Raw genomic sequence first — 56,849 nt, 5'->3', positions numbered from 1 at the left:
AAGTGAATGAGGTACTTGGATGCACAAGAGCTGTGTGCATTGCACTGCATATCGAAGGCACTGAACTGAGAAATGAATATGTAGATCATGGCCCCCCCCAGCCCTGCAATGAACCATCGGAGTGAAACAAAGTGATTCAGCCCATTCCAGGGCAGAGGAAACTTGCATTTGGTCATTCGCATTTTTGTAAGTTAGAAGGGATCAAACATACATACAACAAAGGCAAGAAGCTTTGGAATGTAACAATTTATTGGGGTTCATCTTTTTAACTCCCCATTTCTGGCATTGATACAATACTCAAGAGCAGCAGAAAGAACAAAATGTACAAGCACACAAGAGTAATTAGCACAACCCCCCGCAAAACCTGGAGCAAGCCACTTTTCTGATGGAAATGCCAATGGGGGGTGGTGATTCAATCACCCACCCCACTATGCTTCCCATCCATCCACTCTAGACAGTTTAGCCAGCTGAGAACTGGATTTTTAAAAGCAACCAAGCAAATGCAAACACTATATTTAAAAATGAATAAGACAAAAATAATAGATAACACTTCATTCATGCACAATTGTTTCATTAAATGCATTTTTTGCCAAAATTAAAAAGTTACCAGATATATATTTAGTTATTGGTTTTTAAAGCCTATTTCATACGCCAAGAGGCAAGAACACAGCAACTTCAGCTCACCCTTTGACAAAACTCAGCATCAGGCCTCAACTTTGCAAAAGCCAAATGTGCAGACTTACACTAACCCTCTCAATTGACTGCAGTTGTATAAGGTTCGAAGCAAGTGCCACCATCGCCTTAGAAAGCCCTTACAAGGCTCACAATGGGATCACACTAACAGCAGCAGCATGTCTGGCAAGGTTGAGGCCTGGCAATGGCAAGTGCAAGGGTGAGCGTAAAAGAGGAGCAAACACCAATTCTGAACCTCCTGGAACAAGAGGCTTTTCTTCAAGAGAACTCACAAAGAGAAATGTGGAAGATGAATTGCTTTGAGTATAAAATTGCAGGAATGTGGGGAGGGGGAATAAGCACCAGGAACATCACTAAAGCCGTGGTTAGTTATATTTACTTTAGGCTGGTGGTAGCAGCCACCATGAAACAAACTGCATCCTTAGAAGTCCCAACTTTCTGCCAGTCACTTGCCCCCTGTGGCATTCATCTTGGAGAATATCCACCACCTAACTTGCTGCCTAGCTTTTGCATCTGCACAGGTGTCCCACATTCTTTGCATGTCATGCCCTATGAGCAACAGTATTCCCCAGATTAAAACCATAAATTATTCCCAGGTTAAGGGGACATCTTTCTACTACTGATAATGGCCTATGAATACCACAGGGCAATCTTCCACTAATTACATGGGACACTTACAGCAGTCTCTGAAGAATAGTTGAGTTGCTACATTATTTTCTTGTTCCACTGAAAAGCTTGACTGTAAAGAACTAGGAGTTGCTTCCCACATTACTATACATGCAACGTTGGAAAGTTCCTCCATGTCATTCCGGCACCAAAAAAGTAACATACATGTGTTGACTGCATAAGGACTGATACTGAAAGACTCAAAAGTCTCAGCAATACCCTTGTCAGTCTCTGAGTAATAAATATTCCCCACTATGCTATTTAATGACATAGGACAATTCCTACAAGTCATTCTTGTGTCTGGAAAAAACAGTATGGAATGGCTGGTTCTGTGAGAGACTAGAATAAATGCTAAACATGGTGATCAGGCAAAGAACAATGGAAGAGGATACCCCATTTAAAACAGCAAAGTACTTCACATTAGAAGCCACAGTATGAGAGTGCTGAACTTTTAAAGCATGTGCCTGCAAATTTTTTTAAGTGCTATACAAAATAGGAATGGGTTTTCAGCATATTGGAATTGGGACTTAAATGAATCCAATCAAATGTTAAGCTGCAAAACATACTCATCTGCAAATTATCGTTTTACTGCCCATTGTAAAGAAGCAAGTTTTTCCCCCAGATCACTTGCATGCCTTTATTTCCTCCAGTGAAAGCTTCAGACTAACAAGGAATCATCAGCATCCAAGTACATCTTGGGAATGCTTCTTCCTTGTCAACAGCTACAATGTTGAGAGCCTTACACAGCATCATCCTGTGCTACACAGAAGGAAGAAATATAGTCACAGAAAGGCATACATTTCAATCCCCACTTATTCAGTACTGGCAATTAAGTGACCGAAATAATCCCCAGATGTTAGAAAAACCAGAGGGATCAACTTGATCCCTGCAGAATCTTTGTATATTGTAGCTGCAGATTGGCAAGTGATCAGCAACCCAAAAAATAAACAATTAAGCATGGTGCAGCCTTCAGGCTGCCTATTACACATATGGCACCCAATAAGGGTTACCAGTGGAGACAGCAATAGGTGGTATATGAACCTTTGGCCTAACCCTATCAAGTTCTTATGTATTGAAGCAGCTCTGAGACCACACAGCTTTCATCAAGATGTTACTTTTACTTGACATAGCATCAGTAATGGGTCCCTCATGGGAAAGTGGACAGGCTCCACAGACCAGCAATGGACTAGACAGCTCATTAATGCAGCACAGAAACACAGAAATATAAATTGAGGAAGAGTATAGCCCCTTTCTCCATGGGCAGCCCATTTTACTGCCAAGCTCTGCAGTGAGGAAAGGGCTCCTTTTCTCACCATGCAGCACAGGAAATACAGCAAGCTCCCTCTTCCTCACTGCTGATATGTAATCTGAATAGCTGAACAGCATGTGTGGGGGGTCTCCCCCACCACACAGCTCAGCTGACTGGAGAAGGGGGCCTGAAGAGAGCGAGTGGGATTTGGATGCCAAGGCTTGGTGGACCAAATATTTCGCATCTCCAGATTAAGTCTTAATGAAGGCTGAGTGTATTCTGTAGTTCAAGAGATTATGTATCTCCAACAAAAGGTTGCTACATGCCTAAGTCATGCAAGGTACATCTGCGTAGATTTGCTTACTTTGCACCATTTACTCTGCTACTGCTAGTCATTGGGCGGCACAAACGGAACTATGCAGGGCTGTGAACCCATGCTCAGGCCCCGCTCTGGCTTCTTCACCATGCATTGCTCACACATTTTCAAACTTATATTTGCAGCCATAAAAGTTAGTTTTTTTAAAAAAAGGATAAAGAATGCAGTTTCTTACGAAGCTGAATTTCAAATCCCAATCCCATACAAGATGCTGAATTTCAGAGCCGAAGCTAAATTCTACACTTGAACAATCTACACACAGCCTTGGTCCTATGATCTGTGGCAATGGCACATCCAAATGCACAGATGAATTTCAGTGTCACGCCACCTTTCTGTTTCAAGGTAAATCTTTTGGCTGAGACTGGAGTAAAAGAGAAATGAAATAGATGGCGCAATTAATCGTTCAGGAAAACATGGAACTGGCACAAAGGGCATAACAATGACATTGGGGGAAGCTCTTAACTCAGTGTTAAACCACATATTTTGAAAACAATAAGGGGCCATGTTGAATCTCTAACGCCCCTCATTAAAAAGGGGCTGGGGGAAAAATCTCTGTCTGAAATGTTTAAGATATTGGAGTGCCACTGCCCATCAACCAACATTGGGTTGGTTGGATCAATAAGAACTAAATGGGACAAAGGTGGCTTCAGATGTTGTTCATATGCCATACATAAGTAACCCTGACACTTCAATCTCAAGAAGACCCAGTAGACCTCTCAAGTAGGGCAGGAGAGACTGCGAGGCAATCAGGGTGTTGCTGTTGCATTAACTGAGAAAGGAAGCCATACATGGAAGAAGAATATTCCAACACCAGGCTCCTCTTTCGTGGCTGTGCAAAACCTGACTTGGGTGAAAGCTAAACAATTTATGGGGAAAATACTAAATACAATTAGGGCTGTTCATAAGTGCTGGGAGCAGCTTTCATAAGAACAGCCTCCTTCAGTACATACTTTGGAAGCCAAGTGGCTTGCAGATCACAGCATTCAGACATTCCTAGTTCTCAGCCTTATGGTCATGCTACTGGCCCATGCTGGCTTTGCATAACACAAAGCACTGTGGTGGGTTAAGTGGAGGATTTTACTTACACACACATACACACACACACACTTCAGTAATAAGAAAATAAGATCCCAGCTCTTGCACCACTAGTGGACAGTCAAAAAAGCAGCAAAGCAAGCAACACTGGAGCACAGGATGCACCAGGCAAAACAGTGCAAAGCCTCAAGGGAAGAGGCAAGGGGGGAGGGGGAATAGCAACATGATGGTTCATAACAGAAGGACTCTGAGCACTAAGTGTGAAATCCATTCCAGGCCTATTACATTTCCTTACCAAAGGCCCACTTGGAATCTTATACCTCCTGAGACCAAGGGCCTCTCCTAATTATCTGGCACGGGGGGGGGATGCCTTTTCCTGATTTTCTGCTCCATCTCAGTTACCCAAAATGTTGTTCACTCACACAATTGCAGCTTCCATGGATGGTGGACAAGAAATAATGTTGCAAAGCAACTAAACCTCCCCTAAGCACAAGAGGGGGGGAACATGGGAGCTTATTAACCAGGAAGACTCAGCTCAGATAGCACCCATTTTATAATGGAGGTAGGATTGCAGGTAGTTCTCCGTGGCCAAAATGGGTACTAAGTTATTGAGCAAAGAGGAGAATTATCCTGAGACGGGAGACACTGTATTTCAGCAGCTCACCAGGAATCACAGGCCCAGAGTATTGTTCTCAGAATTTCCCTATCACTGCCCGTTGCATGCACCCATAGCCTATTGATAACCAATTATCACATATAGGTTAGCACATACAGAGACATGGGACTCAAGTCCCCCTGAGGAAGGATATCACAGTTCAACTGGTTGGTAACAGATGAGAAAAAGAGATAATAGTGAGTGGATAAAAAATGAGTTCTCTGCACAATACAGAAAGCTGGACAACCTAGCAGGAAAGATTTAGCTTTCTGGGAGATATAATACTTTTTCCTAAACAGATTCCAAACTTCCATTTCAACTATGCTTTGCTGCTAACTACAAGAAGTGAACAATTAAGAGCACAGAAGCAAAGGTGTAATTTTGCAAGCAACAGATAAACATGAAAGCTACTTCCACAAAGAAATATACCGCTCAAGTAGCAGGACAGTCTTCCTCCAACAAAAACTGTCACACTTCATCCTTCTTGTCTTAGGGTGCATCCTATAAACACCAGGAGACTATTCCTCTGCTGTCTGAAAATTGATACTGAAGTGGACGACAGGTGGTCTCTTCTACAGATTTTGCATTGGCACTCATGGAAAAAAAGCCAATCTGGACACTTTGGAACAGGAGGGAAAGTGCCAGCCCATTCTCCACCAGTCAGTGCCACATAAATTCTGGGGACAATCTTCACACCCAACCAACACTCCCCCTTTTAATGGAATCTCCCCTTCCATGATGTCTCTTTTGCTAAAATCTTGATCACATACTTGCTCCTTTCACCTTGCTTTCCCTCAGGGCTCAGAATGAAAGCAATCACTGCAACCCAAACTGCCATCATTAGTTTGGTGTTTGCTAGCCTCACGAAGGTCCTAATCACTTTTTCCTCACATATCAAGGCTGTTACCCACTTGAGAACATCTTGGTAAAATGTACCTGGAAGATGTAAAGTGAATTAGATTAATTAGAAGGAATTCTTTGTTATGAAACCCAGTATACATTGAGGTTGACCTATTATGAGGAAAGTTTTGCCAGCTTCTAATAGTTTGTTTGGTTCACAGCTAAAACACATATTTCCTGCTTGCCTGGTATCTTAGATACTTTTACTTACTGAACAACCCACAAAGCAGCAACATGTCCCACTTCATCAAATAGCTCTCACCTCAGTAGGTCATATTGATGCCTAAACTGTTAATCTGCAAGTGGATAACATGCCACATAGCCCTTCTGACAAAGCTTTGCCAGAACCAGGCTGAATTCTGGATCAATCATATCCAGAAAGGAAGGAAAGATGGGAGGCATTCTTCCTCCCTTCGCCCCAAGTAAAAGAAAGTAGAGGGAAGAGAAAATAGGTTTTTATGGACTTGCTTTCTCAACTCAGACACTGTTACTTTTTGCTCTTCCCTTGCCCAATTTGAATGGCCTGAACACCACCCTCCCTACCACACACAAATACTAAAAATACTCTTTTCTTTAAGGACCAGCTAAAATCACTACAGTTTGTGCAATCACTGCATTTAATATTTTTAAATTCTCTATCCTTCTGTCTGTAAAAATCTCATTACCTTTAAAAAAACCTTTTTTCTTTTTTTTTTTTGCAAAACTAGTTTCTTTCTCCCTCCCCTCCCCCCATTCAAACTCTCCTCTCTAAGAACAAGAAGTACAACAAACATGGCACAGACGCAAAAGAATACAGGATGTATCCTATCCTCTATTACATTAAAATTCACAATGATTCAAGGCAAAAAGACAGCCCAAATCATGAAGCAGTTAACAGTAGCCCTCTGTCACCATCTGGTGGCTAGAATGTGTCAGGTACAAGGTTTGCCACTTAACAGGAAAGATGAACACAATCTGCTTTTGGAGGTTGTGTGCCAAATACTGTAAAAGGGAAAATTTCAAGGCAAAACCAAGCAACCCTACATTCCAGCATTACCTGCATCTGACCCTCCCCCTTCAAGAGTGATGTTTCTTTCTAGAGATGGAGGGGGAATGTTCAAGCAAATGAGCTACCAGGTTGGTAAAATCTTAGCAGCATAGAACTCCCTAGGGATGTTGGTTAGGAGCTGTGGTTGCTAATGCCAAAGAAGTGGTCAAAATGCTAGCCAAAACAGAAGGCTTATCTTTGCATCAGAGCGACTCCTGGTACTGCACAAGTGGAGTGACTCATGCATCTGTGGGCTACTTACCACAATCCATATCCCTAGCCTCTGATCCCAACAGGAGTCATCATACTGCATGGAGATGGAGAAGATACCACTGATGCAGTCAACTAAACCCTGCTCCATCCAATTGGTTTCACAATCACCTATCTGCCAAGGCTTTGCTTGTCACCTGCCTCCTCAAGGGAATGGCCTTTAAAGTACTTTTAGTCATGTAGTTTTAGAGCATCAGTAGTAACTCACCCAGCTCAACTCATCTATGAGACAGACAGGGACTGCTAATCCCTTTGATGGCCACCATCTTGGAAAGAGGATTAGATAAATCTATGGAGAATAAGGCTATCAGTGGTGACTATCCATGATGACTGTGTTCTCCCTCCACTGTCAGAGGCAGTATGCCTCTGAATGGCAATTGCTGGGAATCACAAGCGGGAGGAGAGCTGCTGTGCTCTGGTCCTGCTTTCACACTTCTCAAAGGCATCAACTGGACTGATCCAACAGGCTCTTATGTTCTTAATCCCAGTCCAATAGCTGCTGTTCTAAGTAGACTAGAAGAATCAGTATAGTACCACCTCATCAGCCATCACTGCACCAAAATTATGGTGCTGGATGCATCCCGTGTGTTGGCACCATGGCACAAGAGTAGCTGGTATCTGTATTCAGGAAACAGAAGCTTGTGACATGAGTGCCAGGCGGCATCCCACCTTCATACTAAAGCTACTTCACATGTTATCAGAAAGATTAATTCCCATTTGTTTATCAAGTGCCACGCTAACTAATCTGTGGAGAAAGTAGACATCTGAAGACACACTTTCAACACAGCCCCGTGAACCAATACGGTGTAGAGGTTTGCATGTTGCAGTGGATCTGGGAGACCAGGGTTCAAATTACCACTCAATAATGAAGCTCACTAGGTGAGCTTGGACCAGTCGCTATCTCTCAGTCTAACCTACCTCACAGGGTCATTGTGAAGACGAGAGGGAGAAGAACAAGTGCCATGTTGGGATCACAGACTAGGGATGTGGGATGCAGTAAGTAGTGGGATATAAATGTAATTCTAATAATAATAGCTAAATTCACCCTCTGGGCAAGGGTTTATTCCACTGCCTTCAAACAGGTGTGTCCCCTCATCCCACTGCTTTGAGAGTCATGAAGGAGAAATTAAAAACTGTGTTTAACATATCATGCAAATCTGCCCTCCCACCAGACCATTTCTAGTCTGGGACCTTTTTTTTCTGGAACAAATTCCAAAACTATTGTTGATCCCCACCCTCCTTTCACTACTGACAAGTTGTTGGGGGAGGGGGAGCCAACCTGATGCCATTGGAGGTACCATACATGAAATCAGTCAGCTTCTAACAGACAACAGCTTCCAACACCTCCAAGAAAGGTGAATGTCCTACTCTTTTGAAACACAGAGAAACCAAAGTGACAAGAGACTCTAGGGAAGGGGGGGAGGAATCTGCCAAGAACACGTGTTAAAATATTTGAAGAGTTTCCTATTAAAATTCCCTTTTATATTGTCCATTTACTTTTTTCAAATATTAGACAAACTTCAAAACCATACACCACACAAACATACCAAGCAATCTCAAAACACGATTGACTAGTATGCACCCCCACCCAGTATAATAGTTCCTCTCTTGCAGCTTCATAAAATATTTCATTTTTCTCTCTCCTTTAAAGTCTTCTCTTTAATACAAGTCTCCCTGCTCCATCTCCCATTATACATCTCTACCCCACAACCCAACCCACCCACCTTTGAAGCTACAGCCATTAAAATAAACTCCCATAAAAAAACCTCCACACTTCCTTTGAGGCAAAGCAATGATACAGCCTGTCTCACTGAACTCATGAAAAACAACAAACAGCTATTTCAAAGCATGCGCCTGTGGAATTACAAGAAGCCTTAGACTTACACATTAGTGGAAGGAGTGTGGAGGAACTTAAGCCTGCACACCATGTAGATTTCACTTGTTTTGAAATAATTTTAAAAGACACAAAAGGTGTTATATGATAGGATAAAGGAAAACCAACATTTTGAATATGTCTTAGGTACTGACTACACTCAAACTGCCACAGACAATCACACTGTTTAACATTATACAATTTGCTTATGATAGGCATCTCTATATATAGACACTCATATTTAAGATTATTAATAAGGTATCACAACACACCATCTCTCAATCCTGTACTTGGCAAAGTCCAGGCTTCTTTTTAAACACAGATATAGCCAAGTGGAACTTTGCAAAGTCAATGAGGAAAAGGTGAGACAGCTTAAAAAGGTCTGAAGTCCTTCCTGATGTGAGATACCGATGAGCTAAAATGCCACAATTTTTGCAGCACCAGTCTTTACATGTATTGATAAATAATTAACTCAATGTAAAACTGAACAAAACAACTAAGCAAGCCCTTGAAAAAAAGAAAGTTCACACAGGAATACAGGGAAGAGAGATGCCATTAAGAACTGAATGCAGTTTTTTCAGTGACAGCATAGCATGCAGACAAGCCCTTGAGAAATATTACTACCTCACACACACACACCCCTTCCCCCCCAAAAAAAAACAATGTAACGAAGATTACAAATAGTATGACAGGCAACACTTGCACGCACACATGCCACTGGTAACAAAACAGAGGCACCCAGGAGGGGAAAGAGAAACTTGCAACAGGGCTAGAACGTAAGATGGCAGAAGAAACACAGAGCAGAATTTTACAGAAATTGTTTTACTTCTGCAGTGAACCTTGGACACAAATATATGAGCTCATGGTTATTAACCCATTATGCGGGATGGTGAGCAGATAGCCAAAGAAGCCACATTTTTACCTCCTTCCAAGACAGGCTGTAAAGGTTTCAGTCAGAATGAATTCATGAAAAGCAGCATGTTGTTGGCAGGTGGATGGGAGGGAGAGGCAAACACACACTGCACATGCACTCCACACACACACACAAAGATCCAAGAGACACACAGTAAGATTTTACAATAGGTTCTTAGCACCTTTGGTTGGCAACTGTAGAGGCAGTTTGAGATCCTAGGAATTGTAGATGCGAATGTTCTTCCATCTCACTCACTTGGAGAGAGATGCAGATGGGGAAATGTGCAACAAGCAGGCCCTCCTCCTACCCACCTCACTGGAAGGATGATGGAGTTAAGTTAATAAGAACAGGGCTCACTCTCACTGCACAACTCTTCCATCCCTCCTACATTGGAAGATGGATGTGTGGCTCCTCTCCTTTTCATCGTAGCAGGTTTCAGGAAGGGGACACACATGCCTCAGACTTTAAGAAGAGGAAGGAGCAGGGCACAAGACTGACAACTTAAGAAGGCTGAAGAAACTCGTTTGGCCCGCCACAAAAAAAATGTGCAGGGTGTCTTAGAACCAGGACTGAGAAATGGTTCAAGACAGATGGAAGTGATAGAATGTGCCCAGGCTGACTCCAAGGGCTACCACAATTACCAAGTTAGCACTTTTGGCATATGCAAGGAGGAAGAGTGCCCAGCAGCAGAATGAAAATTTAGGGCACATAAGTTTCCCCAGATGTTCTGTAGCAGCCCCCACCTAATCATAGTGATCTGCTCTCCAACCTCCCTTCCCCTTAAAAAGCTGCTTCCTCCTAGGGTATAGTCAATACAATCTCACCAAAGCTACAGATATAAGAGCAAGGTGACGGGTACAGAGGTGTAGAGAGTTGGAAAACAGGAATGCAGACTCTGCCTGTGTTGACCAAAAGATCTCTGTTTCATTAAAGAGTATGGAAAAGCAAATCCTTCCCCTCTTAAAGATACGAACCCATTCACCCAAGTTCTTATTCACCAGGTCCAAATCAGCACAACATAACCCTTGAAGACAAAAGGGAAACTCATGCCCCACCATAACCCCTAGCAGCTGTGACATTTGGAAACTTCAAACACATCCATTCCCATTCCTCTACTACCATCTTAATTTCCAAGCAAAGAGAGAAAGAATGGATAAGGAGGAGAGAGAAGAAAACAGGCATTCACACCATGCATGATCTTGCAGTAGAGCCTCCCTGTCCCTTTCCCCTCCCCCCAACTGCGCTGAAGGAAGAAGGCAGCCTCTCATTTGCTGCCTCCACCACCACCTCCAGCTGCTGCCACCTTTTCGAAATCCTCTGCATTGCAGAATTCCTTGATGGTGACCGTCAGAAGGTTGCTGGTGACATCAGTGACCACCACATTAGAGCAGGGAGACATTTCAGGGCGCCAATCCCCAGCCTCCTGCTCTGGGTCAGAAGAGGATGGAGATGATGGCATCTGACCCCCTCCTCCGGAAGGAGAACGCTTGCTGGTGGCTGCCGATTCTGGTGGAATTGATAGATCAAGGACTTCCGATTCACGCCAGTCAGGAATGGCTGGGCTTAGTGTCTCAGGAAGCAGCTTTGGTGGGGAATCATCTGGATCCGATGAGGAGTGTGGAGCTGGTGAGGGGCAGTCAGAGGAGCTTGAACTGCGGGCATCATAGGCAGAAGAGCCCATGAGCCCACAAGAGGCACCCTGGGAGCCTCCTGCCTCTGTCTTCCCCTCCAAGGATGGGACTGGAGTGGACGGCTTGTTGTACAGCGGGAAGTTTCCAAACTTCATGTGGCGGATCTGGTTACGAAGCATGCTCTCGCTGAATTTCTTGCTCTTGCCAATGACACGGTTTCGTGAAGGTATCTTGGATCGAGCCAAACTTCCTCCCCTGCTTCCCACTTTCCCATCTTTATCAATAACCTTCAGGTTGAGAATAATGCGACTGCGCTTGGGCTCACGTGGCTTCACCTTGCGGTTGATGATGCGGACGGTTTCTGAAAAGGGAGAGACAGGAGGGCGGATGCCAGTGCCCCCACCAACTCCACTATTCTGGGGGTCTGGGCGGGGCAAAGGGCGGCGAGACATACGGTGACATCGCCGGATGTCCTTCTTCAGTCGGTGCACTGCAGCACTGGAGTGGAGTTTGGGAGAGGATGTGCTAGAACCAGGCTTGACAGAAAAATGTACATCCCCAATGTGTAGGGCCTCCGCCTGGGCCCGAGCCTGCAGTGGAAAAAATGGAGTTAGATGGGAATAAATCACATTCTGCATACTAAACTGCAGGCACCTGACATCTTAAGGATATGAAGCCTAACTGGAGGAAGTGGAAGCTGAGCTCTGCACAGGCCTGGATTTCAAACTTAACATGTTCCCAACCCAAAATGAATCCATCTGACCAAGCATAAATCACCCTAATAGTGGAAACCATGAAATCCATTTCCATACATTTTCACCCTGGGTTTTGAATTACAGTTTGGGATACTGGGATTGTTCAAGACTTAAAGAACATTAGGAGATGCTCTTCAAAGAACATTTGTTAGTTATTACTAAGGCTATTCATTTAGCAGACTGCAGCACAGCACAAGTTAAAATCTACCAAAACTTCACGTGTAACAGGAGAGTTTGCAAAGTAAGCATTTAAAAGAAAGGCATATTTTTTCCTGTAATATGTACAAACAATGTCTTGAGGTGACTTGCAGCCAGATCATTACATTCACCACTTCTCAGAAGTAAAGCTAACTAGGATAACATCAGGTCTCCCACGAAAATGAACAATAAATGCAATTAATTCCATTTGGAAAAGGTTTATTCAATCCTGCTTTAGGTCATACAAAAGCTTTCCCACTCTGTGCAACAAAACAGAAATCCATTTGAAAATTCTCAGGGTTTGACTAAACCATAAGTAAACGAAGCAAGATTTAAGAAAGGATATTATGCTATTAACATGCAGATTAAACCTTTAAATATACAATATTAGGACATACAGACTATTGGCTGGGAATATAGGACTGCCTTCTTCCATCTTCAGCTGGTATGTTAGGCTACAGCTATTCCTGGACAGGCATAACTTGGTTACAGTGATGTCTTGGTAACCTCTAAACTGGACTACTGCAATGTGCTCTATGAGGATTTTCCCTTGAAGTTGGTTCAGAAATTACAACTAATGCAGCTAAACTGAGTCATGGACCTTATTTGAGGAATTTAAGTGCAGTTTCCCCAAAGTTCCTCTATTAAGATACAACTATAGCTTCCAGCATTAGAGTGAGCTGAGATATTCCTGGTCAAATCTCATCCCATCCATGAAATCAGTACTCTTGGGTCACCTATAAGCCATGACGACGATACTGATCTATGTTCAAAGTCATTATGAGGATTATGATATTAATATCCCTTCTGCCCTTGTAATAAAGGATAATAATAATAATAATAATAATACCCTGCCCATCTGACTGAGTTTTCCCAGCCACTCTGGGAAGCTTCCAACAAAATATTAAAATACAATAGTGCGTCAAACATTAAAAGCTTCCTTAAACAGGGCTGCCTTCAGATGTCTTCTAAAAGTCTGGTAGTTGTTTATTTCCTTGACATCTGATGGAAGGGCGTTCCACAGGGCGGGTGCCACTACCGAGAAGGCCCTCTGCCTGGTTCCCTGTAACTTATAACGATGCGGGGGGTGGAGATGCTCCTTCAATTTAGTTTTATATTACACTGTTGAATTTGATTTAGTTTACTATAAAAGGTCCCCTCCCTTTTAGAAAACTAACATCCCATTGTGTGATGCTTACAACTAGATATTTATTGTAGACCAGATGACTCAAGTCATTCAATGTGCTAACAAAAATAGCTAACTTCTGTATTCAAATACCATCAGACTAACCAAATGTATCTATCGCCCACCCCCTTAGTTCAATTAGCTTTTCCCACCATCTGGTGCCTGCAACAAGAATTGCAGGTGAATGCTTCTGTTCCTTCCCATTTTCTTCCTACTTACTTTCCACACAGATATATAAGCACCAAAGACTCTGGTTATGCAGCAGCTCCAAAAGTAATAATAATAAACTGGGAATAGAAAGGAAGGGGATAATAGAGAGATGCTATCATAGGAGAGACAACTGAATGTAAAAGGAGTAGGAAGCGGGGATGAAAGAAATTGGCAGGGGGTGGGGTGGGCAGAGGTACAAGATAGGTGTGAAAGGAAAATGGGATAATAAATGACAAGAGATGAGTAAAAAATACTTTGAGTGGCACGAGGGGGAGGGAAGGGGGAAATATACAAGAAGCTTTCTCTACTTAGAGCCTCTGGATCAGCAAATTCTACCTAAAAGGGGAAGGCTGAGTCACAACACCTTCAGAGCCAATGCTTCACTTGAGACAACATGCAAAAAGTACAGTGTTACCATTCAGCTAGTTTAAATGCATGCAAAATAAACAGCGTTCCTTCATTGCAATAATTGCTGATAACACAATCACCTTGCCATACATATTGTGCTTTCTTTCCAGTGCTGAGGAGTAACTCTCTAGTCAACCAGCAAGATAAGTTGGCATAGCAGAGAACATCATCAAAATCTCATAATTATATTAGTTTCCACCTCCCATGCACCTATGGCACTGTACTAATTTTCTAAATAACCTCTCCCTCTTCTAGTGTTTAATATCGCAAATCCCGTACTATAGTACTAGCAACGTACTTAATAAACGTCCACACCTTTAAGCCCCACAAAATGATAAAGACATTGGAAGTGGAGACACAAGAATATAAAAGCAGTTCATCTATATTTCTTTGATCAGGAAACCCAGTTTTGGGAAATGAATGTAATTTTGTAATATTGGGTAGTTAAACAATGCACTAAGAATTAGTCAGACTTCAGACGTGTACATTTGTGCTTTTTGCTGCATTTTAAAAGCGTTTTTCCAACCAAGTTCACATATCAGTGCATTCAAATTACTACAATACAAAGTTAACATGTTTCTTTTCAATGATGACTTGTGTGAAGTACTTTGCCACACAGAGCATAAACTATGGTTATGATACTACAAGACGTAGTAATGGCTGCCAACTTGGACGGGCTTTAAGAAGTGTTTAGACAAATTCATGGAGGATAAAACTATCAATAGCTACTAGTCATGAAGGCTGTCTACTACCTCCAGCATCAGAGGTGATATGCCTATGAATACCAGTCACTGAGGAACAACAGCAGGAGAGCATGATTATATTCAAGTCCTGTTTGTGGGCTCCACAAAAGCATTTGGTTGACCACTGCTAAAAGAGGATGCAGCATGGCTCTTATGTTCTAATGTCTGTTTCCATATATTCATGAATTGCTTATACTTCTGGTTTTTTTAAAAATCCCCCTTAAGCAGAAACTGGATTCTTTGTTTATACCTTGCCTTGTTTATACCTTTGTTTATACCTTTAAATATTTGTGTCTTTAGGGGAATACCACTCAGTGCTATACTTAATTTATTCTATTGATTACTCATAGTTCAGCTTCCACTTCTGCAAACCTACATAAACAGAAAATATTGGCACATTAGCTGTACAGGTAGGAGTTTTTGTCTTCTGTTAGAAATCATTCAACCCTTCCTCCTTGGACATCCCTTTTTGCAGACCAAACCTTCTGCACACCCTGGAAGTGAAATTTGCTATCAGTTCAGAAAATAAACTCAGAAGCAGTGATGAACATAGGAAACTGCCTTATACTGATCGAACTCAGAATGATTGATACTGACTGGCAGTGGCTGTCTAGAGTTTCAAGGCAGAAGTCTCTCCCAGCCCTATGTGGAGATGCTGGGGGCTGAGCCTGGGACATTTTGCAACCAAAGCATGTGCTCTTAGCACTGGGCAGATGGCAATAGTAGGCAGGATTATCTTCTGTCCAGGTTCCATCACTGGAGACAGGGGTATTGCCTCTACCCTCACCTGACTCTAGTGTATGCAAAATTCCACAGCTACCCAAACTGAATTACAACTTTCAGGATCTTCCCCCGCCCCTATTCCACAAAGCCGTGTCCAGAACTTGAGTAGGAGTTGCTTACTAGAACTCAAAGACTTACTGCTACAAGGCATATTTTCCATGAACTATAACAAACAAACTCGGATAAAATTAGTCCTCAGCCACACAGCCCAATGGCCAGCTGAAGGAGATTGTGTTCTACCTGGCCCGCCCAGCGCTTACCCCTTCTCACAGAAGGTTAACCCAATTTTCTAGCAGCTATATACTCACGAATAGCCAGTAAAATTTACATAACTGCAAGCATTTTCTTGCATGCTTTTAAAACAGTAACTTCTCATGAACATAGTATAAAGCACCTGATGTACTGACCCAAGGTAATATATAAAGGGATGTTTTTATCCATTCTGAGAGTAAAAGAAGTCGTGCAGACCACTCTACTCATGCGGTTAAAATTCTCCCTTTATGTAGTACCTTGAGTCAGTAAATTTCTAAATGACTGTTTATACTGTGTAGCAACTGTGTTCAAGTTGCTAAAATCATCAGTTTCTGCTCTGGGAGTTTCAAACATCTTGTAACTACATGAGCAAAGCTCTCCTCACCTGATTCCCCCTGGCTGAGAATAAAAGAAATGGCACTGAGGGAGATAATGAGGGTTCCAAAATTCTAACTTAAATAAATTATAGAAGATTAAAAGCAAAACTGATTTTTAAGTGAACAGAGAAAGAACTACTTGTCAAAGAATGCAGCCCCTCCCCCCATTTCTCTGTAGACCACAAGCTACATCCTGCAAAGTGTGACTGGGAAATTCCCTAGAGAACTAAGAATCCATTACTTGCTACTGACCGTCTAATTTATTCCTACTAGCTTACATCTACCCACCTTCATGTTTACAATTTATACGATGACCCAGCATCACATTCTTTGCAAGCTAGAGAGTTGTTCAGTACAAAGCAGGTCATACATAAGTTAAAGAATTATAGCATGACAAAGTGGCCCTGTACTTACACAAGGCCAAGCTGATGTGCATACAATATTTTAGTTTCCATTATCCCAGAGCACCTGAATACTATCTTGGAAAGCATTTGAAGTGGTTGTTGTTGTTACTGTTGTATCACCATCAATTCAAATGCATTCCAAGATAGTGTTCAGGTACTCTAGGAGAATGTAATAGAGCTGGGCCCAAATTTGCCTCAAGTGTTTCATACTACACAAAGGACTATCCAATGTACATGCCACAAACCCAGAAATAAGTGTTCCAGTTTGCGAACATTTTTTGGAAGCCGAACGTTTGTTTCGACCATCAGCATTGTTTCTGGGGCCAATGAGAAGCCCCACCTTGGTTTGTAAATGTTTTGGGAATCAAACGGACTTCACAAACAGATTCCATTTGACAACCAAGGTAGAACTGTACTCTAGTCCCCAGAGTACTGCCATCAACCTTGTTGCCATTTTGGTGTATTTTTGTTTCCCTGGGCATTTGGGTACCACATGGTTAAATTGACACATGGTTAAATCTATGTTTAAAATAAGGTTTATGTGATTTTATAATTGCAATTTTTACTTTGGTTGTAAATTGCTTAAGGACATTTAGTGGGAAGCAATGTATAAATTTAATAAATTGAAACCACTGTCTGGGAAAATGAGAAAAAAAAATCCTCACAAATATATTAAATTAGTCATCCTTAGCTTAATATAGCAGTGGTGAACTTGCAACCCCTCAGATATTGTTGAATTACAACTGTCATTAATCCTGACCATTGGCCATGCTAGTTCTTATGGAGGTCAGGATTTTCTGAATCATTTACAACTGCAAATAAACTATCCAGTTAGTTTCCAGATCAAATCAGACCACCTATGTCATCAGAAGTCAAACACTAGACAAAGTCATCTTTATAAGTCCTGCATGAATATTTAGGAATTTGCTGAGAAGAGTGGTGAAATTTACACAACCAAGGTTTTCTTACTCCTGACAAAGTGCAAATATCCACTTTGGGTGTTAAAATCTTTATTTTCCATGATGGATCATCCTTTTCCAAACTGGTTTATACTGGTTTAAATGCCAACTCTGCAAACCCTCCTCAGCATTTGAGGTTCAGATTTCTACCCATCCTTCCAAAATTCACATCAGTAAGAGCTTCTACTTTAAATGAGCTGAAAGCAGCATTAGTGAGAACCGGAACCCCAGCCCACTCTGCCTCTCATATAGTAAGCACTGCCTCAGCAAGACTGGGAGGAAGTTTAAACTCTGACATACTGATATACACATACACTTTTCTCACTTTTTACAGACAAGAAACCTCAAAGCAGGTTTTAGTGCTGCAATCACAATAGCCTTAAACAAATGCTATTTTGGACTGTCTGGTCCAGAAAGTTTCTGGGCACTTTTGCATTTCCAAAGTTTAATTATTTTCTTTCAGTAAGATTTTTAAAACTACTGGTTTACATTGCCCCCTCTTCAAAGTTCTGAGAAAACACTAAACAACAAAGCTTTCAGACAAGTCCGTGAAAAAGGGTGGCAAACCACTGGCCCATTTTTAGACAGCAAGAAGTCACGAGGCCAAAAGGCCAACTTACATACACTTTGAGCAATCACTTTCAGTCAAAATAAAGATGGAAAGAGATCAAGAGCATATTTGTAGCTTTCCAATAATTTATGGCGTCCCTGGACACATACTGCAAAATAACATGTGAAGCTTTAATTTCTAACTACTTCCTTTCCCCAACTGACTCTGTTTTTTGTTTTATTTTTGTTAAGCATTTTTAGTGGGCATTTAACCATACTGAAGTTATCAGATCCCAGAAACTTGAACTGGTTCAATTAGAGCCAAGTTATTAAAGTGAGAGTTACCTTCAGCAGAAAAGTTTTGGGCTTGGGTCCTCTCTTCTTAGGTCCGTACAGCTCACGCTCACGTTCCCTTTGTGGGGGAGAAATTAAACATGTTTTTTTTTTTAAAGTCACACCTCTCCATTCTGCAGACAAAACAAGTGATAACTCCTAACTCTCCCTCTACTGTCCAGAATCAATCTCAAACTCACTTTTGCTCAAAGGCTGCAATTAAACGGGAATCCAAGATGTTCTCTTCAGGTTCCCAAGTGCTGTACCTGCAGAAGTGCAGATGGACACAGTTACAGGCACTTGCAAAGGAATGAAGGCGGGGGGGGGGGGGGGGAGAGAGAGAGAGAAATATTAGCACATGCTGAGGAGTTCTTGGTGGGTGGGGAGGCGAAAAGGATAAAGCAACCCTACAGGCACTCTGTGAGTGTTGTGTGTGTGCGCGCGTGCGCGCGCCTTGTGCGCACCCAGGGAAGGGACACATAATATTAGCCCAGCGAGAGGCCCACAGGAGGCGGGAACGGGGCTTCTTCACGCAGACAAGACACAGAGAGGCGCTAGGGGGGAAACTCACTTGATGGCCCAGCCTTTCCATTTCACCAGGTATTCGATGCGTCCCTGCAAAATACGGGGGGGGGGGTTGGCAGAGGGGAGGGGGCAGAGATGAGGGGAGGGGGTAAAATGGGGGGGCGGTGGGGAAGAGGAGAAACGGGAAGCGCAGGTTAAAGAGGTGGCAACGGCAGAAACACCCTCCCCCCCATTAAAAAAAAGCCGAGCCCCGGTCTGGGGCCTCGCTGGCCCGCCGCTCACCTTTCGGATCCGTCGCTTGATGATGGATTCGGCCGCGAACACCCGCTCGCCCACTGCAGACAGCTCCATTTTTGTTTATTTCTTATTTATTTCTCTCTCTTTTGCTCAGCCCTCAGCAGCAGCACCCACAGCCCATAATAATCCCGCCCGCTCCCTCGCCTTCCTTCCCTCCCTCCCTCCTCAGTGTGTGACTGACTGACTGACTGACTGAGGCGGGCGAGCGAGGGAACGGCTCTGAGGGCTGCTGCTCCCGCGACAGCGGCTCGAGGGGCTGGCTCGCGCCGTGAACTCGCACGCACGCACGTACGCGAGCGAGCGAGCGCGCCCCCTCCTCCGAGCGTGCTCTTTGCTCGCGCGCGCCGCCACGGGGAAAGGGGGGCCGAGAACGAGGGAGTGAGGGAGGGGGACACGTGACGCGAGTAAAGCCCGCCTTCGGCTTCGCGCGCTCCGTTGCTTAGTTTTCAGGGCTTTGCTTCTTCGTCCCCCGCCTCCCGCCCTCGCCTCCTTCTGAGCGAAGGGAGTAAGGTCTGCAGAGCGCAAGCGCGGACCCTTAAAGGGGCCGTGCGGGCAGCTTTTTGAAGAGCGGGAGGGTGGTGGACGTGCGGCAAGCAGAGGCAGGAAAGTACAGCGTGGACTAGCAGGCGGGGCAGCGCCCCCTCCTCGCGCGAATGTTTCCCGCTATTTCCATTTTCTCAGCGCCCCCCCTCCCCGCTCATGTTTTGCCTCATTTCTCTACTCCTGCCTCTGCTCAGGTTGCGATGGAAGATTATGACCACGATGTTGTCATTGTCGCTGCAAATAAAAGCAACACTTTCGAGGGCCGTCGCCTCCGGCAAAGTGCAGCCGGGTTTCAGCTCGATGGGTGCTTAAAAAAAGGGGGGGGGGAGCAAATAACTCTGACCCCGCTGAGAGAAAAGCAAAACAGTGGGATTCGAGAGCTTGTAACTCTGGAACATCTTTCTGCAGGGGTGGGGAACATATTTGGAAAATATAGCATATTCCAGGCCGTTTTGAAAGCAAGATTGGAATCGCATTTTCGATTTGCTGCTGAGTGATTTGATGGGGTCTTTGGCTGTAGGCCTAGGCTTACACCAGCGATGGAGAATCTCCCTCATCCTTTGCCATAGACTATGTGGCACCAATATTTAGTGGGGTGTGCAGTGGTAAGATTTACTATTTTCTTTGCCCTAAAAAAATAAGAATATGTTTAAAAGGGGGTGGGGATCCCCAGGGGCTTTAATAGTACAGTACGGTCAATCCTATACTTGTTTACTCAGAAATAAGTTCCACTGTAGTATTTCAGGCTTACTTCTACGGAAAACGTGTTTAGGATTACAGTCTGAAAGTCAACACACATCTCTCTCTCGTGTACACACACATAAAGGCTTGTGAATCCAGCTCCTGTCACAATTGGTTGCTCTGATTCAGTCCTCCATACAAAAGGATATCACAGACAATCCTCAGTTCTCCCTACTCCACTCCTGGGTGTTTATTTTGTGCGGATTTACAGGCAGTGGAAGACAGGAGTGCCTGGCGTGCTCTAGTCCATGGGGTCATGAAGAGTCGGACACGACTAAATGACTAAACAACAACAACAGGCAATTTGCAGGAAGTGGTGAGGAACATAGGAAACTGCCTTATAAGGAGCAGTCAGAGGTCTCTCTCTGCTTTATCAGGAGATACTATTGAGTATTGAACCTGGGACCTCCTTATGCAAAGCAGGTGCTCTACCCTTGAGCTACAGAGCCTTCTGCAGGAGGATAGAGCTGGAAGAAGGAAGCTGGAAATGGATACATTTAGATTTAGCACATCGAGCAATGATGAGGTAAATGGAAGGTCAAAGAAAGGTCAAAGAAAGGAAATCTTAAAATATTAACCAGTTCCTCAATTACTTTCATGTGTTTTCTTCATTTGTTGAAGTTATTAGTTCCTGGGAGGAGCGTAGCTCATGCATCTCTGACATTGTAGGGTATGTTTTGAAGCTTCACAGTCACAGATGCTACCAAAGGAAGAGCAATTAATTTCCACCTCATACGTTACACCATCTAAATAAGAGAAATAGCCAAACAAAATGTGTGAATGGACACTTGGGCATATGGTCAGTGTGTTCGTTATCAGACAAGCTCTCAAGGCTCTCATAATAAAAACAAAACTTTATTCAACATTTACATTGAAGTATGTAAGCAAAAGAAACCTAGTCACTAGCCTACCATATTGCTAGTGCTGAATAAATACCAAGGACTGATTCACACCTGCATGTATATCATTCAATAACGCATGACCCAATGACTCACAGCTAAAGTTTCAAGCTGTGTTACACACATCCTGCCTCTGAATAGTGAAAACAGCAAGGGTAACAATTTTCTTTGCCGAAGAGTACACTAGAGATTTACAGTGCAATCCTGTGGAGATCTACTTAGAAAAAAGTCACATTGTGCAACATTACTTGCTCCCAGGTAAGCATGTGCAGGATTTCATCCTGATAGTCTTTGTCATGTTTAATTTGCAACTATTACAAAACATAGCATTATGAAAGCAAACCAACATGTGAACAACGTGCAATAAATATCTTGGCGAGCAACTTGTGTTGTGTTGTGATAGACCCTGAGGCTCTATCAGCCAAGTTCCAGCCCTCTGTCAATTCAAACGGCATGCTGTTGTTCTCTCACAAACACATCTTCCAGATACTCTTCTCATATCCCACCCCAAGTTGATGTTCATGAGATGACTGAAGTAGCTTCTGAGCTTCCAGTGACTGCTGTGGGCTGTTTCACATACTACATTTTTACATGTGCCGATGCAGACCATGCATGTGTACATAGCAATTTAATAATGCGGGCATGCAACAGATATGGTTGTCTCCATATCTGCATCCATATCTCTTGTAGTTCTTGTACTTTTAGTCTGCATTTCAGGCCCAGATGGGCTTGTAGAGTATATTACAACATTTAAGATATAGTCAAAAATGCTGCTAGAGTGGGGATACCTGCCTGGGTTGAGTCTGGGAAGTTTGGAAGACTGCTGCCTCCCCTCCCTCTTATGCCTCAAATAGGTACACATGCCAGGATGCTGAGACTAGCCATTGCATATATATGCACAGCAGTAAATATATGACGAGTGAAGCACTGCCATGCATGGCCCCTTTTAAACCAGACAGTGACTCTGTTACATAAACCACCTTTTCAAACCATGTTCACTGCAAAAAGTAGCCAGACACCACTGAATCTACCATTTGAATTGCAATACACTTCCTACACAGTTCAATAAAGTGGTTATCAATAAAGTGGCCTGCCTGTGTTGCCCACTTTCTTTGCATTGTACATAGCAATTAAGTGCTCTGATAAGCTGCAATGGTGCTTGATTACATTTCTGAAGCAATCAGCACTCTGGAGAGCACTTGCTACCTTGTTTTGTTTACAATCAGCAGATGCCCTGAAGGGGAAGCATACAAGGAAATTAAGCATGCAATCACTGTGCAGAGTCAAACTGACGAGGGACTTAATGGAGAAGTCTAAGGTCAGCCACATAATTAGGGCTCCACATGAGTCCATTTGAAATGCTTTCAGTGTCTCCCTTTATCCTGTTTTCTCTCCCTCTGTGGAACCAAGGTGGTAACATCACCACACCCTTGGGATGTTACTATGAGATACTGTGAAAGCTGGTAATATAACTGGCTTAAAAGCCAGTTAGATGAACTGACAGAGAGCATAAATGGTTCTGCAAACTGCAATGCTTCAAAACCAACTTCACATCCATGGCTGGTCTAGATTTCTGTGCACACCCTCCAACTCCCCACAACTTGTTTAAAAGCCATTCAGTCATTTTTATTTATTTGATTATTAGAGTGCAAGAAGTCTGGAATGAGAACTATAGCAAGGGGCAAGCTATTCATTTTGTAAATACAGTTCTTTACAGTGGTAAATGTTATGAAAAAGCATCGATACATCTGATCTGGATTGCTAAGGCACACAGATAAGGGCTCTCAGCTTCACAGTTACAGAACTTCCTACCTCCCCCCAGCCACCCTGCCTCCCTCAAAGGCTAGCTTGCATGCATTGAGAATGGGTTAAATATTCATATCGAAAAACATGGATTGTAAAAACGTTGAAAGCTGCCCTTGAATTGCAGACCCACCAGCCAAGGACAGTTTTGCATTTATGTTGACATCCAGTTTGATGAAGGTTAAATCTTCCTGCTGCAAGTCCTTCATAGTACTGAGACACCTTATTTGTCATCAAAACATGGGAGGCTGCCTTATACCAAGCGCAGACTGTTTGTCCAACCAGCCCAGTAGTGTCTATGTAAGCGGCAGCTTGCCAGGATCCCATACAGAGTAGGACTAACCAAGATCTCTTTAACTGGAAAAGGCAGGGATTGAACCTGGGACTTTCTGCAAGTACTGTATATGCTCTACTAATCCCTCCCTGCAGGAACCCTTGCTCCAAGCTTGCAGAAGCATGCATGCCTCTCTGTATTATTTTTACTACATAGCCTTGTCAGTCTAGGGCAGTTGTGGGGAAAATTTGGCCCCCCAGATGTTGCTGAGCTGCAACTCTCATCAGCCTCAGGAAGCATGGCCAATGGCCAAGGATGTTGGGAGTTGAGGTTCATCAACATTTGGAGAGCCAAAGGTTCCCCACACCTAGTCAAGGAGCTCCAGATGTTGTTGGACTACAAATCCCATCATCTCTGACCATTGGCTAAGTCCAACAACATCTAGGGACCAAAGGTTGGCAAATACTGTAGATACCTCAATCTAGGTCCTAGCAATATGGATGTGGGCATAGGGAATGGGGAACTTGTGACCCTTCAGATGTTGTTGGATTCCTGACTCCCATGGTCAAGGGTCAGAGATTTGGGGAATTATAGTCCAGCAACACCTGGAGAGCTGCAGGTTCTGCATTGCTGCTCTAGCCTCAAGCCTTGGCAGTGGCTCTTAACTCAATTATCATTATCTTAGCCGCAGTAATGCTTACCCAGCTGCCTCATAACTTCTGCAGCACTGTTTGGCATGCTATTCAACTCATTACATTATGGCAATGCCTCTTCTTACACTTTTAAGACAGCATATTTCTTCTATACTATCACTTCATTCAAAATAACAGTGCCAGGGTTTAATGTGTCAGATTCAAACCAGTGCTTAACCATGCGGTAGACCTAAGAACAGCCTATTAAGTCACTTTTGTAGCACTAAAGTAATTTCAAAGACAGATGGATAGGTTATTGATCACCCCTTTCAAGTTAGAATACTTACTGTGTGGTATTTTCCTTTGGACATATGTGCCAGCAAGAAAGAGAGATTGTATTAGGTGTTTTTTATATATATAAAAACTCATCCGCTTCTTTAGTACTGTACTGTTGTGTCAGCCAAATGGTGGACATTTTGACTGAAAGCTTTCTCTCTCTCTTACTGGCTCAGTGCAAGCAGCGTCCAGACAGGTAGCTTGAAGTGTAGATTCAAAACACTTAACCTTCATCAAGTCACTTTTCATCAAGTCCTCCCATCCTGTCCAACAGCTATGGAAACCTATGCAACTATCTAGATAGCAACTCTCATCATTTGAAGACTGCTGTTGTATTCTGCAGGACTGTGGACATTACCTTTGAAGAGCAGATCCCAGCTTTGTGTCCCAGGCGCATTTCAGCCCCACCCCTTCACCCTCAAATTCCAAAAACAGTTTGCTGAAGAGCTGTATTCAATAAAGAAAAACCTTGGTTGGTTGCAAATAATTTGTTTCAAGGGCCTCTGGCTTGTAGACCAGCTAAGCTTGCACGGATCAGGTTTCCCGACCTTTTCCAAGTCTTCTCCATTGTGATTAGGAGTGAGAAATTTGTGGCTCCTCAACTCCTATTGGATTACAGCTCCCATCTTTCCTCACCATTGGCCATACTGGCTGGGTCTGGGTCACACCCACACATTTAAAGCACTCTTATTCCACCTTAGGAGTCATGGATCTCCTCCAAAGAATCCTGGAAACAGTAGCTTGTTATGGGAGCTGAGAGCGTTAACAAACCAGATTTCGAGATTCTTGGGGCAGGGGGAGCCATGAATAAGGGTGCTTTAACTATGTGATGTGGATGTGACCTTGGTCTAGTTCAAGAGCACATGATCCACCACATAAATCTGTTTAGGCACACAGATAAACCGGTTTGTGTGGAGGTCAGAAATCTATTGTGTTAACTCAGCACTCCCAGAATCCCGCTATTTTGGGGTGGGATTCAATCATATACTGGCAAATTCAGGTTGCCGAGCTGTAGTTGATAGGGAATTTTTATGCAACAAACCTGCTTCTCCAAAAGATCAGATTTTTTTGCAGTAAGGTGAAATGCACCAGAAAGCATGAGATAACACTTGCTTTGATGCAGCAGTATCTAACCTCTCTGCCAACCAATCAGAATGAACTGCTCATCAAATAGCCAACATCATCTCATTTACCAGAAAATATATTACGATGAATGCTCAATAAACCAATGGTCTGTGGACCAAGAGCCGTTCCTTTCCTTTGCCTATTCCCCTGGCTCAGACACTGATGGGTGCATGAGCAGAGCTTTCTTTCTGTTTTTCCTGCCCCACCCTCAACTCTGCAAAATATCCACAATACAGCCAGAATGTTGGTTTATGTCTTGAACTGCTGCAAGCTGGCAGCTGCAGAAAGCCTGAGATTCTTACTCCAGTGCTCTTTGCTACAATAATTCTTTAGCAACGCCGCATACGGCCGGCTGTTGAAATCTCTTTCAGTTATGATACTGGTCCCCGGAGATCTGGCTACAACTCCGCTTGTAAAGTAAGTTTAGAAATCATTGCCGTGTCTCCCTCTTCATACCTCCTTGTGTTCTGAGAGACCAGTCGATGGGGAAGCTTATTGCAGCAAGAGGGTGAAGACAGCTCGGCTTCCTCACCGGCCCATCCGGTCTCTGCCTCTTGGCCCCCTTCTTATCCAGCTTCCACTTCTGCCTCCGATTCTGGACTGCTCTCTGCCACCCTATTCCTGCTCACTAAACCCTGTTTCCTCATCAGCTTCTGACACCTCCTCCTCCCAGTCTTCCCAGTCTTCCCCCTCTGACCACTCATCCTTGTCCCACCACCAATCCCCTGAGCTCTGAGCCTTCTTCCCTTGGGGGTTCCATAGCTGGTACTTCCCACCATTCCTCTGCATCCAGCCAGTCCATGACAGCAGGTTAGGACTGGGACTGAACCAAATAGCTGGGTATCTTTTTTCAGCCCAAGGGCCACATTCCCTCATAGGGAACCTTCAAGGGCACAGCTAGAGGCAAAAAATGGGCAGAGAATTTTTATTTATTAAATTCATATCCCACCCTTCTTCCCAAAGGAGTCTAGGCAGTAACTAACACAACTCCATGTCAGCAGACTGTATTCCAGCCATGTAGAATCCAGCAGTTTTTCACCTCTCCACTCAAGCAAGCAAGAAGCAACCACTACAGTTCAAGGCCCCATTTGTTGTTGTTGTTATTGTTGTTGTTTAGTCATTTAGTCGTGTCCGACTCTTCATGACTCCATGGACCAGAGCATGCCAGGCACTCCTGTCTTCCACTGCCTCCTGCAGTTTGGTCAAACTCATGTTGGTAGCTTCGAGAACACTGTCCAACCATCTCGTCCGCTGTCATCCCCTTCTCCTTCTGTCCTCCATCTTTCCCAACATCAGGGTCTTTTCCAGGGAGTCTTCTCTTCTCATGAGGTGGCCAAAGTATTGGAGCCTCAGCTCCAAGGCTCCATTTAGAGCTATGAAAAGCACTCTTGGATCAGGGCAGTAAGGCATAGTGGGGACACAGTCTTGAAGGTGCTGCAATTGCCAGGGGATTCAATATGCAGCAACCTGAGGGTGTTCTGAATACAGGCACCCCAATTGTGGAACTCTCCCAGCCTCGATAGTGTCTTATAAGCTTTGATGCCCAGACAACTTATTCAACTTGGGGTTGAGTCTGTGTTGTTTCACTTTGCAAGCTACTATTTAACTGGGTATGCGCTCTGGCCTGTTTTACTGTTTCCTGATAGACTGTGTGGTTTTATAGTGTTTTATCGGTATTGTACCCCTCTTTAGGATTCTTTAATAATAAAAGCAGCATAAACAAGTTTTATAAAGTGAATAAAAATAAGTAAAAGAGAAAGTGAAATTCCAAATGCTACATAAGAGAGCCTGAGAAGCTGTTGGTTGTCTGCACACCCAGAGGTCAAAAGTTTCTCAACCCTGGTCTAGTCACTCTGGCTGTGTGCTATTCTCAATATAGTAAAAAGAGTGGAATGGGCTATTTTTATATATACACACCCACACATATACCACAGATGCTTCCAGAAAGAGGGCCTAGCAAAGAACAACTTCAGACAATAAGAGTTGAATGAAGACACAGAAACAGGATGTTAGTTAAATGTCAGTTCTCATTTATTTTATTTTATTTTAATAATCTTGTTTGCAACATTTACCACATAAATCATCTAAATAAATAGATGCTGTACAGTCTCTTAACCATCGTCAGTACAAAAATAAAGCTGCACGTTGAGTCAATTAAAACTCGCTCTGGCCCTCTCATTTGTATTACAATCTCTGTTTGCATCAAACACTCACTCACGCACAAAAAGGCATTAAAACTTTGATATATGTCTGTATCTCTTAAATTTCGTTTGGAATTTTGTTCCCTCAGCCCCTCCCTCCCCCAATACATTCAGTTAGTCTGTACAAAAACAACAAAAACAAAGAACTGAGAAGCTCATTCTGTGCAAAGGAAGCTTTCGTGTGCAAAGGTTTAACTTGGGCGTCACGTCAAGAAAACACCAAATTGGATTTCAGGCCAAAAAGGAGAAGGGAAAGAAAACCACTGAGCGCACACGCAAATACACACATGGAAATTCAAACTTTTTTTAAAAAGCAACACCTCAGGTCGGTTTCTCTTTTCCCACCCGTTCATAACTACTTTGCTCCTTTTTAGCTCCAAAGAAAACAATACAGAATCAAGCAACTAACTCAGACTGAGAGACCAAACAGTGCAAACGAGGAAGAACATAGCTCAGACACCCCACCCCCCTCAACAGTATATGGCAGCCCTCAGTAACCTGGTGTCCTCCAGATGTTTTGGACTACAACTCCCATCAGCCCCAGCCAGCACAGTTATAGTAGCCAACTGCTGAGGGCAGTTGTTATGGACAATATGTTTACCACTTTTTACCTCAAAGCATACTTTTGTGCCTCAAAACGACTTGCATTATAAATATTAAAACCAAATATAAAAGCAGCAAGAAGGCCTAAAGTGCTCATCCAAGAAGATATTGATAAAAGGAACAAATCCTCACTTAAATGGATGAGCACCAATAGCTAGTTACACTCCCAATTATGAACCAAAAACCTAGGTAAATAAGGTGTTTTCGCCTGGCACCTAAAAACAGATAATGGTGTCAGGTGTGCATTGCACAGAGGGTTGACATAGGGAGAGGCGTTCCTTGAGGTATTGGGGTCCTGAGCCACATAAGGCTTTGTAGATTCAAGCTATCACTTTGAACTAAGCCCAGAAATTAATTGGTAGCCAGTGCAGTTATGCCAGGATTAGTGTTATGCGCTCAAGCCCTCTTGCCCTGATCAGCCAGCTACAGTTTCCAAACTGTCTTCAAAGGCAGCCCCAAATATAACACATTGCAGTAGTCTAACCTAAGGCTACCAAAAGATAACAGAAACTAGTCTAGAAGTTGTAGCCCTAAACATCAGGAGGGCACCGGGTTGGCAAAGGCTGATATATGGACTCCTTCAGAGATAGGTACTTGGCACTGAAACAAGCCTCCTAACCTCATTAGCCAATTATAATGCCCCCTTTTGATTTCCTGTAAGCTTTCTACTTCATGGTATTTCCTTAACCCCCCCTTTACAAAATGGGTCACCATTTAATACAACAGTCGGGAAGAAAAAGCTGCTGCATTGCTTACATCCCACCCTAGAGCCTGACCTAGCCCCACAACCCTAAAAAGCTGTTAAAGTGCAATTTATCAAGGGGACGGGAGTCTGAAGAGATGCATTAAAAATACATTATATACACATACTTATAAATGGAAGAAATCCACAATGCTGCATTTGACTGACTTGCCCTAGGCCAGAGGGATTGATACTGGAGGCAATTTTATTGCTGATGCCTGGAAAGTGTAGCTAGTTTTTCATAGAGCTGTATGGAATCCTAAAGGGGGAAGTATTATGCCCTCCTTGCTTGGAATGAGGAGCCTACGGTAAGAGTCAGCCAAAGCGTGAAAGGCTAACTGCAAGTCGTGAAGAGGAAGTTTAAGAGCAGCTTTGTGGCCTAACGTGACTACACCTGTTATCTTGCCAGATGCCATTAGAAAGCACCAGAGAAATAAGCATTTACAGTGGAATCCTATGCATGTTTCTCCAGAAGGAAGTCACGCTCTGTTCAATAGGGTTCACTCCCAGTTAAGTGCATAGGGACTGCAACTCCGGTGCCCTTTCCTGTGCACTTCAGGCAATCTGCAAGCTGGTTGCCAGTCAATACACAGGAAACCTAAACAATCTGCATTACAGGCAAGTGCAACCTGTCTGATTGTGGGGTTGGTCTGGAACCCAAGCGTTACTGGTTTTCCCCTCTACCTTAATTCCTGGTACACTTTGTCACAGGACTATTCATACTGTGACAGTGTTGAGATAAGTGTTGAGGGGTGTTTTGGCAGCAGTAAGATCTGTATTTCCCCCCCTAAAAGGGATAGATCAATATTTTTGATTCATCATATGAACTTCGGTACCAGCACAACATTCTCCTCTTCCTCAAAGATCTTGTTTCACCTCCTTTTCTCCCATCAATTCTGTTGGTTTATAAGCTTCAGAAGAGGACAGTACCCCATTCTCACCAAGCAGGCAAGCTAACACCCAACATGGATTTGAAAACACACCTTTCCCCACTTCTTAGGACTCATCAAAACCCAGCTTTCACTTCTGGGCTTTGCTTGCTTTGTGGTAATTTTTTGTTCAGAACATGTTTACTATGCTCTTCTATATGTGCAAAATTTACAGTGTTCAATATCAAGAGGAAGAGACAACGGCTGCCTCTTCCAAGAAAGTCTCTTATCACTAGAAAGGAAAACCTGATCCACATCTCACCATTTCTTCACATGCTCACATCTCCTTCCACTTCTTAATGGATTGCTACACTGCAGGAATGGCTATAGCAGATTCACCATCCCTACTTTATACAGTCTTATGAAACCAGCAGCATAAACTGTCTTACGAAACTGCATACAGTTTCCTTACTTCTTTGCTCTATCATCAATTTTGGCTGAAGATGCACCAATACCTGAAGGAGCAATCAACTCTTTATAACCTATATAATATGGTTGGGGGGGAGATTATCTTTTGTACAAGTGAAGTACCATCAAGAAAACATGCCACTGGAGAACATCAAACAACAGTGCACATAGTTCTCCAACTTACGATGCATTTCATTTTTAGATAAGAAACACATTCCTCTGTCTACTGTGTTTCATCTTTTCTCTACATCCACCCACATCTGCCATTACCTGTTCCCTAGTATAGCTTCAAGCCAAATGCTTTTCTGGATTAATACTCACACACCAACATGGAACATTACAAGATCCCGAGCTCTCTCTAATGTAGGGCATCAGAGCATACTATGCACATATAGCATTTATACACAGTAGTTACATTAATTGAAAATATGGCCCCCTTTCTACACCTCTCTTCTCATAGGAACCATTGTCCACACACACAAAAAAGGGTAACAAGTTCATGACAAAGCAAGGGGCATAAGGAGAGTTATGTAAACACCGGCTGATAGCATTCATCATACTGTGTGAAGACCCATTATATTAGTTGACTTGAGCCCCTTAAGTCCACTGACTTCAGCAGGTCTATTCTGGATGTGACTTAGTAGGACATCACCCATTCATAATAACTAGCCTTCCCCAACCTGATGACCTCCAGATGTTTGGGGCTGCAACTGTCATCTACCTCACCTGGTCAGTGGCCAGGTATGGAGAGAGTTGTATCCTAGAACTTCTGGAGGACACCCAGGTTGGGGGAAGCTGCATAAAATACAATGGTTTTATTTAAAGGAAGTTTAGTTTAGACTCATCACTTTGGCATCACTTTATATAAAATGGGTTGTTTTTGCCAGGAAGGGGTTTCCTATTTGTAATGTTACAAATGCTGCACGTTACTGAAGTGATGCAGTCCAACCTCAACAGTGCAGCAAGGACGTTACTAGAAATGGAAAAGAAAACAACTGTACAACTGTTTCGGAGATTTAAGAAAAAATACTGCCAATGGACAGTTCCTTGGAATGACCCAAGGGCACTCTTCATGTGATCAGAATTTTTGAATTGGTCGATTTTTATGCCATGCATACTTGCCAATCATAAACACGCATACAATAACGGTAATTGTTTGTAACATCACCACATCCCTATCTATCATTCTATTGCCAGCTAAATCAAGAACACTACAGATTTAACTTGTCTGTAGTTAAAAAGGGAGACAATAGTACTAATACTATTGGTACCAAGGTCAGCACCCTGGAAACTCCGCTCACGTACCTATGTACAAACCTGATACAAAGCTTGGAACTTGCTTCCGACATGTATGTTAATTCTCTAAAGTGCCATAAAAGTTAGTTGCTACAGACCAGGGATGCTGACCCTCCAGATGTTGGGCTACAGTCCCCATCTTTCTTGACTACTGGCTATGCTAGCTGGAGCTGATGGGAGCTGGAGTCTAACATCTGGATGGCCACAGATCCCCCATTCCTGCTGTCTTACGTCTTTCAGAAGTTACCAGATGCTGCTGCGAAGCTTCTTTAAAAATAAACTGAAGGTGACTAGCAAACTCTTCCACCCATTAAGTCAAACGTCTATTTCCTCGTCTAGATCTTTGAACTGAAACGATGTACAAATTACTGCGACGTATTTTGGCAAGGTGTACAGCGTATGGTTTGTTTTAACAACTAATACCCTGCCACAGTTTTAACAGAGAGAAAAAAGGGGGGAGACTGCAGAGCCATGGCAACCATGAACCCCACTGCACACAGTAAGGCATTTTTGCAAGGAATGAAAGATAATTACAGCAACACCCATCAAAACCTCCTGCAAGGTAACACATCTAGGGCTGGCGATACCAAGAGTTGCCAGCTGCCACCACCCTAGCAAGCCTCCTTTGTGTAACTGCTGTGTGGCACACAGAGATGCAACAGACACAACTTTCCCCAGCATGAAATGCAGAACTCTGCACCTGCTGAATTTCTGCCTATCACACAGCTGTTATACAAAAAGGCACAGGAACCCTGTCTGGAAGGGGGAGGGAAGAGAAGAGAAGGCACAAAGCCTAATGGCAAGTCACTGGGCACATGGAAAAAAGTCTAATGGGGCAATAAGGTTACATAAAGTGCAACCCACATAGAAAATATTGCTTTAAAGAACACATTTCTGGGCTCTTTTTACACATGGCATATCCTCAGGGGCAACTCAGAACAGTCACATATAACTTAAGCCAATCTTATAACCAGTGGATTATAACTATTGGGACCATCCAATTTCAACTGAATATTATAACCACCTACTGGAGCCATGCAAATGCTCAATTTAAGATGCACATGCTCATGTGTACAGGATTGTAGTGGATGGGCCCATTTCCCCTTGTCGTGATATTCAATTTGTTTGGCTAAGGAACAGGTTTTGTTCATTTCTATTCCCTAAGGTTTACAAAGCCACTAAGGTGGGTCAGGGGGACAATGCTGCATTCTCCGCTTCTTCAGCATTCACACACAATTGCCAGATAAGAACTCAAGCTACACACTGCTTTGGAATTGTGTTATCGCACCAGAATCAAGACTTTTTGCTCCTGGTAATTAGAGAGAGACTCCAATTTCAGTGTCTCCCTGACCAGGTTTGAAAAGGGAGAGGGGGAAAACCCTGCACAAAACATCTTTTCACTAGCAAAAGCGACACTGTTTGAGAGGACACAGACTTGTATCACAGAGCCAGCCACAAGACAACACAGTTCAAACCATCAAAGAGGGAGGGGAGGCAAGCATCCTTTCTGAGGCCGACAGCCCAGCCCTTCACATTTACTTGGAGGGATGTTACGCATACATTTTGATAAGCCTTATTTTCACATGTGGCCTTGGACCACAGCATGAGCTTTGAAAAAGGCAAATCATGCCACTGATATATCTAAGGAGAGGTGAAGTGCCTTTTTCCAACTGAGTTTGATCCTCTTAAACTCAGCCTCTAACAGCTGTAAAAGTTCTAAATCAACAGCGAAGATGATCACTCTCTTCTGGCGCACCCAACATGGCTAGAAATGGTTTCATGCAAGGACAGATGTCAGTGAGCAAATTTTTTCAAAGTTACAAAACACACACACTTGAGACAGAAGCAGTTTCTTTTTCACTGACTGCTAGGGCTGACTCCTATACAAACCCCTATAGAAACCTTTTTCTTACTATTAAAGTGGTGGCAGGGAAGGAAATAACGTTTTGGATACAGGCCTGGGAAGAGACTGAGGGCACATCTGCACTGTTGTGCAGACATGCACGATTTTGTCAGCCATTCTCTATCCCTTCCACAGAAAACCCTGACAATGGCTAAAGAATTTTCAGTACCCCTATTAATTCCCAGGATTCTCTGAGGGAAGTGAGCCAACATATATTTGGAGTGTCCGCATGGCCTTAAAGGAAGAAATAAAAGCGCCAACAGAAATGGAAGTCACATAACAATGCTTGCTTTCTGCTGTTTAAATTTAGTGAGATGGGGAAACAGCTAGGAAGACATGGCTTTCCTTTTGCACAGCAGGTTAAAGCAGAGCAAGTCACAGCTGCAGCGAGCTCCCTAAACTCTGTGGTAAAAATGGGGCCAAAACTTCATAGTGCTTAGAAACCCAATACTGTTTTAGATTTAGATTTAATTGTTTTAGATTTAGATTTAATTAAGTATTGGTTTATAAGTACAATGTGCAGTCAATTTGTATCACAGTAGGAACCCATGGAGGGGCGGAAGGAAGTCAGAGAGTCAAATTGAAGCAGTAAAAACGATGTGAAAACTGGATGTTACGAAAAATGGGGGGGGGGGGGAGAGAGAGAGAGAGAGAGACCCAATATTGTTATGCAAGTATTGTAGCCCAGCCCTTTATGGATCAGAAACTATACATGGAGTTGACCTTGGGTTGCCAACTTTTCAACTGACCCCTGAAGCTCTGCTGTTTGATCTGCAGGAATTTAAATGGGAAGGATTTTATGGCACAGAGAAGCCTTTCGGGGCATTATTGCCTGCTAATTTCTGCAGATCAAGCCACTGTTAAGAGGCACAGCTTCAGAGGACGGTGAAGAAGTTGGTACTGGTTGCCAACCGAACCCATGCATTCACATCCTGCAATATGATCTGCTGATATGTCTCCGTGCAATAAGTACCTGATGTTTTTTTTAAAAAATGAGGCAATTTATTCATTTCTGCAAAATGGTCCATTAATGTAATATAGACCCACCAGGCCCCCACAAGAGACAGCAATGGGTGCAAAAGCTTAAATTTCAGCAGTGGAAATAACAATGTTATCCTCAAAACACTTGAAGCAGCCAAAGCTCCCATGAAACATAAGGAGATCTATAGCTCTAGCCTTTTGGTGGATTAGACTAGAACCTAACTAAAGAAATCAAATTTGGGGGAAGTTATCCCAACGTATGCATACATAATAGTAAAAACAAAACAAAACAAAATGCCATTTTTATCTGCTTCTAGCTTCTGGGAAGAGCCCATCCAGCTCTCACATTCTGTCCAGGCCTTACATTAAAAAGAAATCAGCACCGAGTCAAACTCTTGCATCACTAACATTGTCTGGAAAGTGGAATATTTATAGCCAGGCATCCAGATAACCCAGATGTCCTGGTATTCTGCAGCCTGATGGAAAAACAAAGACGAGGCCAGAATAAACTGAGGGACCATGTCCAAGAAGCCAGCCCCCTTCTTTGTTAGCATGAATAGTTTGAGATAGCATGATTTATACCTTCAGACCCAACAATGACCTTTCTCCTTTTAACAGCTCTGGGACAAGAGAAAATCCACAGCACTTGCACTACTTTTAAAAACAGACACTATTATTGAGGGTGGAAGGTGATGCTCTTGCACAGAACTGAAGTGTTCCTCCAGAAACTGGTTTCGGGTCTCTAGTGAAAGATTTATTGCAGGTATCTGGGACTAGAAACTCCACAGGGTGTTAAATTCAGCTTTCACAATCTCTAGAGACTAATGTAATTTCACACACCTAAGGGAAGAAGTGTTCTTTGTAAGCTAGACGATGAGGTCAGTAAATAAGATCATCAGAAGGTGCACAGCAACATTCTATTGCTCCGTCAGTTTCTCTTTCACCCCCTAATTCCTAAACTAGTCGTATATGCAGATGTCAGTCCTATTCATTTCAGTGGGATATAAACTGAAGTACCTATGGCTAGGATTGCAGCCTGGCCTTCTAGCTTGCCATCCTCACTCTCTAAAGGAAGATAAATTTTGTGGAACTTTCCCTTTTGCTTAAGCAAACTTAAAGGAGCACACAAGCACAAGAAAATATTCTAAAGCTATACAGTTCATAGATACCACCGTTCCTTATATAAAAAAAAAAGTCACAAAGAAGTCCAGCACAAATTTCAAGGCATTGAAGTGCAAGACAAGGCTCTATAGAAGTGCAAGCAGCTTCTCCCTGGCAAAGGCTAAGATGTTCACACACACACTTATTTGTCAAGAAAACCACACACAAGCATCAGAGGCTCCAGTGTTGAACAAGAGAGATAACATCAAGGGCAAAACTGAAGTGGAAGAATTTTATAAGTCTCATAAACATATCTCAACCCCCATTCCCTTTCGCGCCAATATTTCTGACCCCTTACTTTGATCAGACAGGACAATATTGGCCAGTGTCCATATCTGCTACACTACCAATTCAACAAGGCAACAGCTACAGTTCTTCTGACTTCACAAGGAAGTTCTCACTCTATCATCACCTCCACTTTTACCCACCCAAAGCCCCGTGCCTCAAGAGATATATGAAGCCAGTTTCATGACAATGGGCAGATAATGGAAGTCCACAGCAAAGCTTGAACATGGATAAAATTTTATGCAGCGTTTCTCTAGTATCCTGAGCCTGGCAAATATTTAAACACAAAACCAGAGCGATTCCCAACTACCTCCTGGAAGTTGGGAATGCCTTCACCACCACAAATGATAATGAGAAGAAATGTCCAAGTGGGGCAGGCTGAAGCAGTTGTTTAAAATTAACAAAAAGTCTTCCAGCTATTTATATAAGCAGAATTGCAATCACCGGGCAACTCCATCTGTATGCATCCAAGAACAGCAAAAGACGGGCATGTAAAGCTACAGTTCATTACCGGATAGCCGTAGTGGCTTAGTTCTTACACATCACATTATTCCATCAGCCTGCCAGAGGAACAAATATCTGCTTCTCATGTGGTTATGTTTGTTCCAACAGGGGTTCAGAGGTTTCACTGACACTGCATGCGTGCTGATGCACATCCAATCCCTCCTCGCCATGACCCATCATCAGTCCTGTGGATCCTCCACACAGGACACAATCATACTCTGCTCTGGGAGGATTCAAGCTTCCTAGGTCCAACTGTTTGCTAAGAATCCCTGCACATCTGCCAGAGAACCATTGGATGATGCACATTGTAGAGCAGCCTCCCCATACCTTGTCCTCTCCAGATGTTTCAGACAATGACTCCCATGATACCTGACCACTGGTCAAGTTGCGCGAGGCAAACAACAGTTGCAGCCAAAAACATTTGGAGGACACCATGTTGGGGGAGGCTGTTCAAGAGCATGCTCTCAGTGGGTGTGCAGTGATAGTCAGACCTGGTAGGATTCACTTAAACCAAATGTAATTTGGCTGTGCACAGAGAGAAATCAATGAAGACGTTTCCTGGAGTGACACAACAAAGCAAGCCGGAGTACAGGAAGTCTCCCAAATGTATAGCATGGAAGCACTGTGGAGGCCACATCTTGTACAGTACAGAAAAGGGAGGAAGCATCAAACATCAAACTCAGCCACCCAAAGGAGGGGGACCACTGCTTTTCACAACCACTGGAAAGTGATGAAGTAAAATCAACTCTGAAACATGGAAGAATACAGGGAAATTTGTATTTAGCATCTTCCTCTTTTCTGAACATTCACCGGGTCCTTCCTTCGATTGCAGATATGCTATAATTGATATAGGGAACGGACATTTTTCAAGAATGCACTGTGAATAAATGTCTTTGCCAGTGAAAAGAGCTTCCACTTCCCAAATGGACAAAGCAACAACACATAATATCTATATACTCTCTCTGTGTCTTTATAACAAATGAGGAGAGAAAAAAATGTACAGGCACCCCCACGTTGCCTTCTTTTTTTTCTTTTTTTCTTTTTTTGCTTATTTGAAAGGGGAGCAAGGGAAAGAGAGAGCCAGTGAGATCAACAGTCAAAATAAAACCAAAATCCTCTGTAAACATTTGTGAAGGAAAATTTCCGGATTTTGCTTGTTAAATAATATAATTAAATCCACCCACCCCTAGAAAAATCTGATTGGGAGCATGGCGGGGGGTGGGAAAACACACACACACACACACAAATGAAAAACAAAACGAAAAGGAAACAGAAATCTTCCAAGCACGAAGAAAAGAAAAACGATGAAATAATAATAATAATAGAAAAATGCAGATTCAGAATGGGATGCTCCTGTCTCGGAAGAAGCCCTCTGCCATTTGTGCTTCTCTGAAAGTCACGGTAATGGAGTTTGCTGTGATGTCCGTCACTGTCACTTCATTTGGCGGCAGGGCGGGGCTCCAGGAAAGATTGCCTTCTGCTGCCTCGGAGCTCACTGTGGAAGAGGAAGGAGGAAAGAGAACAGCATGTGAGAAGGAGGGGGAAATGGGAGACCAATAGGAATCAACAATCTTGTTCTTATGGAACAGGCTGGCCAACTATGAACTGACGCAAATGGGGGGGGGGGCGGAGCAAACACACAGTCACAGACCAATAAATATGTGGCCTATGCAAACCACCTCAAACCCACTTTACAGGCTATAGGATTGAGACCTGCCCCCACCTGCTTATTCACTAAGCCAGTGGTTTTCAACCAGTCTGCCATGGCACCCTGGGGTGCCTTGAATGATGGTCAGGGCTGCCGCAGGCAACAATGGCCTCTGTCCCTCTTCCCTTCCCTCCCTTCTTCTGATGCCCTCGTGTCTCTGCCTCCCAAAAGCTTGCACAGATGTTTGTGGCAGCAGCTCTGGCTACAAGCTCCCCATGTGAATGGTGCCTCTGGGGCTGGCCAGGGGGTGCTTCCCAGCCCCTGTGGGGCAGGGCTAGGAGGCACCTCTCTTTATGGCAGCTCAGAGACCAGGGGCGGCTGCCTGCAGGACTCCCAAGGAGGCTGAGGGAACACTCCACAAGGGAGGGTGTTCGAGAAAGGGTGGGAGCTTGCCAGCTCTGCAGGCAAGGGGTGACATAACTGGTCAAGGGAGTCGTGGACCCAAAAAGGTTGAAAACCTCTGCACTAAGCAAATCCTCTCACTTAAAAGGGATATAGTTTGGTATTGGGTTTATACTGTGCAACAAACCAAGGAGATATTTTCCAGATGCTTGTTATATGAAAAAGGAGAATTCGCCACAGAAAAGTTAAAAGGAGATGCTGTGCTTTCCAAATCCCTCAAAATAAGTTTCCTTTTAGTGTCAAGTGGGAATTTACATTTCCTCTCCTCCATAGGAGTTTCATGACACATTTATTCACCCAAATGGCCTCAGCAACAGCTGAGAATGAGGGGCCCGCTTCCTAGACTTCTCATTTGGGACCTTATACATAAAAAAGCAGCAGCAATAATCCCACCCCCATGCCAAAAGAGATACATGGAGAGGGGAGGGAGGGAGGCCTCCATCTTCTCTTATTTACCTGTTCTGCACCCTCCTGTCCCACCTGGGAATGGAAAGTGGGCCCTTTAACAGGGTATTCCTGGCATCTCTCTCGGATATCTGAGGTGTGTCTACTCTCACCTGAGAAAGGCTCCATTTCTCCCCGACACTACCCGGGATTCCACATGTGTGCTCACGTTGAAGGGAGAATAAAAAAAATAAGGTTTACATTTCTCTAGTAGAATTTGTCAGCTACACCTCAAGGGGCTTCACAATGAAAGCTACAATGGAAGGCTCCAAAGTACCCCACAAAATGCAGCAGCCATATTGTGTTATTGGGACTTGAGAAGAACTAGTCAACATCTTGGCTTGCAGCTGCAAATAATCTAAACCCCACTTTGCTCTTTCCAAACCAACTGTGCAAAAAGTGCAAATATCAACACAGATGGGCACTCCTGTCAGATGCCTGTTTTATTTATTAGGCTATTCATATACCACCATTCATTTTTTTTAAAAAAATCAGAGCGGTTTACAACCATCATACACAAAACCCTATAGAAAACCATATAAAGCTCTAAAAGCAGAGGTCAAGTAGCAATTACAGAAGGGTATTTTCTGAACTGCAACCATGAGCTTGGCAGCATTTCTACCTCCAGGGATTATCTTCTGCTTTCCCCGCCTGTCACTGTGGGGAACCGCAGGCCGAGGGGGCCAAATGCAGCCCTTGAAACTCTTCCCAGGCCACACTCCTTCACTAGCCCTGCCTCACACCCCAAGTACTCCCTCCCTCCACATTTATTTATAATGAAACATAACGAAGTATAATAACAGGTGTCAAATAAAATAGCAAAAGTATGAGAGACTATCTAGAACTAAACATATAGGAACAAACTCCCATACCAAACTCACACATAATTAGTATCCCAAGGTCCCTACATTTTCACTTTTAAACAGGTTTTTTTTTTAAGTAAGTTTTCTAGGCCTAAAGGTTGCAAAGGTAGGCTTGTTGAAACTTTAGAAGCTACAATTTACATGCACTTGACTTTAAAGTCCTTCTTGGATGGGCAAAGCTCCCTGACTAGCAGATGTAAAATAAGTTATTTTTAATGAAGCAAGTTTGCTTTATTTGCATATATGCAAGTTGTAGAATGAAGATTTATTGGCACATGATCCAGTTTACCACAGGAACATTCCCCCCCCCCAAACAATGGAGTCCATACAAACCTCCTGGTGAGGATGGCACACAGGGTTTCAACAGTACCACGTATCCCTCCAAGCAATGCATGTGTGTGACGATCACTGTAAAAGCTCTCCAACACGAAAGTGTTCCTCTACTAAAAATAGAGGCTTCCTATATACACTAGGAAGTTTATATGCATTTTATACCAATCTAGGCTTTCCTTCGTGAAGCCCAATTGATGTGGTTCAGCTGAGGGTGTGTAAACCGGGGAAGGAAAGGCCACCAGCCCAAAGACCAGACCTGCCTCCTTCCAAATACAATTGTACCTTGGTTCTCGAACACTTCGGTACTCATACGTTTTGGCTCCCAAACTCCACAAACCTGGAAGTGTTCCAGTTTGCAAACGTTTTTTGGAAGCCGAACATCTGACACAGCTTCCGCTTAACTGCAGGAAGCTCCTGCAGCCAATTGGAAGCCATGTCTTGGTTTTCGAATGGTTTTGGGAGTCGAACGGACTCCCGGAACGGATTAAGTTTGATTTTTTAAAAAAATAATATTTATTGAAGATTTTTTTAAAATTATAAAAAAGGAAAAACAGAAAAACAGACAAAACAGACAAAACAGAAAAATAGGGGGAAAAAATACATCCATCATTCTCAAATTTCTAACTTTCATTACCTTCTTTCTTTGACCTCCTCCTCCTCCCCTTTCTTGTATCCTGGTTAATAATTATCACAGCAAATCCTTTCCATAGTTCATAATATTTTGTCCTTACATTATCTTAATCTATTTTCATCTTGTTTTATAGCAAACCTTAAAACTTAAAACTTAAATCTTATTTTTACCAGCTTCTCATAACCATATCATTAACCTAATTCTTTAAACATTTTTACTAGAACCAAGTAGTTCCATTTCAACATTTTCCTAACATTCATCAATTATTTTAAAACAGTCCTAATGATAAAAAAAAAAGAAAAGTAAGACAATCCAATCTTCATCCAGCGTCCCTTCCTCCTGGTTCCGGATTTTGTCAGTCCTTTTTGTCCCATTTATCTAGCGCATTAACCTGGTGTCCTTATATCCGAGGCCCTCAAGTCTCTTCCATGTCCCTTCCGCAGCTCTTCTTCATATTTTCCTTTCACTCGTAGGAACTCCAGCTTAGTAATAATTTTGACCCTTTTCAACAGATCAGCCCCATTTCCATAATCCAGACTAAACTCCATGTGATATTTAAACACCTGTTTCAGATTCCCTCCAAAATTAAAAGCCCCCCAGCTCCAAACATCTGACGGCCCATTACCAGACTCAGAAAGTCCAAACATCCCGGCATGGGAGGGTCAATCCAACCCCCCATTTCCAAACCAAACCGAACTTTATCTTTCCAAATTTGGTTTCTTCCAAATTCATTTATCAAATCCAGAGGCTCATGATCCTGCAGGGCCGCAGCTCCCTCCATTTCTGGCACCCAGGATTCAGCAGTATCTTCTTCTCTCATCTGTGCTGTCATAGCACACTCCTGTTTTAGTTCCTGGGTAGGCTCCATGTAGTTTCCTACTGCCTGTTCAAAATTTCTGGTCGCATTAGTCATCAAGTCCGTCTTCTGGCTTAGCTGATCCAATAGGGCATTTATTTTACAGAAAGCACCCAACAGAGCTTCTGAAAACATTGTCCTGCAAGGTCACAAGTCCTTTCCCACGATTGTAATCTGTAACAGCTGCAAGCTCCTGAAGTTGGTTACAATTTCACAGTCTCCCTCTAGGGGGACAACTTGTTTATTTTTTCTTTTAAGAACAATAGCAACAAAGCTTCTTTTTTAAAATATTCAGTCAATATTTGTTCCTTTGAAATGCGAAAGGAAACAATGGAGTCACTATGTTACTTTTCTTTTAGCTATCTGTCAAAAACATTTGTCTCTGGTCAATGAGCTTCAAACGTCAGTCCTGACACTCCGCTCCAGGATCAGGACGGTGGAAAGTTACTTTACTTTAAACTCACTTCTGCAGGTTTAAACAATCCAAAAAGAGGTCCCCCTTCTTCTCCTGCTACCGAAGGGGGAGTCCACGATTTTAAATGATGAAAGCCAATCCTTTAAAAGTGAATTTCTATGCTCTAGTTACGTTGTCTTTGCTTTATTCTGACTACAAAGAAACGGAAGGCTGACTTCCTGTTTAGACCTTCCCGTTTCAGTACCAAATTGAAGTAAATTTTAAGTCCAATTCCTCTCTACTGGCCAATCCTTATTTAAAGTCCAATTGTTCGAGTTTTAAGTACTCACGGGTGATTCTTTAGATGCCAAATTGTCCCAGGAAAAAGGCAGCGCTCTCCGGCAACGACTATGCGGCTTCGCTCCACGGAAAAAGCAGTAGACTCACAGCACTGCGCCACTTCCCCCTCTTCGCTTCGGAGCCCGTTTATGGGTTCCTTTGCGTGTTGGGGGGGCGCTAAAGGTGCCCGCCGAGTCCCATGGTCACAGGCTTCATCCGCCTGTGATTTTTTAAAGGGTCCCCGCTTCACCGTAGCGGAAAAGACCCGTTTCGCGCGGAGCTGGTCCCTCCGGTTCAGAGGGAGTCTGCCATTGCCGATGGCGCCACCCCGGAAGTCTCCGGAACGGATTACGTTTGAGAACCAAGGTACCACTGTAATTTTTTGGGCCTGAGGCGACTTCAGCACATGGTTCTGGAAGGGTTTGCTACAAGTCCACCACAAAAAAATTAGCTACCCCCAGTACAGATTGATCTCTGTTAGATATCCTTTGAGATACCCACTAAACCACTTTAAATATGTACCATAGATATACACCCAAGAGACCACAGGGAGGTGGGGAGAAACTTCTCTACCAACATGGCTTCTTCTTCTTCTGTGATGGTCACCCACAGTAAAAACCCAGACAAGAAGTGCATTCACAGGCCAGCTGTCATTAAGAAGCCGTGCAGAACACCAAGCCCGAAGGATGACATTAAACGCTTCCTATTGTGGGGATTTCAATCTACCCTTGCGGTTTTGGCAGGAGAGCGGCAGCACTGCCTGCACAGACCCTGCTGGTCTGCCCGGACTAGTGAATGAACGGCATGGAAATGAGCGCCAGTGTCAAGTGGTGATAAGATTCAGAGTGTCTACTAACCAAACACTCAGCGTTGTCTCCATCTAAGCCACACGCAGCTGAAATCAATGTACTTGACTAACTTAAGCCCATTGGTTTCAATAGGTCTGCTCCAAGTAGGACTTAGCTGGGAACAATCCTAGATCTGAGATTTCCCTCTTCAGGTCAACCTGCAGGGGTAGCTGGCAAATAAAGGGTTAGCCCCAAATGGCATGCACGGTGTGCAACAGTTAAGAGAGGAACCTGGATGCCCAAGCAAGTGAGATGAGATGGGCTCTACGTAGCTGGGGGTGTCTGCCAGAGCTTACCTTCTTTGCTGGCAGGTTGCGTGGCCTCATCCCAGTCGCTGGGGGTCTGCCTCTCCTCCAACGCCACTGGCTCCTTCAGGAAGAACTCCCGCCGACGGTTCCGATTCTCCAGGCTCGCCATGCGGGTGAACTTCTTCCTTGAAAGGCGCAGGTACTTCTGGTTCTTGCTCTGCTTCCGAAGCGGGAAGGGCAAGACAGTCGCTCCACTCTTCTCGGGCAGCTCGGTCTGCCCTCCCTTGGCTAGGCTGTTTCCTCCTCCCCCAAACCGCCGTGACAGAGAAAAGCAGAGTTTCTCTTTCCCTTTGTGTGCGCTTCGCAGGTCCATGCTATACAGCCTCTGCAAACGGAGAAAAAAGAATCACAATTCTGCAAAAGCCCCTGTATTTCTATGAACACCTGTAGCCACAGAACCATAACATCCTTGAAGAACTAGCTCAATATGCTCTTCACCTTATGATATATGTGTATACACACACTAATAATAATTATTTATACGGAAGCAAAAAAACTGTAATGGAGAATGATCAACAGGAGCGGGACACATTAAGCATTGCTTTGAACACACGATAGTGTGCAATGCAACTTTCTGATAGGAAAGATTAATCCAAACTAGAGATCTGTAGGGTAACTTTGCCTGAAAATGTGTACGCAGCGATTCTTACATTTTAAGGGAAAGTGTTTTGTTTTAATCATAGCTTCAAGATTTGGAACCGATGAGCTGTGTTCAGAACCATGATTTGACATTAATTGCACTGATTGTTTTGGCCTTGGTGGTTGGGGATGAACTTTGTGTTTTTTCTTGTTATGTTTGCTTCTTTTCTTTTTCTGTCAGCCGCTTTGAGCAACCCCTTTGTGGAGGGACAAGCAGGGCATATATTTTCAAAATAAATGTACAAGTACTTAAAAATATATATATATGCATGTAGTGGATAGCTGAGTCGGTACAGCAATGCTGGGGCTTAGGAACGGACAGTGTAATTCGACAAACTTGGGCCCTTACCTGCAGCAAGAGACGTTTTGGTTTGGGGCCTCTCTTCCTGTAACCTGAGGCGCGATCTTTCTCTTCCCTGAGGAGACAGAAGATACCTAGCAATTCCATTTGTTAACACAGCAAGAGCACCAACAAGGCCGCTTGTTGATCCAGGTTATTTAAGGCATATCACAGAGCTGTTGCTTGTGCAAATACAAATCGTAGTGGAGAAGGGGGAGACTTTCATTTGGCTTGGTTGGTAGTTGAAGCTGTTCTCTCCCCCCCACAACCTAATTCAGCAATGCTTAACCGAATCGATACCTACCTGCTATACAAGCAACATCTGGGATCGACAGTTCGGTGCATGCAAGCACACAAGCAGACATAAAACCCTACGTGATGGATATCACAGTCTAAAGCCGGCTTACGCTGCTGGTTTCACCATTAAGCATAGTTTTGTGGTTGACACACAACAGGAAGCTCTGGTTAACTGCTATATCCTGCCTTGTTTTGTTGCCGGTTCAAAGGGTGGGAGTGAATGGCAGGAAAGGGACTGAGTACATTCACACATAGCTTGTGCATACCCTGCTTTAGCAAGTCAGGATTTTCAGCTTAGTGTTATGTGCTAATGCAACCAATGGTAATTCCCATTGGGCTAGGTAAGATACTGATATTTTAGACCCTAACTACACATTATGGGAAGACACATGGCTGCTGCTGGCATACATCTATCCGACATGGGTTGGTGGCACATATTGATTTTCCTAGTAACATGCAGTCCAGGCAGCTAGGAATATTGTCATTTGTCTTATTACTGGGCAGGTGAAGAGGCTGCAGCATATTCTGGGAACTTTTCACACTGGGGTGCTCTCAAGTAATTGAGCCATAGCACAGAAGCTTCATTTCAGCTGGGTACCTGCTCTTTAGATTATTAGCTCTCCTTGCCTTGATACGGGAAGAGAGAAACTCTTGAGCCAACCTGACCATGCTAGATCTCTTTGATGCAAGGCCTCTCGTTTTAACCTCTCCCCAAAATAAAAAGGAAATATTCTTACTTCTCTTCATAAGCCATCACCAGGCGAGGGTCAAGAATGTGATCCTCTGGCTCCCATGTGCTGTATCTAAGAGGAAAAATGTCAAGAGAAAACCATCAAATGGTTTCTGGTCAAGTAGGGTGTCGCTAGCACTGTCAATGTTCTAGCACTTTCCCCCTTATCAGCTGGAGACTACAATCCACTCAACAGCTGAAAAATAAAGTATTTGCATTTCCCACCCAAGGGTTCTGCCAATAAATTCTGAAAATAAAATTTATACCATACCCTTCTACTTCCGTACATGGAATGGATCAAATAAGTGACCACCCTTCTTTGAAAAAAGGGGATCATAAACTCTGTTCTCAGTCTTAAATCTGCCTGTTGCAGCCAAAGAAAACCGGATTCCTACAAAACGTCTCCTGTGCAGAACCCTGTGCATTTCACCAGCTTATTCTTTCAATGGCAGGATCTTACTAGGCTACTAGATTTGGAGACGCTACAGTGTTTCTTGCCTGCGTAGTTAATGACTTTAGAGCTGTGAAGTATGATTCATTAAAGCTTTTTTTAAAAAAAAAGAATTCAGAAACTGATCTCTGAACACATGGTACTTTAGAAGTATTTTTACCCTTCCTGTCAATCACCTACGGTTCCAGAAGGTGGCATAAAACTTAAAAACCAACACAAAATACAATACAAAGCGACCCAGCAGGGAATAGGAACAAATTCCAACCAGGAAATCGGAGGGGGGGGGGGAGATCCTCCAAAAAAGCATCATCATAGACTTCAAGCAGGCAGGGAGATGGCAGGGGAAAGAGAGAGAATGAATGAAAGAAAAAACAAACACTGTGACCACATTTCCTGTGGTGGATGCATACATAGAATGGTCCTCTGAAGATGATTTAAATGCCCAGGTAGACATATGTGGGATAAGGCCATCCTTAAGATACCCTAACCCATATTGCTTTCATGGCAATTAAAAAATACTGTATTTTTTGTTCTATAAGACTCACTTTTTCCCTCCTAAAAAGTAAGGGGAAATGTGTGTGCGTCATGGAGCGAATGCAAGCTGCGCAGCTATCCCAGAAGTCAGAAAAGCAAGAGGGATTGCTGCTTTCACTGCGCAGTGATCCCTCTTGCTGTTCTGGCTTCTGAGATTCAGAATATTTTTTTTCTTGTTTTCCTCCTCCAAAAACTAGGTGCGTCTTGTGGTCTGGTGCGTCTTATAGAGCGAAAAATACGGTAAATAAATCAAAGCTAGCCTGTTGAATTGTGCTCAAACTATAAGACATTACAGTTTCTATGAAGACACTACAGATTCTACAGTGTACTTCAAGTGACTCACCACCATCAACTTCTTAGCAATGTATTCTGGACCAGTGGATGCTTCCAAACATAGCAGCTCCATGTACAGTACATTACTGTAATCTAGCCTGAATGCCATCAGAGAATTACGCTAGCGCTCTCTCTCTGTGTATATATATATATTTATATAGTACAGCAATGCTAATAGATGTTTATGGCTCACTGTGATGTGCAGAAGCAGGCCAGTGTAGTTGCAAGAGGAGAGGATGTTGCAGATGTTGATGGCGTCAAGGTTAAGTTTTTAACACATTAGGGAGGTGAAAAATCTTCAGTAGTAAAAGTTATTTTGAAAACAGTTAGAGAAGAGCTGCAGTTTACGCCACAGGTATAATTTCTTCTAAATGATACACAAAATGTGTTAAAAAAAAAAAGAGAGAGGGAAGAGGTGGGGAATGTGTTAATAGCTGCTAAAGTGCTTATAGCAAAGAATTTGAGGTAGCTTTGTTAACTTAGTCACCCCATATTATCTTGTAAGCCAGTAGCAGTTTTATGACTGCGCTGTGGAAAGGAAAAAAGTCTATGCAGAAATGTATGATGAAATGGCAGCTATTTATATTTCTTTTGGTATGAAAAACATTCTGCAAACAGGGTTTATGCTTTAAAGAAAAAACTGTATATATAATATACACAGACAGGGTAGCAGTCAATTAAGTTTGACTCCAAAAGTAGACCTATGGAAATTAATGGACTTAACTTGGACATGTCCATTCATTTCGGTTGGGTCTACCTGAGTAGAACTTAGTTGAATCCCACCCACAGAGACACAGTTGCAGCATCTACACGTCAAGGTAAGCCATAAATCATTTCTCACAAGCCAACTGCACACAGCTGCTCCTCCCTGCTTGTACTGGGGAGAAACAAAGCATAATCCCTTGTTCAAACCTGGCGCTAAGCCATGGATTGTGGCTCATTTCTCTCCAGGACAAGCAGGTTAGAGCACAGCAGGCAAATTTGGAACAAGCCACAGTTTATGGTGTGCACTGATGCACAAACCAGGTCAGTGGGATTGCAACAGAAGATAATGTAGGTTTTCTCCATGTTTACTTTTCTAAAATAATAATGAGATTATCTTTCTGCAGCAGTAAATAAATAAATGCAAAAAACCTTCCATTCTGGTGACCCGTCAAAGAGGAAGGATTAGAAGATGAACCTCAGAGGCAGTGTAGGATCAGGACCTGAGAGAATCTCAGCTTTAATCCTAACTCAGGAATTGACTTTCTGGGCACCCTTAGGCAAATTCCCATCTCTCCAAGTTATCACAGCTTTCTCTTGCCAAGCTGAAAGGCAGGGTATAAATATTTTTTTAAATAAATAAATTGCTCAGCCTTGATTTCTCCTGCAATGTGAAATGGAAAAAACCCAGCAGCGGACTCCCACATGCCTGCCTTGCAGCAGGCTTTTTTTCTTTTTTCTTTACCTGCCCTGAGGCTTTAGGGAATGAGGTGTGATGTTAAATAAGTCAATACATTTACTTCAGAAGATGTCTCTCACATCCATCTCTCAGGGGAAGGGCAAGGTTATAAATAGCTTACATCGCCAGCTTCGTTTTCATTAATTCTTATTCAGTCCTCATCATTAGCCAAGCTCTACCTCCCAGTAAGAGCTCTTCCTCTGCCCCTGCCATCTTCGTTGCAGCCTGAGGTACGACCAAAAAAAGTTACCAAACCAGAAAAATAAAAAACGCGAGCTGAGCAAACGTTATGCTTGCTTTCTACCTCCTTGCTGCACAGAATTTTCGCCATTTGTTTTAAGCTGCGAGAGAAAGAGAGGCTAAGGATTTCTTACAGAAGGCAGCAGAGCTGGCAAGCGTTTGGGGTTGGGGCGAGAGAAGAAGAGTAACGGATAGGGAATGTATTAGATCTTTTAAAAAATGTCCTATGGGTGTTGCCCATTCCTCTGCAGTTTAGCTTCTTGCTTGACTGCAGTGAGAAAACACTGCATACAGTATAGAAAAACATTGCAGCTCTGCACACGTAGAGACACACACACACACACACACAGAGAGAGAGAGAGAGAGAGAGAGAGAGAGGCCAGACTGCAGCAGAACTGCAGACCACGCATTCTGGAAAATACAAGTCACATGATTGCCTTCCTCCTCCCTCCCCCCCCTTCAAACCCAAGTTGTAAACAAGCTTGCAGCTGACTCAGAGCCATAACCCTTCAAATCCCTGGCTCTGAGCTCCTATGGGTGGGGCATGCAGGCCATTTTTTATTATTATTAAAAAATTGTTTGGAAAAGGCATCCAGAAAATCAGGAGGAAAGGAAGAGAGTACAAGCAGGGAAAAGACTGGGGAGGAGAGAGGCCAAACAGTTTGAAGCATAACCATTTGCCTGCTTTCTTCAAGCCACAATGGAAGAACTGGCACAAAACCGGGAAGGGTTATGGAGTAAGATGGAACGCAGACACACAGAGATACTATGCAGGTATCAAAAGTTGAGAAAAGATGAACAGGAATGTGTTAGGATGAACGGATGCAGAGATGGGGGGGGGTGCTGTACATTGCTTGTGGTTTACAACATAACCAGTGGCGATCAAGAAAATGAACATAAAATATTTGTAGCTGTATTTTAAGCACAGCTCTGACCTTCATGTTCTTAAAATAAATTATCGGTCAATCTTCAGAATGGTTTGTTCACTTATTAGTGGATCTAAGAAGCCCTTATTTTTTCAGTCCTAGGAAAAGCTATGAGCTCATCATATCCTTATTTTAGCATTTGTTTCACTATAGAGCTTGAGGGTGGGGGGAGAGAGAGCAGTGGAGGACTGCTGTGTGGAACTTAAAGAGTGCCACTGAAAAATAGTGGAAAATCACCATGGATTAGGAAACAGCAATAGTACACTCCTCTCTCTCCTTAAATATGATGTGACTAACGAATAAATCCAGCCAAACTCTAATTTGAAGCCATCTTGGGGGAAGTGTTTAGCTAATGAGCTTGACAACACCATGTTGTCAGCAGCAGCACACATTGTTAATATGGAAGACAGAACGTATGGCCAGGACACAACTCTCTTCCTGGTCCAAAAAGGAATTGTTTTTGTTTGTTTTTTTGCTGTGGCTACACAGAGAGCTCAGAGCGAGCAGGAAGGTGGATCCCCTCTGCTCTGTTTTTGCAGAGTGGCTATATTCTTGCAAGTTATTAAACTGCAACTGCTGGATTGCATCTGACATGAACAGGCACTTAGCCCCTTCTCAGTTATGTCATTAAAATGGGGTGGGGGTGGGGCTGTGACCCTCTGGGAGCTGCTGAACTACAACTTCCACCATCACTGGCCATGGTGGGAGCAAACAACATCTTGGAGGGCTTCAGTTCCCACATACCCCTGCATTAAAATATGCAAGATACTACTCTGCCCGCACTATAATCCCACATGGGTAGAAGAAAGCAGATGCCTCCCTATTGCAATGCAGTTTCCTCTGGGGAGACATTAACTAGCAATAAACACCAGGCATCAAACTTGCAGCTGTTTAAGCGATATCTCGGTGGAAACGCCTCTGAAAGAAATAACGAGTGGCAGGTACTGCCTCATTCAAAAGGAGGGGTGAGGGGAGCATTATGCAGCCAAATATATGTTAATACCTCACTGGAAGTTTATTGACAGGTATCCACAAACCCACTCAGGATGGTCAGGGGCAAATGCACCCAGCCCTCTCTGGACAGCAGCACTGTAAAGACATATTGCAGTATTTTGCAGCTATGATGAGGAGCCTTATTTTCACTGCAGTTTTCGATCAGGTGAAAAAGCAGCGCCCCTTCTCATCTTCATACTGCCCCCCATATGAGAGGTGACTGTGCCCCTCTCCCGAGTCCTCTGTATGCACTAGAGAATGCTGCAGAGAAGGGGACATTGCTACCGACCACAAATAATGGCTTGGTGCTAAGCCAACATTTGTGGACCCGTTTACTGTTCTGCCGTTACTCTACTGGAGTTGAAGCAAACACAACGTACTTCTTCCTTCCTTAGATCTGCATCCCGTGCTCTCTAAAAAGACTTGAAGAGCAACTATTTCCTTGGGACTACTCCTGTGGTTTCTTTTTTTTAGAAGACTTAAGTTTAAGGTATCTTTAGGGTTCCAGAGGAAAAGGAGCCACCTGCTAATGAACGAACTGTTTCCATCACCACTCCAAGGATACGTATTTGAAGAAAATGTTTAAGAAATTAGAACTCTTGGTTAAATAGGGCCAGGAAGGGAAGTAAGGAAAGAATGGTGTTCCTTTTGGAAGTGGGGTCAACAAGAAACAAAACACAGAGGACAGATAATTAACACAAATGCAGCTTTACAAATATACCCCAGCACTTACTTGGGGGGCCATCCTTTCCATTTCACAAGATATTCCACTTTACCCTATGGGAGGGAAAGGAGAGACAAAACAAAAACAAAATCAATAACTGAAAAAAGTAAAGTAAATTGGGTTGGCAGGATGTGAACCATAATAAACCCCCTCACAAATTTCAACTTGTCCAATTCCTCACATTGGAAATTTAAGCATCTCCTCACTGAGCTATATCCCTAGGTAGGTTTGCCATGCAGACCTAAGCAATGGCCCTTTTTCAAGAGGGTCTTCTTCCAGAACGATCAGCTAGAAAGCATATACAGAGACCCAACAGAAAGACGAATCAAAGCATATACATGCAATTAAGAAGGAATGCTTAAGAAGTGAAAAGAAAAATATCCTTTTAAAAGAAATTCTGAAGGATCCTGCTGCATTGCTTGCTCGATATCTGTCTGCCTTGCTCTTCTCATTCCCTCTCCTACGAAACACCTCTCTCTTGGCACGCAAGCTCTCTACTTACAGCATTCTGTAATATGATGGATCACATGTCATCTTCTAGATGGTCTATAATCTTATAAAAGTGAATGGAAATGGAGCATGTGGCTGGGCTACAGGAATGGTTCTCAATGTCTCAGGCAGACCCATCCAGGTAGCTGCTAGGGGAGGTATCATTTCCCACTCCACCCTGTTTACACATCCTCATTGACCCACAATAAAGGATGCCAGCCTACCTGTCAATTTAATACAGAAGGTTTTGTTCCTCTACTGCATGATCAGCAAGCCAACCCTAAAGTGATGGTTTCATTTCCTACCATACATGGATGGGTAAGGAAGGCAGGGGGAATAAATACCGAACAATCAGCAGCGTTCAGAGATTATAGGCGCGCTGAGCTAGTATGATGTGATACGGTTCTTTTTGGCCCTGTGACAGTTGTTTCCAAAGTGCATAACTCATCCCCTCTAGGAAGGACTGTGAAGATGCATAAGACCAGAAGGACAAAAAATGGGGAGGGGGGGAACCCACCACCTATGATTATCATAAATTTTAAGTATAATGCTATTTCCATTTCCAGAATGGGTTGCCTTAACTTGCAAAAGTCAAGGGAAGGTTCCTAACCCTCTGGTGTGAAATTATACATCTAGGGATAACAGCGCAATCTTAACTGTGTCTGCTCAGAAGTAAGTCCTTCTGAATTTAATGGGGCTTACTCCCAAGTAAGTAATGTTAGGACTGCACCCCAAGTCACCCAAATGTCAAGATGTTCACAGTCTCTCAATGTCCAGGTTGTTGAGCAAGCCCTTCATACAGAGAGATGGGTGGTAGTCATACTTCCCATTGCAAAACAATGGGCTGGCGGCCCCTAAGAAATTGATAGCACAGAGACCCCCAAAAGGCAGATAAAGCATACAGTGAATTGCTCACTTGAAATGAATGGCCTAAACAACAAGGCAAAGCTCTGACAAGAACACCATCAAGTCCATGCAATAACACTCAGATGTTCCAGCGCCCATCTCAAGTTTCAATCATGCCTTTGGTGCCAACCGCCATATATTTAAAGCTGGCAGGGTTTCCAGGAGACCCAACCCGTTCCTCTTTCCCACAGGAGTGGAAATGAGGGAAGTGGAGGAAATGGTTCAAACTGAGGAGTAGGGGCTTTGAGAATGCGACACCCGCTAACTCTAACGGGCATGTTGGATGTTTCTCCTCCAGGAGAACTCCTTCTACTGCAACACCTCCACTTTACTATGGGGGCAAGTAAGGTTCCAAAGTGAGCCCAAGGGTGTGCAATTTAAATGCACACTTGCCGCTGACCTGGGAGTAAGCCTCGTTGAAGTCAATGGCATTTACTTCCCAGTAGAAACAGGCAGAGCAACACTGGGCGAAGTCATGCCCCCTGGGTTCACCCTCCAGCAGGGGTCCCAAGCGGTGGAAACCATTCATGCCAATCACCACGACGGCCACACAACCTCGCCTGGAGCATGACAGCCAACCGATGCCCATGCCTTCAGGGGAGGGAGAGTGACAAGGGCTTCACTGCCGCCCCCTGGCGGCGGGATAACGAGACGCTCCGCCGCCACGCCCCCCTTACTCGCACCGTGGCATGCGTATGATGAGATGTGGGGCGTGGGGGTGGGAAGCATACGATGCCGAACTGTTACTTACAGCACCACCACTCCGAGAGGCTTCTCCTAGGCGAGGAGGAGCCGCTTTGACCCCTGCCTAGGAGCTGGTCACCTAGATGCTTATAAATAGAAATCAAAGCGGGGCCCGCGTGCCTCCCTCCTACCTATTTGACCGCTGTTTGCAGCCGGAGTAGTGGCGGGGGGGGGGGGGAGACGCCAGCAGAACCCACCTTCCTTATGCGCTTCTTCCTGATGCTTTCCACCGCAAACACCTGCTCCCCGATAGCGGAAAGCTCCATACAGGGAGAAGACGGCGAGGAGGAGGAGGAGGAAGCGAAGGCGGCTGCTCGCGGATTCAGTGCTGCGTGGCGCGGGCTCCTGATTTTGCTGCTGTTGCTGCAGCTCTCGCGCTTACTTACTCCACACTCACACGCGCGGCGGGGCGGGGGGGGGAGCGAGGGAGAGAGATAGAGACGCACGCACACCCCTCGCGCGCTCCGGCACGCCGCCTCTAACGTTCCATTTTAGAACCTGCGCAACATTTTCCCAGGCGCGCGCGCTAGGGAGAGCAGCGCCCCCGCCCTCCTTTTCTCGCGAGCGCCGGCTGTCAGCGAGGCACCGAGCGCACGGAAGGAGAGCAGCCGCGCCAGCCTCAGACCTGATTGAGCGGCGGCTCCTCCTCCTCTTCGCACACAACAAGTAACCTGCCCGAGCGCGCGAGAGAAGTCCCAGCTCCTTGGCGCCCGGGCCTTTCTTTAGCGCGCCCGCGCGAGCGAGCTGCCACTCTCCGACGCTTCCTCCCTGCAGGCAGGGAAAAGAAGGGCCGAGCAAAAAAAATAAAAATGCATATGTTAAAGATGGGGCGATACATACCGGGGGGGGGGAGTGGGGGAGAGAGGGGAAGACTCGCGCGCACCGGTGCTTAAAGCTGGCGGCGCGCCTGGGAACCCTGGAGAGCAATAGCATTCTTATGCAGTACGCGCACCCGTGGCGGAGGCTGCGATCCTCTGCGCTTACCTGGGCGCGAGCTGCGGAGGAAAGAGGCCGTAGCTCGGTGGTAGAGCATTAGCTTTATACGCAGCGGGTCGCAGGTTCCAATCCACGGCATCTCCGAGGCAGAACGGAGATGGATCCTGGAGGGAACCGCGCAGCTCATTCAATACTGAGTTCAGTTGTATGGACCAATGGACTGACTCGCTGTAAGCAGTTGCCTAAGTTTATACCCCACCGCTTGACACTGTGGGGCTGACTTCTCTGAGCAAGCATGCGTAGGATCGCGTCGCACAAGCAAAAGCGGCACCCGGGAGGGTCCTAGGGTTACTCAGGCACAATCGCCCCCGGTTTGTGTCCGCCCCAGTCGTCGTTGCTCCCAACACCATCCTGCATCAGGGGATTTTCCTGTATAGAAGAGGGATCGCGAATCCTATATAGGCCCCTTAGTCGCGTTCCCGCCAGTAGTATTTTTCGGGCAGAGTTTTTCAGCATGGCTAGTTCTATAAAATTAATCTCAATGAGGGCTTCGTCGCGCAGCAGCAGACATGAGCTGCAAAGATTTGGCATCCTGCCGTCCTGTCGTAGATCGGGTTGTGCTCTTAATGACCCTAAATCCAAGTAGTATTATATTTCCCTGCCTCAGTTTTCTGCTTCCTTGACATCTGTTACGCATCGCTTATTATTATTATTATTATTATTATTATTATTATGAAGAAGCTACGTTGCAGACAGGCATTCAACAGGTGGTGTATTTCACTAACGGAATAACATTTCTCGCCACAAAAGTGTCCGTTATCTCACACGCGAATTGCATTCTTCCCATTTGCAAGGCTCTGCGAGCAGTCAGGGTGGAAAACGTCAAGCATTCGTAGGTAGGCTCTGGACAATTGTTGTCAAAAGCCCGCCTATAAAAGTTCCGTTTGGAGGAGTGTGCGTTTAGAAAGAGAATAAGCCCCCCAGTACCACTCCCATGTGCTTTTTATAAAGTCGGAACTTTCTTTTTAAACATATCCCTATACAACGTTCCTATTGGTTCATTTCTACCCAGGGCCTTCCTTCCTTTGGCTTCATTGGCCCGTAGCTGTGCTTGTTTTCTTTCCGTTCCCCATAATTGGTCGACGTCGGTTAATTATTTCTCTTTTAATCGTGAAATCATCGCGGCCTTCGGGCCTGTCTCCAGGATTTCCGTGTGATTGGTATTCTTAGACTCGCGAGCGGCGAACAATGAGGATTTGCATTTGAGCTACAGATAGGTAGCCGTGTTGGTCTGCCATAGTAAAAATATATATATATATATATATATATATATATATATATATATATATATATATTATTTTTTTTGCATTTGAGCTGTTTTTCTAACAGGATTGTTACCACATTGTAAGCAAAGGAGTTAGCAGTAAAGTCGGGTTTTTTAAAGAAAATATTGGATGTGTGAATGAAAGTATAGTACACACACATACACACACACACAAGTTGCTGTCACTCAGAATTGTATTGGCTTTATATTGGTTTTCTCTCTCTCTTTGATTGATTCTGCACAATTAAGGTGGCTAGTTATGCAGTGCCAACGGAGAAAAATCTACTTCATCAGATGCATGACATTTTATCCTGAGTTACAGGCCAATATATGCACTCATGTGATATTTTGTGTTTATGTGTATACACACAAATATGCCATAAATAGATTAGGCTCTAAAGTGCCCCCCCACACTTGTTCATCTGGGATTTTTTTTAGCCCAAAGGTCACATTTCCTCCTGGGGAACCTTGGGACATACCAGTGGTGAGCAGGACCAGAGGCAAGGTGGGTGGGGCTAGAAGCAAAAGTGGGTGGAGCAACAGAAGCGTCTTTTCACTTTTTCCCTGTACACAAACATCTCTACCATATCTCCTGCTCAGCAAGAGGCATTAACGTGTTTCAAGGAAACATCCCGCCCAGGCAAAAGCAGTCAAGGAGGACTAACACAGATCTGGACCAAAGGGCTGTGGCCTGGGGAGGGGCTTAAAGTCCCAGGGGCCTGATATAGAAGTCTGGAGGGCCACATCTGGCCCCCTGTAGGACCTAAGTTTCCCTACTCCCCAGAATAGCACAGCTACTGCTCTGTGAATTTATATGTACAGATGCAAATTTAGAAATGGTTAATGGAATGGATCAGACAGCCCTTCAAACAGAGGGTGCTTTCAAAGAGAGGACTGCCCACTGCAACCTAGGGCACACAGCCACCCTAACCACAATGGGAGGGAGCAACACGGGGGGGGGGGAGGCGGGAATCCAGCTGGCCCACTCTTGCAGTGCAGCCGTCTGAGCTCTTGCTGTATGGTGGCTGTAGGAAAATCTAATA

At 43.9% G+C, this 56,849-nt stretch overlaps 2 protein-coding genes across 3 annotated transcripts; both read right to left on the bottom strand.

Annotated features, from left to right (window-relative positions):
* Window positions 1-231: 231 nt before the first annotated feature.
* CBX6 (chromobox 6) lies at window positions 232-19,683 on the bottom strand. Of its 2 annotated transcripts, none has more exons than XM_083573507.1 (5): window positions 19,253-19,683; window positions 19,017-19,060; window positions 18,646-18,711; window positions 18,458-18,524; window positions 232-11,878 (listed from the first exon to the last, which is right to left on the bottom strand). In XM_083573507.1, the coding sequence occupies exons 1-5, from the start codon at window positions 19,319-19,321 to the stop codon at window positions 10,922-10,924; spliced, it is 1,203 nt and encodes a 400-aa protein (XP_083429633.1). In that variant the 5' UTR covers window positions 19,322-19,683; the 3' UTR covers window positions 232-10,921. The 2 variants fall into 2 exon arrangements, with proteins under 2 accessions (XP_083429633.1, XP_083429634.1); XM_083573508.1 differs by having other exon boundaries at window positions 232-11,824; window positions 19,253-19,621.
* A 7,946-nt stretch (window positions 19,684-27,629) lies between these two features.
* CBX7 (chromobox 7) lies at window positions 27,630-55,020 on the bottom strand. The gene is made up of 6 exons (XM_083573908.1): window positions 53,744-55,020; window positions 51,417-51,460; window positions 45,773-45,838; window positions 44,748-44,814; window positions 43,748-44,084; window positions 27,630-38,128 (listed from the first exon to the last, which is right to left on the bottom strand). Exons 1-6 carry the CDS (start codon window positions 53,810-53,812, stop codon window positions 37,971-37,973), a joined length of 741 nt encoding a protein of 246 aa, XP_083430034.1. The 5' UTR covers window positions 53,813-55,020; the 3' UTR covers window positions 27,630-37,970.
* Window positions 55,021-56,849: the final 1,829 nt, after the last annotated feature.

This window comes from Podarcis filfolensis (genome assembly GCF_964270895.1).
Source record: "Podarcis filfolensis genome assembly, chromosome: 10".
Classification (NCBI taxonomy): Eukaryota; Metazoa; Chordata; class Lepidosauria; order Squamata; family Lacertidae; genus Podarcis; species Podarcis filfolensis.
This window is presented reverse-complemented; position numbering and strand designations above follow the sequence as displayed.

Coding starts and splice junctions, on each gene's coding strand:
- CBX7 (XM_083573908.1), bottom strand. CDS start 53,812: ATGGAGCTTTCCGCTATCGGGGAGCAGGTGTTTGCGGTGGAAAGCATC. Junction 45,839..51,416: donor TGGAAAGGATGGCCCCCCAA/GTAAGTGCTGGG, acceptor TTTTCCTCTTAG/ATACAGCACATGGGAGCCAG. Junction 38,129..43,747: donor GCAACCTGCCAGCAAAGAAG/GTAAGCTCTGGC, acceptor CCTCTTCCACAG/TGAGCTCCGAGGCAGCAGAA.
- CBX6 (XM_083573507.1), bottom strand. CDS start 19,321: ATGGAGCTGTCTGCAGTGGGCGAGCGGGTGTTCGCGGCCGAATCCATC. Junction 19,061..19,252: donor TCAAGCGACGGATCCGAAAG/GTGAGCGGCGGG, acceptor CGTATTTTGCAG/GGACGCATCGAATACCTGGT. Junction 18,525..18,645: donor ATTGCAGCCTTTGAGCAAAA/GTGAGTTTGAGA, acceptor TCCCCCACAAAG/GGAACGTGAGCGTGAGCTGT.